The sequence below is a fragment of the Bufo gargarizans genome, chromosome 2, assembly GCF_014858855.1.
Source record: "Bufo gargarizans isolate SCDJY-AF-19 chromosome 2, ASM1485885v1, whole genome shotgun sequence".
In the NCBI taxonomy this organism is placed as follows: domain Eukaryota; kingdom Metazoa; phylum Chordata; class Amphibia; order Anura; family Bufonidae; genus Bufo; species Bufo gargarizans.
This window is the reverse complement of record NC_058081.1, coordinates 38,595,259-38,667,347: the sequence shown is the minus strand read 5'-3', so window position 1 is coordinate 38,667,347 and position 72,089 is coordinate 38,595,259. Positions and strand designations below refer to the sequence as shown.

At 46.6% G+C, this 72,089-nt stretch overlaps 1 protein-coding gene across 1 annotated transcript; it reads right to left on the bottom strand.

Moving 5' to 3' along the window:
• Positions 1–30,128: 30,128 nt before the first annotated feature.
• On the bottom strand, positions 30,129–46,518 carry MRPL4 (mitochondrial ribosomal protein L4). The gene is made up of 9 exons (XM_044278781.1): positions 46,379–46,518; positions 45,883–45,964; positions 35,742–35,910; positions 35,323–35,374; positions 34,182–34,299; positions 33,945–34,051; positions 32,380–32,489; positions 30,659–30,732; positions 30,129–30,335 (listed from the first exon to the last, which is right to left on the bottom strand). Exons 1-9 carry the CDS (start codon positions 46,430–46,432, stop codon positions 30,190–30,192), a joined length of 912 nt encoding a protein of 303 aa, XP_044134716.1. The 5' UTR covers positions 46,433–46,518; the 3' UTR covers positions 30,129–30,189.
• Positions 46,519–72,089: the final 25,571 nt, after the last annotated feature.

Genomic DNA, 72,089 nt, shown 5'->3' with positions numbered 1-72,089 from the left:
CCCGGCCCTTGTCTGTGCTCCCCTCCCTCTGGCCCTTGTCTGTGCCGCCCTGACCTGTGCCCCCCTGCTTGCTGTTCTGCCATCTACTACTGCTTAATTTATTGCTCTTATATATGCAGAGGGTGTGCGCTTATATGTGCCATAATAACCACTAGTACATGGCAGAACTGCGGGCAGAAAGGGGAAGCTGCCTTGTACTGCAAGCTAAAGACATTATCACCCCCCTTGCCAATGTTTTATATAAAGATAAATAAATAAACAAAACAAAAAAGTCTTCCCTATTAAAATATAAAAAATACTAAAAACATGGTTTTGGTGACCATAAACCCCCCACACTCCTCCCCAACACTCACACGCACACACCAAACAAAAAAAAATTAATAAGGGCCCATGCACACGACCATATGCCCTTATGGTCGAAGCGCGCTGGGGGGGGCCCTTACAAAAATTTGCTGTGGGGCCCAGTCACTTCTAGTTACGCCCCTGCCCCCACCACCATACTTCACAGTTGGGAAGAGGTTTTGATGTTGGTGTGCTGTGCCTCTTTTTCTCTACACATAGTGTTGTATGTTTTTTCCAAACAACTCAACTTTGGTTTCATCTGTCCACAGAATATTTTGCTAGTACTGCTGTGGAACATCCAGGTGCTCTTGTGCAAACTGTAAACGTGCAGCAATGGTTTTTTTTGGACAGCAGTGGCTTCCTCTGTGGTATCCTCCCATGAAATCCATTCTTGTTTAGTGTTTTACGTATCGTAGATTCGCTAACAGGGATGTTAGCATATGCCAGAGACTTTTGTAAGTCTTTAGATGACACTCTAGGATTCTTCTTCACCTCATTGAGCACTCTGCGCTGTGCTCTTGCAGTCATCTTTACAGGACGGCCACTCCTAGGGAGAGTAGCAGCAGTGCTGAACTTTCTCCATTTATAGACCATTTGTCTTACCGTGGACTGATGAACAGCAAGGCTTTTGGAGATACTTTTATAACCCTTTCCAGCTTTATGTAAGTCAACAATTCTTAATCGTAGGTCTTCTGAGAGCTCTTTTCTGCGAGGCATCATTCACATTAGGCAATGCTTCTTGTGAAAAGCAAACTCAGAACTGGTGTGTGTGTTTTTTATAGGACAGGGCAGCTGTAACCAACACCTCCAATCTCATCTCATTGACTGGACTCCAGTTGGCTGACACCTCACTCCAATTAGCTCTTGGAGATGTCATTAGTCTAGGGGTTCACATACTTTTCCCACCTGCACTGTGAATGTTTACATGGTGTGTTCAATAAAAACATAGTAACATTTAATTCTGTGTGTGTTATTAGTTTAATCAGACTGTGATTGTCTATTGTTGTGACTTAGATGAAGATCAGATCACATTTTATGATCAATTTGTGCAGAAATTAAGGGTTCACATACTTTTTCTTGCAACTGTATATATATATGGCACATGTTGAGAAGGGGTTAAATGCTTTAGAAGTGGTAATCATCAGTGCTTACGGCATCTACACAAGGAGGAGCCTCAAACTGCTAGGTCCTAGCAATAGGACCCTAGGTCCATCTCCCAAAAAATGCCAAAAAGGCATGCTATGCGAGAATGCGCCATGACTATCCAATGTCAGCATTTGTTTTAAAGAAGGGCTACATACTTATCTAAGAGCAAATCGCATTGAAGTTTATAATTATTCTAACAATTAATGTGTATAATTGATCTGCGAAATAATGGTCTTGATGGACCTGTTTTCAGCCAACTTCTGATGTCACAGCCCCCAGACCATTACATTTCATGCACAAGTAATTTTGTTTTTATCTTCTATTTCAGCCCTGCCCAGCAATGTGACCATAGACCTGGATGAGGAGCTTGAGGAAAGAAAATCCCACCATGTCATCTGTACTATTTATGATGTGGCTCCAGTAGAGAATCTCCAAATCCAACTGTTGAGATCTGACACGGTCATCCAAAATTCAACATTTAAAGAAGATAAATAAAGGGGTAAACAGACGGTGAAGGCCACATATAAAGCCACAGCTAGCCGTAAGGACAATCTTCAGTGCTTCTCCTGTCTGGCCCTCGTAAAAGTGGCAACTGGGAATTTTACTACAGTCAGTTCTTCCAGTGTGACTGTAAGAACATATGGTAAAGTCCCGGGACGATATCTAAGTGGCCCCTCTGGTCTTCACCCTTTAACCCCTATATGGGGTTCTGGACTTCGCTGCATAAGAAACACCAGGCTACTACCTCCTGGAGTAGTCTCTGCTCAATTGACGACTGACTCACTAGGGTCAAGGGACATTGCTGCAGAGCACCAAGGGTTCAGGAAAAACCGTAGTCAGGGACAGGCCAAGGTCAGGTCAGGCAGAGTTCATACAATCTCATAAACAGTCCATAATCAGGGCGGACAGCTTAGGGTCAGAACTGAGATCAGGCCAGGCGACGAAGGGTCAAAATCCGGGAAACACTCAGAAGTCAGTACACTAATTTAGAAAAGCACACTTTTGAGGACCCTTGCAGACTAGAACCTATGGCTCAGGCATCTTCTCATAGGAGAAGGTTGTGACGAACTGCGACCACCGCGGCCACAATACGTCACAAAACCGTCACAGCGCCCCTAGTGGTCAATCCGCAAACAGGCCTCCCAGCCACTTTCAGCATACCGACAGTCTAACTTGAGTCCGTACAGTCGATAGGCTGAAAGCGCAGGGATTGGACCGCCGATTGACCGCCAGTAAGCGTGTGAGCGACCGGACCGGAACCACACACAGGGTAGTTTAACTGCCACCACCTTGCAATTTATGGGAGCAAGGAACCCACTATCTGGATAACAGAACCGAGTAGCTTTCTCTTTGGAGAGGCTAGGGTAAGTTTTTGCAGTGTTGGAAAACAGGCATATGGCTAGAGAAATGACTTGGAGGTCATTTATTATATATATATACAATACAAATTATCAAGATGTACAGTAATTATTAAAACAATAATCAAGGAAAGTATAGTCCAATAAACAAAAAGGTAGAAAAGAAAGAAAATACTTATTTTCCGCAGAAAAGATGTCCGTTGGTGAAATAGTCCGTTGCAGGGATAAAGTCCAAGAAAGCCTTTGTCCAGAGTGTTACAATCCAAATATGCCTACAGCCCACAGGTTCTCTGGCTGAGGCCCTCTTCAGGTGTTGTTAAAAGTGGAGAACTTATTTAGCAGATTCTAGGTCTTTGTTATAAGGGTCCCAGAATCAAGGCGGGGAATTGTGAGTCCGCCTGCTGGGACCGGCTGTATTTCCGAGATGAATGCCAGTTCTGAAATATGGTATGTGCCATATCTCGGGATGTCTCTGCTGTACATAAGTAATGAGCACAGATTCACATTCCCCACAACATATGGAGTCCAGTAGAGTTGAGCGAACACCTGGATGTTCGGGTTCGAGAAGTTCGGCCGAACTTCCCGAAAATGTTCGGGTTCGGGATCCGAACCCGATCTGAACTTCGTCCCGAACCCGAACCCCATTGAAGTCAATGGGGAACCGAACTTTTCGGCACTAAAACGGCTGTAAAACAGGCCAGGAAAGGGCTAGAGGGCTGCAAAAGGCAGCAACATGTAGGTAAATCCCCTGCAAACAAATGTGGATAGGGAAATGAATAAAAATAAAAATTAAATAAATAAAAATTAACCAAAATCAATTGGAGAGAGGTCCCATAGCAGAGAATCTGGCTTCCCGTCACCCACCACTGGAACAGTCCATTCTCAGATATTTAGGCCCCGGCACCCAGGCAGAGGAGAGAGGTCCCGTAACAGACAATCTGGCTTCATGTCAGCAGAGAATCAGTCTTCATGTCATAGCAGAGAATCAGGCTTCACGTCACCCACCACTGCAACAGTCCATTTTCATAAATTTAGGCCCAGCACCCAGGCAGAGGAGAGAGGTCCCGTAACAGACAATCTGGCTTCATGTCAGCAGAGAATTAGTCTGCATGTCATAGCAGAGAATCAGGCTTCACGTCAGCCACCAATGCAACAGTCCATTCTCAGATATTTAGGCCCAGCACCCAGGCAGAGGAGAGAGGTCCCGTAACAGAGGATCTGGCTTCATGTCAGCAGAGAATCAGTCTGCATGTCATAGCAGAGAATCAGGCTTCACGTCAGCCACCACTGCAACAATCCATTGTCATAAATTTAGGCCCAGCACCCAGGCAGAGGAGAGAGGTCCCGTAACAGACAATCTGGCTTCATGTCAGCAGAGAATCAGTCTTCATGTCATAGCAGAGAATCAGTCTTCCTGTCATAGCAGAGAATCAGGCTTCACGTCACCCACCACTGTAAGAGTCCATTTTCATAAATTTAGGCCCAGCACCCAGGCAGAGGAGAGAGGTCCCGTAACAGACAATCTGGCTTCATGTCAGCAGAGAATCAGTCTTCATGTCATAGCAGAGAATCAGGCTTCACGTCACCCACCACTGCAACAGTCCATTTTCATAAATTTAGGCCCAGCACCCAGGCAGAGGAGAGAGGTCCCGTAACAGAGAATCTGGCTTCATGTCAGCAGAGAATTAGTCTGCATGTCATAGCAGAGAATCAGGCTTCACGTCAGCCACCAATGCAACAGTCCATTCTCAGATATTTAGGCCCAGCACCCAGGCAGAGGAGAGAGGTCCCGTAACAGAGGATCTGGCTTCATGGCAGCAGAGAATCAGTCTTCATGTCATAGCAGAGAATCAGGCTTCACGTCACCCACCACTGTAAGAGTCCATTTTCATAAATTTAGGCCCAGCACCCAGGCAGAGGAGAGAGGTCCCGTAACAGACAATCTGGCTTCATGTCAGCAGAGAATCAGTCTTCATGTCATAGCAGAGAATCAGGCTTCACGTCACCCACCACTGTAAGAGTCCATTTTCATAAATTTAGGCCCAGCACCCAGGCAGAGGAGAGAGGTCCCGTAACAGACAATCTGGCTTCATGTCAGCAGAGAATCAGTCTTCATATCATAGCAGAGAATCAGGCTTCACGTCAGCCAACACTGTAAGAGTCCATTTTCATAAATTTAGGCCCAGCACCCAGGCAGAGGAGAGAGGTCCCGTAACAGACAATCTGGCTTCATGTCAGCAGAGAATCAGTCTTCATGTCATAGCAGAGAATCAGTCTTCATGTCATAGCAGAGAATCAGGCTTCACGTCACCCACCACTGTAAGAGTCCGTTTTCATAAATTTAGGCCCAGCACCCAGGCAGAGGAGAGAGGTCCCGTAACAGAGAATCTGGCTTCATGTCAGCAGAGAATTAGTGTGCATGTCATAGCAGAGAATGAGGCTTCACGTCAGCCACCACTGCAACAGTCCATTGGCATATATTTAGGCCCAGCACACAGGCAGAGGAGAGAGGTCCCGTAACAGAGGATCTGGCTTCATGTCAGCAGAGAATCAGTCTGCATGTCATAGCAGAAAATCAGGCTTCACGTCAGCCACCACTGCAACAGTCCATTGTCAGATATTTAGGCCCAGCACCCAGGCAGAGGAGAGAGGTCCCGTAACAGAGAATCTGTCTTCATGTCAGCAGAGAATTAGTCTGTATGTCATAGCAGAGAATCAGGCTTCACGTCACCCAACATTGGAACAGTCCATTGGCATATATTTAGGCCCCGGCACCCAGACAGAGGAGAGGTTCATTCAACTTTGGGTAGCCTCGCAATATAATGGTAAAATGAAAATAAAAATAGGATTGAATGAGGAAGTGCCCTGGAGTCCAATAATATATGGTTAAGGGGAGGTAGTTAATGTCTAATCTGGACAAGGGACGGACAGATCCTGTGGGATCCATGCCTGGTTCATTTTTATGAATGTCAGCTTGTCCACATTGGCTGTAGACAGGCGGCTGCGTTTGTCTGTAATGACGCCCCCTGCCGTGCTGAATACACGTTCAGACAAAACGCTGGCCGCCGGGCAGGCCAGCACCTCCAAGGCATAAAAGGCTAGCTCTGGCCACGTGGACAATTTAGAGACCCAGAAGTTGAATGGGGCCGAACCATCAGTCAGTACGTGGAGGGGTGTGCACACGTACTGTTCCACCATGTTAGTGAAATGTTGCCTCCTGCTAACACGTTGCGTATCAGGTGGTGGTGCAGTTAGCTGTGGCGTGTTGACAAAAGTTTTCCACATCTCTGCCATGCTAGCCCTGCCCTCAGAGGAGCTGGCCGTGACACAGCTGCCTTGGCGACCTCTTGCTCCTCCTCTGCCTTGGCCTTGGGCTTCCACTTGTCCCCCTGTGACATTTGGGAATGCTCTCAGTAGCGCGTCTACCAACGTGCGCTTGTACTCGCGCATCTTCCTATCACGTTCCAGTGCAGGAAGTAAGGTGGGCACATTGTCTTTGTAGCGTGGATCCAGCAGGATGGCAACCCAGTAGTCCGCACAGGTTAAAATGTGGGCAACTCTGCTGTCGTTGCGCAGGCACTGCAGCATGTAGTCGCTCATGTGTGCCAGGCTGCCCAGGGGTAAGGACAAGCTGTCCTCTGTGGGAGGCGTATCGTCATTGTCCTGCCTTTCCCCCCAGCCACGCACCAGTGATGGACCCGAGCTGCGTTGGGTGCCACCCCGCTGTGACCATGCTTCATCCTCGTCCTCATCCTCGTCCTCCAGTAGTGGGCCCTGTCTGGCCACATTTGTACCTGGCCTCTGCTGTTGCCAAAAACCTCCCTCTGAGTCACTTCGAAGAGACTGGCCTGAAAGTGCTAAAAATGACCCCTCTTCCTCCTCCTCCTGGGCCTCCTCCTCCTGGGCCTCCTCCTCCTGGGCCACCTCCTCTTGCATCATCGCCCTAAGTGTTTTCTCAAGGAGACATAGAAGTGGTATTGTAACGCTGATAACGGCGTCATCGCTACTGGCCATGTTGGTGGAGTACTCGAAACAGCGCAACAGGGCACACAGGTCTCGCATGGAGGCCCAGTCATTGGTGGTGAAGTGGTGCTGTTCCGTAGTGCGACTGACCCGTGCGTGCTGCAGCTGAAACTCCACTATGGCCTGCTGCTGCTCGCACAGTCTGTCCAGCATGTGCAAGGTGGAGTTCCACCTGGTGGGTACGTCGCATATGAGGCGGTGAGCGGGAAGGCCGAAGTTACGCTGTAGCGCAGACAGGCGAGCAGCAGCAGGATGTGAACGCTGGAAGCGCGAACAGACGGCCCGCACTTTATGCAGCAGCTCTGACATGTCGGGGTAGTTGTGAATGAACTTCTGCACCACTAAATTCAGCACATGCGCCAAGCAAGGGATGTGCGTCAAATTGGCTAGTCCCAGAGCTGCAACGAGATTTCGCCCATTATCACACACCACCAGGCCGGGCTTGAGGCTCACCGGCAGCAACCACTTGTCGGTCTGTTGTTCTATACCCCGCCACAACTCCTGTGCGGTGTGGGGCCTGTCCCCCAAACATATGAGTTTCAGAATGGCCTGCTGACGTTTACCCCGGGCTGTGCTGAAGTTGGTGGTGAAGGTGTGTGGCTGACTGGATGAGCAGGTGGAAGAAGAGGAGGAGGAAGCCGAGAAGGAGGAGGTGGCAACAGGAGGCAAAGAATGTTGCCCTGCGATCCTTGGCGGCGGAAGGACGTGCGCTAAACAGCTCTCCGCCTGGGGCCCAGCTGCCACTACATTTACCCAGTGTGCAGTTAGGGAGATATAGCGTCCCTGGCCGTGCTTACTGGTCCACGTATCTGTGGTTAGGTGGACCTTGCTACAGATGGCGTTGCGCAGTGCACACTTGATTTTATCGGATACTTGGTTGTGCAGGGAAGGCACGGCTCTCTTGGAGAAGTAGTGGCGGCTGGGAACAACATACTGTGGGACAACAAGCGACATGAGCTGTTTGAAGCTGTCTGTGTCCACCAGCCTAAATGACAGCATTTCATAGGCCAGTAGTTTAGAAATGCTGGCATTCAGGGCCAGGGATCGAGGGTGGCTAGGTGGGAATTTACGCTTTCTCTCAAATGTTTGTGAGATGGAGAGCTGAACGCTGCCGTGTGACATGGTTGAGACGCTTGGTGACGGAGGTGGTGGTGGTGTTGGTGGTACATCCCCTGTTTGCTGGGCGGCAGGTGCCAACGTTCCTCCAGAGGCAGAGGAAGAGGCCAAGGCGGCAACAGCAGAAGAGGTAGCAGGGGGAGCCTGAGTGACTTCCTTGGTTTTAAGGTGTTTACTCCACTGCAGTTCATGCTTTGCATGCAGGTGCCTGGTCATGCAGGTTGTGCTAAGGTTCAGAACGTTAATGCCTCGCTTCAGGCTCTGATGGCACAGCGTGCAAACCACTCGGGTCTTGTCGTCAGCACATTGTTTGAAGAAGTGCCATGCCAGGGAACTCCTTGAAGCTGCCTTTGGGGTGCTCGGTCCCAGATGGCGGCGGTCAGTAGCAGGCGGAGTCTCTTGGCGGCGGGTGTTCTGCTTTTGCCCACTGCTCCCTCTTTTGCTACGTTGTTGGCTCGGTCTCACCACTGCCTCTTCCTCCGAACTGTGAAAGTCAGTGGCACGACCTTCATTCCATGTGGGGTCTAGGACCTCATCGTCCCCTGCATCGTCTTCCACCCAGTCTTGATCCCTGACCTCCTGTTCAGTCTGCACACTGCAGAAAGACGCAGCAGTTGGCACCTGTGTTTCGTCATCATCAGAGACATGCTGAGGTGGTATTCCCATGTCCTCATCATCAGGAAACATAAGTGGTTGTGCGTCAGTGCATTCTATGTCTTTCACCGCTGGGGAAGGGCTAGGTGGATGCCCTTGGGAAACCCTGCCAGCGGAGTCTTCAAACAGCATAAGAGACTGCTGCATAACTTGAGGCTGAGACAGTTTCCCTGGTATGCATGGGGGTGATGTGACAGACTGATGGGGTTGGTTTTCAGGCGCCATCTGTGCGCTTTCTGCAGAAGACTGGGTGGGAGATAATGTGAACGTGCTGGATCCACTGTCGGCCACCCAATTGACTAATGCCTGTACCTGCTCAGGCCTTACCATCCTTAGAACGGCATTGGGCCCCACCATATATCGCTGTAAATTCTGGCGGCTACTGGGACCTGAGGTAGTTGGTACACTAGGACGTGTGGATGTGGCAGAACGGCCACGTCCTCTCCCAGCACCAGAGGGTCCACTAACACCACCACGACCATGTCCACATCCGCGTCCCTTACTAGATGTTTTCCTCATTGTTATGGTTCACCACAACAACAAATATATTATTTGGCCCAATGTATTGTATTCAAATTCAGCGGGATATAAATTTGAGGCCTAGTATTTAGGCGCTGGGTGACCGGTATGGATTTAGTGACAGAATTAGACTTGGAAATGCACAGTAGCGTGTGTGTGAAGTTATTCTGAATGACCCTATGTGCACCTTGAATATTATATACCCTTTTAGGGATAGATTTCAAATAGCTCTGATATAGCAGAAACCACTAAATTATGAAATTGCTAAATTGGGAATTGTATTTCAACCCAGAACAAAAAATGTGCTTTGACGGACACTAAATAACTTGCCCAGCCACAACAGTACAGCGGTAACGAGAGATTTAGCGGGATATAAATTTGAGGCCTAGTATTTAGGCGCTGGGTGACCGGTATGGATTTAGTGACAGAATTAGACAGGGATATGGCCAAAAAATAACCACACTATTGCTGGTTAAATGCACTTGGTGTGACAGCTTGACCAACCACACTACTGAGGGTTAAATGCACTTGGTGACGGGCGCAGCTTGCCCCTGATGTAGTATATGGCCAAAAAATTAACAGACTATTGCTGGTTAAATGCACTTGGTGTGACAGCTTCACCCTGATGTAGGCTTTAGCCAAAAAACAACCACACCATTGAGGGTTAAATGCACTTGGTGACAGGCGCAGCTTGCCCCTGATGTAGTATATGGCCAAAAAATAAACAGACTATTGCTGGTTAAATGCACTTGGTGTGACAGCTTCACCCTGATGTAGGCTTTAGCCAAAAAACAACCACACCATTGAGGGTTAAATGCACTTGGTCGCAGCTTGGATGCACTTGGTCGCAGCACCGCACAAGACACAAAATGGCCGCCGATCACCCCAGAAAAAAGTGACTGACAAACGGTCTGGGCAGCCTAAAAACAGTGAGCAATTGAATTTCAGCAGCTCAATGATGCACAGCTGCAGATCGATCGATTAATCAAGTCCTTTGGAGGAGTTAATCTGCCTAATCTCGCCCTACTGTCGCAGCCGCAACCTCTCCCTACGCTAATCAGAGCAGAGTGACGGGCGGCGCTATGTGACTCCAGCTTAAATAGAGGCTGGGTCACATGGTGCTCTGGCCAATCACAGCCATGCCAATAGTAGGCATGGCTGTGATGGCCTCTTGGGGCAAGTAGTATGACGCTTGTTGATTGGCTGCTTTGCAGCCTTTCAAAAAGCGCCAAGAAAGCGTCACAAAAGCGCCAAGAAAGCGACGAACACCGAACCCGAACCCGGACTTTTACGAAAATGTCCGGGTTCGGGTCCGTGTCACGGACACCCCAAAATTCGGTACGAACCCGAACTATACAGTTCGAGTTCGCTCATCCCTAGAGTCCAGGGATACCAAATATGACTATTATACCTGGTTCTATGATGGGGCAACACCATAACTTTACCTGGGCATCTCCTAGAGTTATGTTTGTCATATGTAAATGTCCAGTGAATTCTGAGTGACACAATGATGTAATTTTTACGTCCGTAAGATGCATGGTCTCTCTTAAAAAGGTAAAAATCATATATCAGATTCATGTTTCAATCTGGGAACCTTGGTGCCGGCCTGACTGACTCAAGCTAGCTTACAAGCCCCTTATGGCAGCGACACCAAATGGCTCCCCCCAGGTGTAGTCTTCACACCTAGCTGTGATATCTCTGCAGAAAGGGAAGCTCTTTTGTGTAGGGCCAACCTAAGGAAATCAGCTGTAATTACGTTATCTGCTGGGCATCTATTGACTGACTTGAACAAAAGGACCATTTTGTTCTCTGGGTACACAGAAGGAGACGCTCTGAGTAATCAGATTGTAGGTTCTGGGGCCTATGGAAATAAATACTGTTTAATAGACCCATTGATCAATAAGGGATAGGGATATTGATAATATTGGGAGGACGGTTCAGTATTCTCGCGGATCATCTGTGACAAAGGTGTCTTAAGTACACCAGGGGATCCAGCCGTTGAGGTAGAATAGGGTATGTGCCAGAGCAGGGAGGTGGTGGCCACAGGTCACTACTGTATTAGATTCAGCAATTGTGCCACAATCAACAGCAGGATGATAGCCATACTCTTGATGTAATGGCCAGGATTCGCCAAGATTATGGTCATTTAGGTATTAAATTATAGTCAAAGGAGTGGTATTTCTTAAGCAAAAAAAAATGAGGGGTAATTTCTCTCTCTTATTTCACCTATAGTTATAAATCTTGTGCATTATCTTAAAGCTCAAAAAGTCCACCTGTGGGAACACAGCAAATTATAGACAATGGGGAGAGGAGGGGGATGCAGCTGCAGCTTCCCTGTATGTGTGTCTGGGAGATCACATGCTGTGAGAGAGGAGGGGAAGACAGAGCGGGGAGACATTTAATTGGTTCAAAGTGCTGTGCACAGGACTATGGATGTGAGGGTAGAAGAATCTAAATCAGATTAAAAGCAAATATCCCATCAGAAAGCGCCAACTCACAAAATATATACAAAGAAAAGTAATACATTCTATCAAGCAAAGGATGGAAAAAAGACTCAGGTCGATAAGAAACAAGATTTCCTTTGTAAATCACCAATATGCCTTACATTTTACTCTTTTTATATAATCCTCAGGTCAACCAGATGTTCCTGTTGTCACTATTACACTTAAATCAAACATCTAGGAAGGAGATTCCTGTACCATAAAATGCTGGCTGGGTCTCCAAGCCCCAAATACCACTGGATAGTCTCTACTGGTGCTGAGGCAAAACGCTTCAACATTGGTCAAAGTGTTGACTTCACTGTCATAACCAGAACACCTCTAGTTAGATGTTCATGAGGTCTACCACCCTTACTTACCCTTGGGTAGCAGCAGAGTATTAATGGTGACCCAGTTGATAGTTTGTCATGTTCTCATCACAATTGGTGACACAAGTATAAAGTTATTTTAACTAAAGTTGTGCGGACACCTGGATGTTCGGGTTCAACTTCACAAAAAAGTTCGAGTTCGGGACCCGAACTTTACCCAAACCTGAACCCCATTAAAGTAAATGGGGACCCGAACTTTGGAGCACTAAAATACCTCTAGAAAAGTCATGGAAAGGGCTAGAGGGCTGCGAAAGTTGGTTAAGAGCATGGCAAGTGCTCTGCAAACAAATGTGGATAGGGAAATGACTTCAAATAACATAAAATACGTACAAATAAAAAATAATAATCTTGATCTAGGAGGTCCATATGGAGTAGGAGGTTGAGAAGGCGGTGGATCTGGCGGTGTAGGTGGAAGCGGCAGTGTAGGAGGAGGTGGCCATTTTGTTAAAATTTTGGTAGACCCCAAAACATTGGGAAATATAAAAAAATAAAACAATCAGAAAGTGCGCTGGAGTACAACAATGGCTGGGTGAGGCCGGTATACATGTCTATTCTGCACAAGGTACGGACAAGTCCTGTGGGATCCCTGCCTGGTTCATTTTAATGAACGTGAGCTTGTCCACATTGGCTGTGGACAGGCGGCTGCGCTTGTCTGTGATAACCCCCTTGTGCCGTGCTAAACAAATGTTCAGACAATACACTGGCTGCAGGGCAGGCCAGCACATCCAAGGCGTAAAGGGCAAGCTCAGGCCATGTGCCCAATTTGGAGACCCAGAAGTTGAAGGGGGCAGACCAATCAGTCAGTACGTGTAGACATGTGCACACATACTGCTCAACCATGTCGCACGTCCCCGTGACGGTCTTGATCCAATTGGATATTTTCCCTTTCAACTTTCGATGTTCTTTTATGCGCCTACCATGGTGATCACGGGTAACGGTATATCAGGGTTCCATGCCGGAGAGGGAGCCTGAGAAAGGGATACTACATCCAAGGGTGGTCAATGGATGAAATTAAATGTGATCGAGCGGAAATGTGGGACAAATTATTGAAGCCGAAGCTTCCAAGGAAAGGAGGGGGTGCGCGGCAATTACCCACTCCCGACTCAGGGAGGTAGTGACGATAAATAACAATACAGGACTCTTAAGATGTCCTGTTATTGGAATGATTAATAAAAAATTACAGGGAATGTCACTCCGGTATTTTGGATTAGGAAACGTTAGACAGGAGAGGCCCTGCTGCCGCTTTGTTGACTCTAGATAACTTCTGCCTGATCGCACGTCCCTGTGATGTCCACCATCCATTTGGATATCTTCTCTATCAACTTTCAATGTTCTTTTCTGCGCCTACCATGGTGATCACGAGTAGTGGGGAATCAGGGTTCCACACCGGAGAGGGAGCGTGAGAAAGGGCGGAAATGTGGGACAAGTTATTAAAGCGGAAGGATCGAATGAAAGGAGGGGGCATGCGTCAATTAAAGACGAATTTTAGAAATTTAAGTCCCTGTCACCTATGCAGAGCAGGGGTTTTTCATTGGCAAAAAAGGGTTAATGTCACCCACCAATGGAACAGACTATTTTAAAAAATGTTGGTCCCTGTCAACTATGCAGAGCAGGGGTTTATTCACGGCAAAAATGGTAAATTGTCACCCAAGAATGTAACAGACGCTTTTGTACCCTGCTCCCTCTTTTGCTGTGCTGGTACCTCTGTGCGACCACTGCCTCTTCCTCCAAACTAGACAAGTCACTAGCACTCCATGTGGGGTCTAGTACATCATCATCCGCCACATCATCTTCCACCCACTCTTTACCCCTGCCCTCCTTGTTGGTCTGCAGACTGCAGAAAGCTGCAGCAGTTGGCACCTATGTTTCGTCATCATCAGAGACGTGCTGCGGTGGTCTTCCCATGTCCTCATCCTGAAACATAAGTGGTTGAGCATCAGTGCACTCAATCTCTTTCACTTCTGGGGCAGGGCTATGTGGATGGCCCACGGAAACCCTGCCAGCAGAGTCATCAAAAAGAATAAGAAACTGCTGCATGACTTGGGGCTCAGACTGCTTGCCTGATTTGCAAGGGGGTGAGTTGAAAGACAGATGGCCATGGGCTGCAGGTGCCAACTGTGGTCTTTCAGCTGGGGACTGAGTGGGAGACCATGTGAAGGAACTGGAGGCACTGTCAGCCACCCAATCTACTATCGCCTGTACTTGTTCAGGCCTAACCATTCGTACTGTCCTAAATGCAGTGTAGGCCGCAAATGTACTTTCTAGCGCAAAAGATGAGCATTTGTCACCCAACAATGTAACAGACGAATTAGTGAAATGTATTTCCCTGTCCACTATTTAGAGCAGGGGTATCTCACAGCCAAAAAATTCGGAATTTCACCCTACAATGTAACAGACAAATTTGTGAAATGACATAAAGTAATATAAAATACTTAAAAATAAAAAATAATAATCTTGATCTAGGAGGTGGAGGTCCATATGGAGTAGGAGGTTGAGGAGGCGGTGGACGTAGCGGTGTAGGTGGAAACGGCGGTGGAGGAGGAGGAGGTAGCCAACACTGGTTTTTGGTTTTAATTATTATTTTTTTGTTTAAATTAGGGTACACCCCAAAACTGGGTAAGGCCGGTATACATGTCTATTCTGCACAAGGGACGGACAAGTCATGTAGGATCCAGCACCTCCAAGTAATCGCTCATGTGTGCCAGGCTGCCCAGAGACAATGACAAGCTGTCCTCTGTGGGAGGTCTATCGTCTGTGTCCTCTGTATCCCCGCAGCCACGCACCAGTGATGGCCATGAGCTGGTTTGGGTGCAACCCTGCTGTGAACACGGTTCCTCCTCCTCCATCTCCTCATCCTCCACCTCTTCATCCTCCAGAACTGTGCCCTGGCTGGACAATTGTGTACCTGGCATATGTTGGTGCAGGAACCCACCCTTGGAGCCACTTGTGAATGATTGGCGTGAAACCCTTGTAAATGATCCCTCTCCCTCTTCCTCCTCCTCCTGGGCCACATCCTCTTCGATCATCGCCCAAAGTGTTTTTTCAAGGAGGCATAGAAGTGGGATAGTAATGCTGAGAACGGCTTCATCGAAACAGCACAAGGCACACAGGTCTCGCATGGAGGCCCACTCATTGGTGGTGAAGTGGTGCTGTTCCGCAGAGTGACTGACCTGTGCGTGCTGCAGCTGAAACTCCACTATCTGGCCAGCATGTGCAAGGTGGAGTTCCACCTTGTGGGCACGTCGCATATGAGGAGGTGAGCGGGAAGGCCGAAGTTACACTGCAGCACTGACAGAAGAGCAATTTCTGCAGCAGCTCTAACATATTGGGGTAATTTTTCAGGAACCTCTGCACCACCAAATTCAGCACATGCGCCAGGCAAGGGATGCGAGTCAAATTGGCTAGGCCCAGAGCTGCTATGAGAATTCGCCCATTATCGCACACCACCAGGCCGGGCTTTAGGCTGACTGGCACAAACCACTCATCGGTCTGTTGTTCCATGCCCGTCCACAGCTCCTGCGCGGTGTGGGGTTTGTCCCCCAAACAGATAAGTTTTAAAACTGCCTGCTGTTGTTTACCCCTGGCTGTGCTGATGTTGGTGGTGAAGGTGTTACACTGACCGGATGAGGAGCTGGAAGAGGATGAGGAAGCGGAGTAGGAGGAGGAAGCAACAGGAGGCAAAGAGAAACACCCTGCAATCCTCGGTGGTGTAAGGACATGTGCCAAACTGCTATTGGCCTTAGGCCCAGCCGCCACTGCATTTACCCAGTGTGCCTTTAGGGAGATATAACGGCCCTGACCGTGCTTACTGGTCCACGTATACGTAGTTAGGTGCACCTTGCCACAGATGGCGTTGCGCAGTGCACACCTGATTTTGTCCCCCACTTGGATGTGCAGGGAAGGAATGGCTTGCCTGGAAAAGTAGTGGCGGCTGGGCACAACTTATTGTGGGACAGCCACCGCCATAAGGCTTTTAAAACTATCCGTCTCCACCAGACTGAATGACAGCTTTTCAAAGGCCAGTAATTTTAAAATGCTGGCATTCAGGGCCAGGGATCGCAGGTGGGTAGGGGGGGTACTTCCTCTTTCGCTCCAGTGTTTGGGAGATAGACAGCTTAACGCTTCCGTGGGACATTGTGGAGATGCTTGGTTACCCAGGTGGTGGCGTTGCTGGCACATCATCTGTTTGCGGGGTGGCAGGTGCCATTGTCACTCCAGAGGGGGATGAAGAGGCCGGGACTGCAGCAGAAGAGGAAGCAGGAGGAGCCAGAGACCTTTCTTGGTTTTTGAGGCGTCTACTCCACTGCAGCTCGTGCTTTGCACTTAAATGCCTGGTCATGCAGGTTGTGCTCAGGTTTAGAACATTTATACCTCACTTGAGGCTCTGATTGCACAGCGTGCAAACCACTCATGTCTTGTCGTCAGCACATTGTCTGAAGAACTGCCACACCAGGGAACTCCTTGGAGCTGGCTTTGGTGTGCTCGGCCCCTTGGTTCGGTGGGCAGTAGCAGGTGTACTGTCTAGGGGACGGCCGCTCCGCTTTTGTTCCCTGCTCCCTTTTCTGCTGTGCTGGTGGCTCTGTGCGACCACCGCCTCTTTCTCCAAACTAGATAGGTCACTCGCATGACCTTGATTCCATGTGGGGTCGAGGACCTCATCGTCCTCCACATCATCTTCTACCCAGTCTTCACCCCTGACTTCCTGGTCGGTCTGCACACTTTCGAAAGCCACAGCAGTTGGCACCTGTGTTTTGCCATCATCCGAGATGTGCTGCGGTGGTCCTCCCATGTACTCATCTTGAAACATAAGTGGTTGGGCATCGGTACACTCAATCTCTTCCACTTCTGGGGCAGGGCTAGGTGGATGGCCCTGCGAAACCCTGCTAACAGAGTCATCAAAAAAGCAGAAGAGACTGCTGCATGACCTCGGGCTCAGACTGCTTGGCTGATTTGCAAGGGGGTGAGGTGAAAGACTGATGGACATCGGCTGCAGGTGCCAACTCTGATCTTTCAGCAGGAGACAATGTGAAGGAACTGGATGCACTGTCAGCCACCCAATCTACTATCGCCTGTACTTGTTCTGGCCTCACCATTCGTAGTGCCGCATTAGGCCCGACCAAATACCGCTGAAGGTTCTGTCGCCTACTCGCACCTGAGGACGGTGTTTCACTTGTGCGTGTAGCTGGCACAGATCGACCACGTCCTTTCCCTGCAACAGGAGCTCCACCAGCAGCACCACGACCTGGGCCACGTCCCTTATTTGACGCTCTCCTCATTCTTTGCTTTCACCCACCAAACTAACAGATGGTTTATGTCAGGCGACAATGTAACCGCCAATAGTCAACAATTAAGTTCACTGACAGTAAGAGGAAACATTTCTTGAGATCACACAATAGTGCGACAGGCGAATTTTATACAATTACTTCACAGTCACAAAAGATTTCAATTTTCCAACCAACAATGTAACTGCAGTATTGACTGGTTGTATTTGACTGTGACAAATGTAGCAAAGGCCCCAGATGTAGGGTCCTGTACAAAATGGGTGTTTTTTTTAAAAATCTGAATATAACAGCAGTATTTAAAGGGACACTGACAGGCCCAATTAGCATATTGAGTTATATATATCACAGTACAGGTCATATAAAGTGTATTAGAATCATGTAAGTATCCCCCCTGCCCACCTTATAAATACGGAAATATAAAGTTTTATAACCTGCTTGTCCGGTCTCCAATCTGCCCAAGGGGCGGCGTTTCATCTGAAAATGCGCCCAGCCAGCCGCTCCCAACTGCCGTTCTGAAGCCCCGCCCAGCTCATCAATATTCACGTGGCTGGGCGGCGGCTACAACTCTCCAGGTCTCTATCCTGCGCATGGGCATGAGGCAGAGGCTCGGGGACGCAGGCAGGGTGTGTACGCAGGCGCGATCTAACCACGGCGGGGCGCAGGCGCAGAAGATTACACACGAACGATGCCAGGAGGATTCGATTGCCCATGCGCAGGATCGAGACCTGGAGAGTTGTAGCCGCCGCCCAGCCACATGAATATTGATGAACTGGGCGGGGCTTCAGAACGGCAGTTGGGAGCGGCTGGCTGGGCGCATTTTCAGATGAAACGCCGCCCCTTGGGCAGATTGGAGACCGGACAAGCAGGTTATAAAAAACTTTATATTTCCGTATTTATAAGGTGGGCAGGGGGGATACTTACATGATTCTAATACACTTTATATGACCTGTACTGTGATATATATAACTCAATATGCTAATTGGGCCTGTCAGTGTCCCTTTAAAGTTTGTATTGGACTGGCAGAAATGCAGCAAATGCCCCAAATGTAGTGTGTTGCACAAAATGGGTGTTTTTTTAAAACCAGAATATAACTGCAGTATCTAACGCTTGTATTTGACTGTGACAAATGCAGCAAAGGCCCCAAATGTAGGGTCTTGCACAAAATGGGTGTTTTATTAGACCCAGAATATAATTGCAGTATTTAAAGCTTGTATTTGACTGTGACAAATGCAGCAAATGCCCCAGATCAGGGACATAGCTTAAGGCTCATAAGCCCTGGTGCAAGAGTTCAGCTTGGGCCCCCCTTCCCTCAGTACTTTATGGCAAGGGACTGGGAAACACATAGCCTTCCTGCCACCTGAGGCAAAAATTGAACCGGCACCCTCCCTCAATCCAAATTCTTGACCTAACCCGTTCTTTTCAGCCAGAGGTGTAACTTGACCAGCATGTACTTTCAATAATACCAGTGTCCTCTTATGTGGCACAAGGGTCTTTGGGCCCCCTCAGGCTCCTCTGCCCGGTAGCGACTGCTACCTCTGCACCCCCTATAGCTACGACCCTTCCCCAGATCTAGGGTCTTGCAGAAAATGGGCGTTTTTTAAAACCCAGAATATAATTGCGGTATTGAAAGCTTGTATTTGACTATGACAAATGCAGCAAAGGCCCCAAATGTAGTGTCTTGCATAAAATGGGTGTTTTTACAAGACCTCTGGGGGACATTTAATGTGTTTTGAGTGATCATGAATTGTGACATCTGAATATTTAGTCCCTTTATACAGGTGGGACCCCTGGATACATCCTATTATTATACATCTGCTATAATTATATGAGCTGGTGTCATAGGCGAATAATTATCTATTTCAGAAGCCTGTGTTTAATAATAATTTTTGTACCCAGCGTTGGGTGATCTATCAAATTTTTATCCAAGACCTATATGTTTACTGTGTGTGTGTTTATCTGTTTCTTTACCCCTTTTCTAGGGGAAACGCGTTGGGAGGTCTTAGGGTCTTTCTAGGGAGAGTTAGGGCAGGTACGGGACCACAGGCCATCCACCATCCTGTGGGTTGAGGCGATAGTGAGGGTTCCCATAGGGATAGTGGGGTCCCTCGCGTTTGTCCTCTCCCTCACTCTGTCCTTTCTCCCATATTTCTCTATATATGTTTGTTTGTATCGTAGTTTGTCCTTAGTGGGTGGATCATTGACTATTTAAAAATAATATTAAAAGTTATGTTTTATTCGTGCTTACTGTGATCCGGTTTCTTCTACTGCATGAATTCACAATTATAAATATGACATTTAACTTCACTTATTTATTTTTTTCCCCTACTATTACAGGATATACAGGGGAAATACACCCCCCGGAGAGTCTGTACAGCACTATACAACCTCAGTGCAGGGCTGATCGAGGTCTGTGAAAGACCTGACAGCTCCTGCACTCACCCGGCTCCGGCGGTCACATCACCGCTGGGCTGGAACAGGAAGCGCATAGCTCTTCCTGCGCTGTGTATACAGCGATCTAGAAGGCAGGGAGACCTAGGAACTGTCCCTGCCTTCTCTAAGGGTTGCTTTGCTGTCACTAACAGCGGGAAACCCGATCTGCAGCTGCATGATTAGCGTGCAGCTGCGATCTCTGAATGTACGTTCAGAAGCGTCCATTCAGAGATAGATAACCACCTCCCGGACGTTTATAGTTAATGAGCGGACAGGAGGTGGTTAAGGTATTAGAAGATAATCCAATCTCCAATCCCTTCTGAAGAAACTCAAGACGGACACGGAAGATCCTTGAATTGTAGCCCTGCAAAGGACAAAAATCTCTTCCAAGTTCTAGAATATATGGAAATAGTGACTTTCTTTCTACTTTTTAAAAGGGTATTTATCAAATCATTAGAAAAACCTCTTTTAGCTAAAAGCTGCCTCTCCAGTTTCACGCCGTCAGGTGAATACTGTCTACCTGAGGATGAACCACCGGTCCCTGTGAAAGAAGGCCCCGGGTTGCAGGGAGATGGGTCCGTCGCAGACAGCTATCTCAACCATGTGAACCATGGTCTCTTGGGCCAAAAAGGGGCTATGAGTATGATTCTTGCATGATCTTCCCTTATCTTCTTTAGAACCCGTGGGGGGGGGGGGGGGGGGGGGGAAAGCATATGCTAGTGGAAAATCCCACCTGTGGAGAAAGGCATAGACCACAGGGGGATCCCTCCTGAGACAGGGAAAACATTTTTTTTTACTTTTCTGTTCTTTTTTCTTCAGCACAGATCTATGCATTGAATCCCCCAGCTGTCTACTATCTGTCCAAATATTTTTGGATCCAGGCTCCTTTCCCCTTGTGAAATTATGTGACGGCTCAAAAAAATCTGCATGTATATTCTCCTTTCCTTTTATGTAAATTGATTAGCAATTTTTTTCTACTATATGAATAATGGAACTTAGCATTGACCTCAGGCTCTAGCTTCTGGTATATATATATGACACCACTGTTCTGTTGTCGGACATAATCCTCAAGTCTTTTCCTATAACTAGCGGAAGTACTTTCAGAATTGCACACTTTACTGCCATCAATTCTTTCATATTGGAGGAGGCTAGCCTCAGACTTCTTTTCCATAGCCCCTGGAAGGATAAATCCTGAATGTGGGCACCCCAGCCCCAAGGGCTTGCATCGGTCGTCAAACAAACCAAGTTGTTCCTTATCCATGGGAGTCCCTGGTTTAAATTGTCCGCATTTATCCACCATCTTAGATTCAGTAGGGTCTAGGCTGAGATCTCTATTTTTAATTCTAAGGGTTGTCTCTCATTTTGCCAGGCTGTCAATATCTCCCACTGTAGATCTCGAGTGGAATTGGGCCCACATGACCGCTGAAATGCATGAGGTCAGGCTTCCCAGGATTGACATACCTTTTCTTATGGAGATTTTTGGATGGTTGATCAACATTCATATCCTCTTCCTTATGATCTCAATCTTGTACTCTGGCAAAAAACACCTCTGCGTCCTGGAATCTAGGATTAGACCTAAGAACTGTTGGCACTGAAGAGGGTATGGTCTTGACTTCTCCCTGTTTAAAATCTATCCCAACTCGTCCAAGATCTGGATCACTCCTTGTACTGCTCTGCTGCATGCATCCTTGTTTGCATCTGCCACAACAAGAAAATCGACCAGGTATGGGGAAAATAATGTCCTTCTCCCGAATGTGGGCCGACATTTCAGCCACTACCTTGGTAAACACCCTGGGTGCCATTGATAACCCATAGGGAAGAGCCTGGAACTGAAAATGATTGATAACTCCTGCTATCTCCACTGCTACTCTCAAATACTTTTGATGTACCTAATGGATAGGAATGTGAAAGTAAGCTTCTTTTAAGTCGAGTACGGCCATAAGACACTCTGGAAACAGCTGATTTATTACGGACTTTATATAGTCTCCATTCTGAACTTCTTTAATATAAGGAATCTGTTTAACTTTTTTAAATTTATAATAGTCCTGAAGGAACCATCTGGTTTTTTGACAAGGAAAAGAGTAGAACCTCTGATATAACCTCTGATATAATTGGTTTTCCTTCTATCTGTGATGACCTTGTTACCATGAACCTTGGTGGAGGTAGGGAGCGGAACTCCAGTTTCAGGCCCAGACTCAATGTATCCAAGATCCAGGGACTCCTGGAAATTAATGTCTATGAAGGAAGAAAACTTTTTAGCCTCCCTCCCACATGACATCTGGCGTCATTGCCAACTAGGTTTATTTGTCCTCTCTAGAAAATCTAAAGAAGCCCCTTCCCCCTCTTTTTTGGGATTTAAATCTAAAGTCCTTATCTCCTTTTTCTCCTTCTCTATTATTACGAAAGGGGCGACTGAATTTTCCTCTTGATGAGAAGAAAGTTTGCACTGGAAACTACTTCTTTTTGTCTGCCGCTTTTTCTAATAATTCATCCAAGGCTGACCCAAACAAGTATTCCGCTTCACAAGGCACTGCGCAAAGTCTCTCTTTTTACTAAATAACTCTGTTCCAGTTCTTCAACCATAATGCTCTGCGTGCAGAATTAGTTAGGCCAGAAGAACGTACTGCTAACTTTATTGTATCAGCTGATGCATCTGCCAGGAAATCCACAGCCTTTTTAATAGTTGGGAAACCTGCCAACATATCCTCCCTGGGACACATTTTTTTTTAACTGTCCTCTAGTTCTGATAACCATATTATTAGGGATCTAGCAGCGCAGGTTGCTGCAACGGAGGGCCTAAAGGAAGAGGTTGAAGCTTCCCAAGTCCCCTTTAAAAAACCTTCCGCTATTTTATCCAAAGGGTCTTTAAATGATCCCATATCCTCAAATGACCAGGATGATTTTTTCCGCTACTTTCGATATGGCCACATCTATTCTGGGAGCTTTATTCCAGGTAGCCGCTACCTCTTCAGAAAAAGGGTACTTTCTTTTTAAATGTTTTGAGATGTAAACCCTTTTGTTAGGCCTCCGCCATTCTTCTTTAATCAATGCAGATACATTTTTGGGAACAGGGAAAGATCTGGTATGTTTAGTCTCAAGACTGCCAAACATAATATCCTGTACTGATTTGGTTTCCTTGGCCTCTTCAATCCCCATAATAGATTTAACAGCTTTAAAGTGATTCTGTCACCACATTTTACCCCCTACAGTAAAACACAGCTACTTGTAGGTCTCCCTGAGCTGTTTTAAATGATGCCCTTAATAACTAATAGTCTTGATTATTGATCAATTTTAGTGATATGCTAATGACTTACATAAAGGTGCCCAAGGGGATGTCCTTTCCTAACTTGGTGCCCAGCCGCACCCCTTGGTCCGGTGCCCAGCGCTGCCTCTAATATAATATATCCAAGAGCCAGCGTGCCGACGTAATCCCTGACCCTGTGCACTTCGTTCGACGATGCCATTACCTGTAGTCTGCATGGGCGCAGACTACAATGTGTAGTGCGCACGCGCGGGATTTCAAACAGGCTCAGGGATTACGTCAGCGCACCGGCTCTTGAATATATTATATTAGAGGCGGCGCTGGGCATCGGACCGAGGGGTGCGGCTGGGCACCAAGTTAGGAAGGGACATCCCCTTGGGCACCTTATGCAAGTCATTAGCGTATCACTAAAATCGATTTTATAAAGAAATAAATCAAGACTATTAGTTAATAAGGGCATCATTTAATACAGCTCATGTTTTACTGTAGGGGGTAAAATGTGGTGACAGAATCCCTTTAAGTAACTTATCTATGTCTTCAACCGTAAAAAAGGGTTTTCATATTTCACTCTCCATCTTCAGAAGAACAAGATGAGACATCCGAAAGGAGATTCTCTACTGAATGGAAATCCTCCCCCTCTCTGACTGATGAAACCATATCACATACCGTCTGCTTTTTCTTAATTTTATGTTCTTCCGATGCAATCTTACTTGAGGCCAGAGACGAGTCAATTTCAGATCTAACCAAAGATTGAAGGCATTTATAAAAGGATGGAGACTCCTCTGCCACTGTTCTATCAATACATAGCTGACATAACTTTTTCTCATAGTCAGAGGCCAAGGCGCATCTACAGATGGCACATTCTTTATGACGCCTTTTAGTCAAAGCCTTTTTTTTTTGCTTTCCCTGCAAAACATTGATGATATACACACACACACACACACACATATACAGTGCTGGCCATAATTATTCATACCCCTGGCAAATTTTGACTTCGTTACTTTTTTTCAACCAGCAAGTAATTTTTTGATGGGAAATGACATAGGTGTCTCCAAAAAGATAATAAGACGATGTACAAGAGGCATTAGTGGGGGGGGGGGGGGGGGCTTACTGGCCTGACTCAGTGTGGATGACGTCCACCGAAAAACCTTCTCCAGAATGGCAGTTTCAATAGCCACGCCGTTAAACTAAAAGACCTGAAATGCTGATGTAAGACCGGACCCTGAGAAAGAAGGTCGTCTCTGAGTGGCAGTGACCAAAGGACGTCTCCAGAAGGAGAACGAGGTCAGCGTACCATGCGTGACAGGGCCAATCCGGAGCGATTAGGATTGTCGGAACGCCCTCCATCCTGATCTTCCATAGAACCCTGGGGAAGAAGGGGGAGGGGAGAAAACCTGTAAGGAGGGAGAACTCCTGTGAAAGAGATATCAGGGCCTCCACGCCGCATTCTTCCGGATCTCTTGCCCGGAAGAGAAAGGTGGGAAACTTTAGTGTAGATACCGTTAGCACACCCGGGACCAACAGAAGGAATCCCTGTAGAGGAGGGATGTTTTGGGCGCCCCAGCCCACAAAACGAATACCCTGTGCAAATGCAGAGAGAAAAAGGTAGTAACGTAGGAGCTACCAAGGCTTGCAGGATGGCTATGAACCATGAGCCAGAGGAGGGAAAAGACAGGAGAAAAACAGGCTAGGTCTAAAGCCCATTCGCCATCTGAGACCGGCGCTATACAGAAGTAGCCATGGATTAAGTGGCTATGCAAAAAAACGCTGCCTGATGAGGGAGCCAGGCAAGGGGAGTCACACTGTATTGCTAGCCCCATACCCCAGCAGAGGAGGGGGCCACTCACAGAGGCCACCTAATTCAGTGCTAGAAGAGTCCACCACCTGAAGAATGAACTGCAGAAGAACCGAAGTATGTAGTGGTAACGCAAATACCACTCCCACAGTAGTAGCCAGCGCTTGCCCGTGAGCGCAAAACTGAGGGAGAGGCCTGAGACTATCTGTAGAAGCCACGTACCATACTGCCCCAGTTAAGTAGAGCTAACTTAAAAACTCTACCTGGATGGGAGCTGAACAGGAGCAACTGCCAAAGCTAGCGCCAGGGTAGGGCCCCTAACTAAGGGGGATGTCCCACTGCAGCGACTACGAACTCAAGCATTAGCGAAAAAGCTGCACCTGTGGAGAGTGCCAGCATAACCACTTTCCCAGAGAAGGAGGAGTGGTGGATAGAGAATACAGAGTCAGTGAAACGCTCGACTCGCTGGAACGTACTCACCAAATATGTGCAATGGTGTACGCACTACACATTGATGCGGACAATATCATGACCGACAGGAATGGTGGAGGTCCATGGAGATGGGGGGGGGGGGGGTCCTCTGGGACACATAAGTGATGCTAGGCAACCACCTGAAAAGACAGAGGATGAGCATGTCCAAAACCCGCGCAAAAAGAAAGAAGGAATAGCCACCGTATCCACTGGCGGCACCCGTATACTACTAGAGTAAGAGTACCGACTGTTGCCGCGCCCCCCTTATGAAAGCAAAAGGCCCCTAGAGCCGTGGCGTAGTTGAATTGCAGCATCCCAAGATGTTTAGTTATTCCCTGCTAGTGGATCAATTGCGGAAGGAGTTAATTCAACAGGAAGCACGGTGAAGTGCAACACTCAGCCTATGGAAAGGGATAGCGCGACAGTCGGGACCGGATGCAATGGTAGTGCAATTACTCTACCTATGGAAGGTGGAATGCATATGGCAAGTACTTATGTCTTGCTGTGTCCTCCTCAAATAACCCTTGAGGGCACCAGGGGAGAACTATGCCAAGAGGGAGGGAGGGATAGGGAAGAGGTTAATACTTACCTAGTCCTGTGTACTCACCTCATCTTCTGTCCTGCCGCCATCTTCACCCTTCCTCTTCTCCAGCAAGGGTCACCTCTTCAGTTACTGGCACCGTAGTGGCAGGACACTGGAAGAGGGACTTGGATAGGTGACCCTTCCGCTGGCGGGATGCAGGGGAGCAAGGCTGCCCTGGTCCACCTTGTCTTCTTGCGGGGGAGGAGGCAGTGTGGCGGACTAATGCTGGCGTGTTCCCCGGTAGAACAGAGAGGCTAGACGACCACTGTTTCCCACCTGAAAGAAGGAAAAAATAAAATAAAAAATCTTCAGGAGCTTCCCTGCAGAGCAGGGAGGTCTTGCCTTCTATTGACACTAGAAAAAAAAACTGAAGCTGTTGTGCCTTTTCATAGGTAAATGCATTGATATCCAATTATTTTAGTCAAGATGGATGTTCATTACCTTTAAGAGCCATGCTCGACTATAGTTACAATTTTGTATGTCTTGAGAAGGTCAAAGTAAGGTCACACAAAGGTTTCTACTTTTTAGTGTTATTCTTCTCATGAATGTACCAGTCTGAGAAGAGGCCTCCTTGTCTACTTTAAAATTTATGTCAAGAGATAAACATAAGCTCTATGCAGCTGGTGATAATTACCTATACAATTAGGCATTTATCAATGAAGCAAAATATATAATATGTATGTATGCATTTAATGAGCCTTAGTCCTTAGCATAAGCCAATCAGTAGGACATAGTAATATATATATATATATATATATATATATTACTATTTATTATACTGTTATATGTTATGAAGACAACATGTATCCAGTATATTATATATATTTCTCATTAGGAGAATCTTTGTCTCTAAAAGAGTGTCTGTGAAGATGTGTGTTTTGTAACCATGAATCACATCTTTTGGTGTGACAAGAGGCGGTACTGATATCTCTGTGAGAAAACAAGGCCATTTAAGTTATTTACGATGCATAAACAGTGTGACAAACATTCAGAGAGACGCCTAGAGGTCTGTCTCTAATTGCTACAAGTGTCAGAATTAATCCCTATAGCTTTGAATTAAAGCTTTTAAGGTCAAAATGTATAGAATACGTTTTATTCAGACTTACATAAGTTAACCCTTTATACTATGATGCAAATAGCTTACACAGCAGTGCCACCTAGGTATGAGTAGGTGACATTACAACAGTCGCAAAAGTGCATTCTGGGTAAGGTTACGATGTCACATTTTTTATCAATGATCACACCCATCCGACTATGATTGGAAAGTTCCAAACTAGGAAGGTGTGTCTAACTGATAAGTTTGTGATCATAAACCATACACGGGGGGAGATGAGAACACACAAGAAAGAGGAGAGGAGAAAGAGAAGGAGACAAGTTGAGCTCTCTAGAGGTGTCTATCAGGATGAAAGCCATGGTTACATGCGCTATGATGGACCACCCAGCTTTCCTAGGAGCAGAAGTAAGATTTCTACTAGGACTTGGTAAGAGACACAGAAAATGATATTTAATTTTATTAAGACTAATTTGATAGTGTGGGTGAAATGATACAATCTAGATTGGCGAATAAATAAATTAATTAATTGATCATCTCCATATTGAGATGTAGTCTTAGGATATTGTGAGGCTTCATTCTACCTGCAGAAGAATCAAGACTCATAATCTAGCAAAGCATTAAATGATTGCTTATATATATATATATATATATATATATATATATTGATAGAACATTCTTCGCCAAGCTAATTGATGGATTCCCACAGGAAAGACTTATTTCAAAGTCCTTCCCATTAAAGATATGGTCTAGCAAGATCCTAGATCCCTGTTATTTGTCTTAACAGTCTTACCAAAGTTATTTGTGTGAAAATAGTCCAGGATGGGGCAGAAGGATACAGTTATCTCTTCTAAGTTATATCCTTGAATGGATCTGCCCATGCCTGAAGTCATGTTATGTGTGGTTGGTTAGGGGGGGCAGAATGTATTTAGTATTCTATATTGATGTATAGGATTAGACATGCCCGTCCTGATATCATGAGGTTTTCTCTGAACAGAAGTAATGTATATAACTTATGTTTATATTTGATATCCTAACCTAATAATAGCTTGGTTATAAGGTGACAAGTTATTTCCACTCACATGTATTGTTAAGCTTGTAATGCATATACAAGTTATATATGTTTATAACCTTGTAACCAATAAATCTGCATATTTTTATAAACCTGTGTATTATTGTATAATGCAGAACTACATATTTATCATTAACGTCAGCTCACGTCAAAAAGAAATAGTCGGACTCAGATGTGAATTGTATCAATTAGGTTGTCTACAATTCACCAGGTCATGATTTTAAGAATTTGACAAATTTTATAAAAAAAAATGTTATGGTTAATTATTTTTATAACCATAATTAATAATTCTTAATAGAATTATTACCACCCGACAAAGCTCTCTCTCCAGGCTGGAGGGGGTACAGCTGCCAGGGGAGGAGCTAACAGCTTCTACTAGTGTCAACGCCTCCTAGAGGACATGGCTATACCCACGGTTTCTGTGTACCCCAATGAATATGGGCGAAAAATATTTGCTTTTGTTCTTATTTTTTATATAATGTCCACATTATAATATAGGTGATCTAAGGCGGCTTCAACAAACCCCAGGCTGGCTACTCATACACGTATGGCGGTTACAGACCGCATCACAGGTCATTTCTATGACGCAGGATTAAATGATGGGACCCATAACGTTTTATGTGGCTGCTCAGTTCAAAAAAAAACAATCTTCTTACAGCTCAAAACAAGTAGGAGGGATTGGATGTAGATGTCTGAACCATACGGACACAGAGGATGAATTCCCTCAGATATAAGTGAACCCAGGTGTCTGGCAGCCGCTTACCTCCCCGGTTATCGTGAGATAACTGTTGGCTGACCCTTATCTCACATCTCTGGCCAGCGTCCTATCAATAACGGAAAGCGTAATGGTTCCTGCTCATGTGTTTCTCATCCTAACGATTGTCTCTGTGATTGTACAGGGATATGAGATAGGATCTGTCCATACACTGTCACTCTTTATTAAAGGGCGTGTCAGCAGGAAATTCCTTGATAAACCAGGCAGTCTCATAATACTTTTCACATAGGCTACCGCACATGCTGCTGCCATCATAGAAAATGCCTATTCTTGTCCGGAATTTTTTTTTTGCGGGGCCGCTGTACAATCTATCTAATTAAAAGCACATGGTAAATGGGCGGTGGTGAACGGTTCAAACTCATTTACCATGTGCTTTTAATTAGATAGATTGTACAGCTGTATTCTACTTTGCCCATATTGCAGGCTGTAGCCTGAGAGAGGCATGTATAGGCTATAGCTGGGTGCTACTTTGCCCAGATTGTAGGCTGTAAGCCCAGGAGAGGCATGTTAGAGTAGGACCCATCTGATTAGAAGCCACCTTGTCGTCCGGTAGATGGGCCCGACATATTTTTGATCAATTACATGCGCAAAGAGCTTCTAACTGCCCTTGCAGTAAAAGTATGGCCACCAAGCAGTTATTTTGTATTCAGTATTTGCTTATATCTTTGTGCAATTGACTAGCAGTGTGCTGTTACTTGTAGTTCTACTAATGCCATCAGGTTCCTACATAGTCATCTCTCCTGGTCTTGTCAACAGGTAAAGAGAGCAGCTGGAAGAGGAAGCACCGGTTGGATTATATGGATTAAGCAGCGGATGACTAAGTAAAATTATCATTGCATTCAGGCATTGTGCTTGGTTTATCAGTGTACGGCTTGGTGACACATTCCCTTTAAAAGGGTTTCCCACGGTATTATTTTTAGTTTAAAAGGGACACAGTGGGTTACAAGTAAAAATACGCATTAGGCTTAACGCACATGACTGTAAGCCGCAGTTCCACAAAATACAGAAACCTTCTAAATGCAATCCGAGTTCTTCTCAGTCCCATTAACAGAAATGGCTATGCTTGTCTGCACGTTCTATAATCTGCGGGACGGACATACGGATACAGCCAGCACACCGACGACATCGAAATGAGTGGGTCTGTGTGCAATGCGCAAAAATAGCGGAACCAAAACACAGTCGTGTGCACGAGGCCTTACTGACCTCACCGATCTCCGTCACGATGCTGCTCTGGTCTCTGCTGCTCTCCACTTCCTGGTCACATGCTCAACAAACAGGAAGTGCCTTGCACTGCCCACTCAGCCAGTCACTGGTCAAAGCATGGTCACTGCTGCCGGCAGTGCCGAATACTCAGGATATGGACATATTAAACTGACCATGGAGGAGATTTTCTTCACTTTTATTGAAATGTAATAGTATATACAAAATGCTGAGCCGCGCATGTTCAGGGAAAGTCGCTGTACGGTAATTTGAATGGGTACAAAGCTGTGTAACGGGAATCTTGCCACAGTAATTTTTCTTCCAGGAAATCCACAGCTCCGATAGTCAGCAGGATGGTATCGTGCTTCAGCATGCTGTAGACGTTCATACCTGGCTCAGAGAAAAGCAGAAATGTCATGAAGAAATCACCGCCTTCAGACGACCTTGATTTGTGTGCGCCCTCCTGCCTCTTTTACCACAAACATTATAGAAGCGGTAGCACTGCATCACAATTAGGGAGCTCTCATTTGCAGTGGGCGGAGCTGTAAACTGCCGAAACAGCAGATCTGCGGGGGGCAGCGTGTCGGACCCCTGCTGATCAGATAGTGATGCCCTGTCCTGAGGATAAGTCATCACTTGGTAACAGTTGGAATACCCCTTTAAAATTTTTTATAAAATACAAAACGCTGATAATAGAGACACTAAATTGTTACCTATGGCTGGAATTAGATTTATTTTCTTTGAGTCGACTGTTGCACTGAAAATATTTTCCGGCATGTCTTCATTGCTGTGAAAAGGACATCAGTAAAAACATTTTTTTTAATTAAACTTCCCACACACCACCTTTACTAGTAGTTTACCAAAATGTGGAAAATTCATATATGTTCTCTAATATGCATTTTACTCATTTTGGTCTAAAAATCTCTTTTTTTCCAGTCAGTCTTTATTAATATTATTTTTAGCCGTTTCTGAGATAAAGGGTTAAAAAATCAGTCTGCAGGCTGTCAGTTTCTGTTATCTTTGAATCCTGTCATTTGACAGCTCCTGTATAGCTCATATCTCTGATCTCCTGAGCACTTATTTAAGCCATATGCTTATTAGTTTGATAAGAATAGAGCTATTATGAGGGTTTCTGAGGTCAGAGCTACACGTGAGCTGTCAGATGACGGGATTCAAGACACATCAGACTGACAGCTTGCAAACAAACAGATTTTTAACCCAAATGAAAAAAAAATGATTTGTAGCCCAAAGAGAGTAAAATGCAATCAATATAAAATTGTCCCAAAAGTGTCCATAGTTTTTTTGTAAATTAAAAAATCCCGAAAGATTTAGAAGGCATAAACAACGCTTTATGAATAGTAACTACTGACATTTGTATATGTTAATTATTCAAATAAGAATATCAGTATCATGTATCTGTATATCATGGACACGGCTATTGCCTGGCTGTGCCCGTATTGCTGCCCACAAACAGAGGGCCCGCAATATGTGGGCACCATCCGCGTGCTCATCGCATCACAGATACGGACCATTTTCCTTTTTTTTTTTGCGGTGCGGACAGATCACGGACCCATTCAAGTTAAATGCGTCTGGATCCATCTGTGGCATCCGCACAGATGTTGCCTGTGCATTGGGGACCGCAAAATGCGGTCCTCAATACATGGAACGGTCGAGCAACGGCCGCGTGCATGAGCCCTTAGGTCTCTTTTCCACATCAGTAAATAACGGACGTGTGCTGGCTGTTGTCCACACGGACAGCTAATGCACCCATTGACTTTAATGGATTCACACATCAGCGGTTTTCCACGGAGACTGTTTTGTCTGTGTCACGCACATTATGGTCTATGGGTCTGTGAAAACCACGGACACAAGACAGATCCCATCCGTGTTTGCTCCATGGATCGTTGTTAGGAGAGGATCTGGAAAGTAATTTTCAGCCTAGCAGTGTGCTAGAAATATGGATACCACACGGAGGGCAAAATACAGACACATGGACTAAACATGAATACTTCATGGATAAACCACTCGCCATCGGATGTGATCACTGATACGGATGTGTGAAAGAGGGCTAAGCGTAGTCTTTACAATAATTTATAAGAAATCATTTATTTATTTTTGCTTAAAATAGGAAAAAAAATTGACAAAAACAGTCAAACTATAATTATTAATACAGTCACAGGGTTTGGGCCAAATAATTATCAGCCACCACTAGGGGGAGCGTGATCAATGAATAAACCGTATATAGTTAGCTCCCTCTAGTGGTGGCAGCAGGTATCTGGACTTGTATCATTTAGCTATGACTAGGGCAGGAGATTAGGCGCTTTAAATCAGAAAACCTGAGCTCCAACTTCAATAAAGATGTTATCAGATGAATCAGCAGAGTTTTATTTGTATTTTTTAGAGGACAGTCACTTATTAACGCTCTGCTACTTACACATCAACGATCAGAACCGACTCCCCCCAGTGACGCTGATTAAAGAGATCCACGAGGTACTGAGGGTCTGGGGAGGGAATCTCGATGGAGTCAATAATGTGAAGGTCATTCTGTCAGATGAAAGGGGCATTAATCAGTTAATAAGCACAAGAATCACTAATGGTTAAACTGTCTTTTCCAAATAGAAAAAAAAAAGAGAATGTACTGCTGGAAACTGCTCTGTCTCCTCCTGACCACCCGCAGCCATGGTCATGTGTCAGCTAAAGATGTCAATATTATTACACTTAAAGGGGTTGTCGAACGAAAAATATTCTGTATTTTTACAACCAGCCCCTGGATCTGAATACTTTTGTAATTGTGTGCAATTAAAAATTCAGTATAGCCGATGAGTTATTCACTGAAATCTATCTGTATAGCGCCACCTGCTGTTCTTTTCCTCATATTTCTGTCCACCTTGCTAAGGTGAACGCACATGCTCAATTCAATCCTTTACTTGACACCAGCCATATCTACTGTTAGAAGCTGTGGCAGTTGCAAAGAGAGAGCTGCAACACAAGGATACTCCCGCTTAGGGTCCATTCATACGTCCGTAGTGTATTGCGGACCCGCAATACACCCGGCCGGCACCCCCATAGAACTGCCTATTTGTTCTATTTTTTTCGGGAGCGGCAGACCAGCAGATAGGGGTCCGAGCTCCGGAAATGCGGATGCGGACAGCACTGTGCTGTTCGTATCTCTTCCGGTCCCATAGAGAATGAATGTGGAACGGATCCGGACACATTCTACGGATGTGTGAATGGACCCCAAGAAAGACACAATCCCTTGCGCTGTGATAGGGAGAGAGCTGCAGCAGAAAGGACACTCCCCCTGAAAGGCTAGCTTGAAATACAGAGAGATTGTTGTGCACTATATGACGTCAGTTTTTTTTGTTTTTACATTAAAAGGGTTTGGCCACTTTGTGTATACTTATTACTACTGAGAGGCAGGGAAAAATTTTAATGACTAACATATGTCCTGCCGCAGGCAGGGTCTTCACAGGAGCATAGCTGTGGCAGCCTGGGAACCTTCCGAGGGACTGAGTCTCCCTGAGGAATGAACGGCTTCCCCAACTGCTGCTAGGGAGAGCCGTTCCAGACCCTGAAGCACAGTGCTCCTGGTTCAATGTCTGCGATTAGGGTTATTGCCAATCGGAGACATTAGCTTCAAGTGTCTGCTGGGTGAAGCCCTAGCTTGAATAATGGCGGCTGTGTGCGTCTATGTGGGGACATAATACAAGCTGCACACATCCCTGTGATCACATGACCAGGACAGATTACTATCCCCCTAGAAGTAAACTATTAAAGGTTCCTATTGAATGACAGCAAGCAGAGATCTTGAAAATCACAAGGAATTGATAAAGAAAGTATGTTTAAAATCGGTCTAACTTTTATTTGTCTAGATTTATAGGAAAGTGTCAGATTTATACAGGCAGCGGACAGACGGACGGACGCAGGCAGCGGTGGAGTGTCCGTCACGTACAACTATATACATCCGCAGTGTGTCGGGTATATACATGGATACTGCACCTGGGCGAGCTTGGTGGTGAGTGCAGTCTTCAGGCCCAGAGCACGGACCTTCATGGGTAACATGTAATAGTAGCTGGTAGGGCCGCGGGGACCGTGAGCTACTCCACCTATCAGGCGAACAGAGAGACGACACGACTGAAAATACGGATGATGTAAATTGCTGAGTATATTCAAAACACATAAGTTTTTACTAAATGACAACAAGCAGAGATCTTGACTGTGGAACACAGCACTCACCTCCTCTCCACAGAGGAGACCTGATGCTTCCCTGTCGTGCTCGCCCCGTGCCCTTCTGTGCCCAGGGCTTCCGCCCTCCTCCTCTCACCTCTGCTCGAGTCTTCGTCTTGGCGTAACTCTGAAACAACATCGGTGTAGAATATCAGCCTCTAGGACAGCGGCGGAGCTCACCCTGCCGATCCCGGACACCCTCCATACAAACTTATAACTAATACGTACTGAGGAGAGGAGGAGGTATAAGTACTTCTGCCAGATCCTCCCGCTCACGTCAGGACAGAATATGACATGAGGGAAGAGGGGGCAAACGAGACCCCACCCTACGAGGGGGCAAACGAGACCCCACCGTATACGGGGGTTTAAAAGTAATATCAGGAAGTATTACTTTACTGAGAGAGTAGTGGATGCATGGAATAGCCTTCCTGCAGAAGTGGTAGCTGCAAATACAGTGAAGGAGTTTAAAGGGAACCTGTCATGTGGATATTTGATTATAATCTAACTAATTATATACAATCATTAACTACTAAAAAGTGCCTTAGATGTATTCACTTACTGGTGTGACAGATGGTTACCTCATAATATACACACAAAGATGCCGCATGCTAATGAGCTGATTTGAGTCCAGTGTGATGTCATTGAGTCTAGCGTATATTTAATTCAGAGCTATAGCCACTCCCCTGCCCACTAGCTGCTGATTCATATGGAAAAAACTGTCAATCAGCAGCAGGTGGGTGGGGAGGGTCAGGAGCTCATAAATATTCATGACTCATCATTATCAGCTGGAGATTTTCAATACAAGATGTTGGCAGATTGACTGGGTCAATTAATAAAAAAGTGACCCAGCATTTTGCTAAGAGAATCAGTCACTTATTTTTGTTGCCCTTAGTTAGGACACCATAAAACTGGTGACAGGTTCCCTTTAAGCATGCATGGGATAGGCATAAGGCCATCCTTCATATAAGATAGGGCCAGGGGCTATCCATAGTATTCAGTATATTGGGCAGACTAGATGGGCCAAATGGTTCTTATCTGCCGACACATTCTATGTTTCTATGTATATGGGACACGAGACCACACTGTATACTTTGGGGTAGCAATGTATGTTGTGTGGCTCGGCCTTGATGAGGTAGAAGCGGGTACTTACAATTCTTTTGAAGTTTCGCTGCCAGGTTATCACTTGGTGAAGTATATCAATCCTGTAAGGACAGAGCAAAAACACATCACCCACAGGAAGTATGCCCCCTACTGGTCACATGAAGGTGATGGATGGCGGCCTAGAGGACACGACCATGAGACAAGGCCCACTAAGAACTAAGCTTTCACCCTGGACAGTCATGTTTCCATACAATACCCCACAGTCACCCCAAGACATGTGCCGAGTTCATGATGTCAGCACCACTAGGGGGCGCTCACTGCACATGAATGCATACAGCTCCCATTGAAATCAATGTCTGAAATTGTGGGTCTGGGGAATGAGGCCTCTTGCTGAGAACACCAAGCTGACATCTGGGGAGTTTTACAGGCCCCACCCATACAGGTTTACATGTAATGTATAGATCTCACCTGGGGGGGACATCAAACACATCGGGGTGCAGCTGGACCAGGCTCTTTGGTTCATCCTCCTGTTCATTCAGCGTTTCCAACCAGACTGTCTGGGCAGATAGGTGAGGGGGCACTGGAATCTTACACACTCGCACCACGGGCCGAGAGAGGTCCACCGGGGTGCGCTGGACTGGATGGTAGAGAAAAACAGCAGGAAGGGTTAAGATCTGTGACATATATATATATATATATATCCAATAATCAGAAGTTACAATTAGAGAACCTATCACCACCGTCAGGCGCCATGTTCTCACCAGCGGCCACAAGTGGCAGCGGGGATGAGAGCCAAGGGAGAGCGCTGGGAGGACTCTGCCATAGAGATGACTTCCAGCTAACTAGACAGTCTCCTATTTGAAACCATAGAGCACAGCTATGATGTCCAGAGTGTATGGATATCTTCAATGGCTCTGCTATGACAGCCACACAGCGATCCCTGCAGCTGCGCCGGTAAGTGGGGGGTCATAATCTGCTCATTACTGGGTAGATGTATAAAAGACTCCGTTTAACAGCACGCCATCTACGTGTCTGTACTGAGTGATGGTAATGCAGCACGGCACGCCATCTTTGTGTCTGTACCGAGCGATGGTAACGCAGCACGGCTCGCCATCTCCGTGTCTGTACAGAGCGATGGTAAAGCAGCACGGCACGCCATCTTTGTGTCTGTACCGAGCGATGGTAACGCAGCACGGCACGCCATCTCCGTGTCTGTACTGAGTGATGGTAACGCAGCACGGCACGCCATCTCAGTGTCTGTACCGAGCGATGGTAACGCAGCACGGCACGCCATCTCAGTGTCTGTACCGAGCGATGGTAACACAGCACGGCACGCCATCTCCGTGTCTGTACTAAGCGATGGTAACGCAGCACGGCACGCCATCTCCGTGTCTGTACCGAGTGATGGTAACGCAGCACGGCACGCCATCTCCATGTCTGTACCGAGCGATGGTAACGCAGCACGGCACGTCATCTCCGTGTCTGTACCGAGCGATGGTAACGCAGCACTGCACGCCATCTCCGTGTCTGTACTGAGCGATGGTAACGCAGCACGGCACGCCATCTCCGTGTCTGTACTGAGCGATGGTAACGCAGCACGGCACGCCATCTCCGTGTCTGTACTGAGCGATGGTAACGCAGCACCGCATGCCATCTCCGTGTCTGTACCGAGCGATGGTAACGCAGCACGGCATGCCATCTCCGTGTCTGTACTGAGCGATGGTAACGCAGCACGGCATGCCATCTCCGTGTCTGTACTGAGCGATGGTAACGCAGCACGGCACGCCATCTCAGTGTCTGTACCGAGCGATGGTAACGCAGCACGGCACGCCATCTCCGTGTCTGTACTGAGCGATGGTAACGCAGCACGGCATGCTGGGACAACATCTCAGCCTTTATGATGCCCCTGCAGATCCTCTGAAGCATAGAAATCAGTGTAAAAGTTCTGTTAGTCCGACATTATTGGACTGTCCTACAAATCTCACAAAAATCAATAAGCAGGAGGCACGCTGAATGTATAGGGCCTCACAGCAAAACTCTGAATAGCGCCCAGTCCCCCTCCCCAACTGTGATTGGTGGGAGTCATACGAGTGTCACGGACCTACCCTATGGCTGGGATTAAGGAGGCTGCTGGGGTGAGAGCAGCGGGGGAAGAGCGCGGGGATTAAGGAGGCTGCTGGGGTGAGAGCGCCGGGGGAAGAGCGCGGGGATTAAGGAGGCTGCTGGGGTGAGAGCGCCGGGGGAAGAGCGCGGGGATTAAGGAGGCTGCTGGGGTGAGAGCGCCGGGGGAAGAGCGCGGGGATTAAGGAGGCTGCTGGGGTGAGAGCGCGGGGATTAAGGAGGCTGCTGGGGTGAGAGCGCGGGGATTAAGGAGGCTGCTGGGGTGAGAGCGCGGGGATTAAGGAGGCTGCTGGGGTGAGAGCGCGGGGATTAAGGAGGCTGCTGGGGTGAGAGCGCGGGGATTAAGGAGGCTGCTGGGGTGAGAGCGCGGGGATTAAGGAGGCTGCTGGGGTGAGAGCGCGGGGATTAAGGAGGCTGCTGGGGTGAGAGCGCGGGGATTAAGGAGGCTGCTGGGGTGAGAGCGCGGGGATTAAGGAGGCTGCTGGGGTGAGAGCGCGGGGATTAAGGAGGCTGCTGGGGTGAGAGCGCGGGGATTAAGGAGGCTGCTGGGGTGAGAGCGCGGGGATTAAGGAGGCTGCTGGGGTGAGAGCGCGGGGATTAAGGAGGCTGCTGGGGTGAGAGCGCGGGGATTAAGGAGGCTGCTGGGGTGAGAGCGCGGGGATTAAGGAGGCTGCTGGGGTGAGAGCGCGGGGATTAAGGAGGCTGCTGGGGTGAGAGCGCGGGGATTAAGGAGGCTGCTGGGGTGAGAGCGCGGGGATTAAGGAGGCTGCTGGGGTGAGAGCGCGGGGATTAAGGAGGCTGCTGGGGTAGAGCGCGGGGATTAAGGAGGCTGCTGGGGTGAGAGCGCGGGATTAAGGAGGCTGCTGGGGTGAGAGCGCGGGGATTAAGGAGGCTGCTGGGGTGAGAGCGCGGGGATGAAGGAGGGCTGCTGGGGTGAGAGCGCGGGGATTAAGGAGGCTGCTGGGGTAGAGCGCGGGGATTAAGGAGGCTGCTGGGGTGAGAGCGCGGGGATTAAGGAGGCTGCTGGGGGTGAGAGCGCGGGGATTAAGGAGGCTGCTGGGGTGAGAGCGCGGGGATTAAGGAGGCTGCTGGGGTGAGAGCGCGGGGATTAAGGAGGCTGCTGGGGTGAGAGCGCGGGGATTAAGGAGGCTGCTGGGGTGAGAGCGCGGGATTAAGGAGGCTGCTGGGTGACTGGGGTGAGAGCGCGGGGATTAAGGAGGCTGCTGGGGTGAGAGCGCGGGGATTAAGGAGGCTGCTGGGGTGAGAGCGCGGGGATTAAGGAGGCTGCTGGGGTGAGAGCGCGGGGATTAAGGAGGCTGCTGGGGTGAGAGCGCGGGGATTAAGGAGGCTGCTGGGGTGAGAGCGCGGGGATTAAGGAGGCTGCTGGGGTGAGAGCGCGGGGATTAAGGAGGCTGCTGGGGTGAGAGCGCGGGGATTAAGGAGGCTGCTGGGGTGAGAGCGCGGGGATTAAGGAGGCTGCTGGGGTGAGAGCGCGGGGATTAAGGAGGCTGCTGGGGTGAGAGCGCGGGGATTAAGGAGGCTGCTGGGGTGAGAGCGCGGGGATTAAGGAGGCTGCTGGGGTGAGAGCGCGGGGATTAAGGAGGCTGCTGGGGTGAGAGCGCGGGGATTAAGGAGGCTGCTGGGGTGAGAGCGCGGGGATTAAGGAGGCTGCTGGGGTGAGAGCGCGGGGATTAAGGAGGCTGCTGGGGTGAGAGCGCGGGGATTAAGGAGGCTGCTGGGGTGAGAGCGCGGGGATTAAGGAGGCTGCTGGGGTGAGAGCGCGGGGATTAAGGAGGCTGCTGGGGTGAGAGCGCGGGGATTAAGGAGGCTGCTGGGGTGAGAGCGCGGGGATTAAGGAGGCTGCTGGGTGAGAGCGCGGGGATTAAGGAGGCTGCTGGGGTGAGAGCGCGGGGATTAAGGAGGCTGCTGGGGTGAGAGCGCGGGGATTAAGGAGGCTGCTGGGGTGAGAGCGCGGGGATTAAGGAGGCTGCTGGGGTGAGAGCGCGGGGATTAAGGAGGCTGCTGGGGTGAGAGCGCGGGGATTAAGGAGGCTGCTGGGGTGAGAGCGCGGGGATTAAGGAGGCTGCTGGGGTGAGAGCGCGGGGATTAAGGAGGCTGCTGGGGTGAGAGCGCGGGGATTAAGGAGGCTGCTGGGGTGAGAGCGCGGGGATTAAGGAGGCTGCTGGGGTGAGAGCGCGGGGATTAAGGAGGCTGCTGGGGTGAGAGCGCGGGGATTAAGGAGGCTGCTGGGGTGAGAGCGCGGGGATTAAGGAGGCTGCTGGGGTGAGAGCGCGGGGATTAAGGAGGCTGCTGGGGTGAGAGCGCGGGGATTAAGGAGGCTGCTGGGGTGAGAGCGCGGGGATTAAGGAGGCTGCTGGGGTGAGAGCGCGGGGATTAAGGAGGCTGCTGGGGTGAGAGCGCAGGGATTAACCACCTCCGGACCGCCTAACGCAGATGTGCGGTCCGGAGGTGGGAGCGCTGCGCAGAGTCACGCATATACGCGTCATCCGACGCGAGTATGCGCCCGCGCGTGCGCACTTCGCGCCGGCATTTCGTTAAGGACCATTTCGTCAGCAACCTGCCAGCCAATGATCGTGGCTGGCAGGTTGCTGATTTTTTAAAAATCCAATCAAAGTGCCAGATAGCAGATCATATTTGTAAATATGATCTGTTATATGGCTGCCTGCTCCTCTGCTGGTTCTTTTCGTCGGTTGGATCCAGCAGAGGAGCAGGCTTCACAGTGAGTACACCAAACATCACACTTAGCCCCAGATCACCCCCCTGAACCCCAATTAACCCTTTGATCACCCCTTTGATCACCCCTGTCAATCACAAGTGAAAAGAAAAACGTGATCAGTGCAAACTGTCACTTTTTTTTTTCACTGTTATTGACTGTTAGGTTTTAGGGATAGTTTAGGTCCCTTGGTTAGGTAGTTTAGGGATCGGTTAGCGCCCAGCCCACCGCACCGCAGTCCGTTATTCGCTGATTAGCGTATCGCTAATCAGCATTTGTACTTTTATAGTATCTGGAAGTGATCAAAACTGATCACAGTCAGATCTATAATAGTACTAGTGTCACTTTAGTTCGCCCTCCACCCAAAACGCAGTGTTTGCCCGATCAGGCCTGATCGGTCGCCCACACGTGCGTTCGCCCACACCCGCCCCACCGCAGTGACAAAAAAAAAATTTTTTTTTGATCGCTGCACATTCACTTTACACGCACTGCGGCGATAAAAAAATCAGTTTTGATATTTTTTATCAACCGCAGCGGCCTCCGGTACTTCGCTAGCCTCCCCTTTGTAAGACAGGCTTGCTTTTTTTTTCTTGGGTAGTCTCAGGGAATACCCCTAAATTTAGTTGCCCACATGTCTAACAGGGGGTATTCCTCTGAAGAGGCCTACAGGCTTCTGACCCAGTCGGATGAGGAGTGGGAACCCTCATCTGATGAATCCAGCGGGTCAGAATACGAACCTGTAGAAAGCAGTGGCTCTCTGACCCAAAGTTCGGACGAGGAGGCTGAGGTCCCTGATACCACCAGGCGTACCCGGCCCCGTGTCGCTAGACCGCAGGTTGCGCAGGATCCGCTTCAAGAGCAGCAGAGTGGGGCTGGTGCTGTCGGATTACGTGGTGAGGCATACACCAGCAGCCCAGCCCTCCCTGGACCTAGTACCAGCACTGCCGTACAACCTGGTGAAGTAGCGAGCACCAGAAGGGCAGTTGAAGCTGGTACGGTGGCACGTGCAGTAGTGACCCCGTCGCAGCCACCGCAAAGACGTGCCCGTAGAGCCCCTAGAATCCCAGAGGTGCTGGCAAACCCTGATTGGCAGTCCCCAACTTCAGCCGCACCTGTAGTTTTCCCTTTCACCGCCCAGTCTGGAGTTCGGGTTGAGACAGCTCAGATCGGTTCGGCCCTGGGATTTTTTGAGCTGTTCTTGACTGCGGAGCTTTTAGACTTAGTTGTGGCAGAAACAAATCGGTATGCCACACAATTTATCACCGCTAACCCGGGAAGCTTTTATGCCCAGCCTTTCCGGTGGAAACCAGTCCAAGTTTCCGAAATTAAAACTTTTCTGGGCCTCCTCCTCAACATGGGCCTGACAAAAAAGCATGAATTGCGGTCATATTGGTCCACGAACCCGATTCATCACATGCCCATGTTCTCTGCTGCCATGTCCAGGGCACGATTTGAGGTCATCCTGCGTTTCCTGCACTTTAGTGACAACACCGCCTCCCGTCCCAGGGGCCACCCTGCTTTTGACCGGCTCCACAAAATTCGGCCCCTCATAGACCATTTCAACCTGAAATTTGCAGATATTTATACCCCAGAGCAAAACATCTGCGTAGACGAGTCCCTGATACATTTTACCGGGCGCCTTGGCTTCAAACAATACATCCCAAGCAAGCGCGCCCGGTATGGGGTCAAATTGTATAAGCTCTGTGAAAGGGCCACAGGCTATACCCACAAGTTTCGGGTCTATGAGGGAAAAGATCAGACCCTGGAGCCGGTCGGTTGCCCTGACTACCTGGGGAGCAGTGGGAAGACAGTTTGGGACTTGGTGTCACCCTTATTCGGCAAGGGGTACCATCTTTATGTGGACAATTTCTACACAAGTGTGGCCCTCTTTAGGCATTTGTTTCTAGAACGGATTGGCGCCTGTGGTACCGCGTGAACTAGTCGCGCGGGCTTCCCCCAACGGCTCGTTAGCACCCGTCTTGCAAGGGGGCAGAGGGCCGCACTGTGTAACGAAGAACTGCTCGCGGTGAAATGGAGAGACAAGCGTGACGTTTACATGCTCTCCTCCATTCACGCAGACACGACAATACAAATTGAGCGAGCAACCCGTGTCATTGAAAAGCCCCTCTCAGTCCACGACTATAACCTCCACATGGGAGGGGTGGACTTCAATGACCAGATGTTGTCTCCGTATTTAGTGTCCCGCCGCACCAGACGCTGGTATAAGAAGGTGTCTGTATATTTAATTCAATTGGCTCTGTACAATAGTTTTGTTCTCTACAGTAAGGCTGGGAGAACTGGATCCTTCCTCAAATTTCAGGAAGAGATCATCGAGAACCTCCTGTACCCAGGAGGTTCCGTGGCCCCATCCACCAGTGTAGTTAGCCGTCTACACGAGCGACATTTCCCCAATGTCGTTCCTGGTACCTCAACCCAACCGTCACCCCGAAAAAGATGTTGTGTCTGTAGCAGGAGTGGAATAAGGCGTGACACCCTGCTATTTCTGTCCTGACTGTCCTGACCACCCTGCCCTATGCTTTGGAGAGTGTTTCCGGAAGTACCACTCACAGGTACACTATTAGCATAGGGATCATCTCACCAGGATAGGCACACAGGGCTATTAGGGCCCATTCACTCACTGCTGCTGCAAACGTCTCCTTTCACATGGGACAAAGTGCATAACGCACTTCGCCACATCTTTGGGCGATTTGCGCTTTGCACATTGACCCATGGGGAAGGAGAGGTTTGTTCTATAAAGGTAAAAAAACAAAAAAAACAAAAAAAAAACACACCAGTAAGCAAACACGTTAATGTTCAGTTCAAAAAGTTCAAGTTACATGTTCTGTTGCAAAGTTAATAAAATTATTGCGTTGTGGCCTGGTTTTTTCTTTTTTGTTTTTTTGTCTTTTTACCTTCCAGGTGGACCAACCGATCGACTAGCTGCAGCACCGATGTGCATTCTGACAGAAGCATTGCGCTGCTGTCAGATTACACGCAAGTCGGTGTATGCGGCGCTGCAAGACGGGATTTTCTCCTCTGCAGTGACAGATACGTTTGCCGAGGCATATGAGCTGAGGAGGTGGCGGCGTTCCTATGCTTTGGCAAACACTTTGTATATATATATAAAAAAAAAATTAAAAAAAAAATCCCGGCAATGATTTATTCATCCACATCGATTGATGCGAATGGAGAAATCTGGTTTGCCAGGGCATACGAGCTAAGTGGGTATGGATGTAGGGCGGAGCTCCTATGTCCTGGCAGACGCCTTTCCCCTCCTTTTTTTTTTTTGGCAGAGATTTTTTCATCCACATTGATCGATGCGAATGAAGAAATCTGTGCCGTTCATTTTTTTCTTTCAGCCCAGAGGCTGAACGGAAAAAAAAATCTCATTACCTGTATGCTCAATATAAGGAGAATAGCAGAAACTCCTAATGCTGGCCATACATGTAATGATTGCGGAGACCCTCAAATGCCAGGGCAGTACAAACACCCCACAACTGACCCCATTTTGGAAAGAAGACACCCCAAGGTATTCGCTGAGGGGCATATTGAGTCCATGAAAGATTGAAATTTTTGTCCTAAGTTAGCGGAAAGTGAGACTTTGTGAGAAAAAACAAAAAAAAAATCAATTTCCGCTAACTTTTGCGAAAAAAATAAAATTTCTATGAACTTGCCAGGCCCCTCATTGGATACCTTGGGGTGTCTTCTTTCCAAAGTGGGGTCACATGTGGGGTATTTATACTGCCCTGGCTTTTTAGGGGCCCTAAAGCGTGAGAAGAAGTCTGGGATCCAAATGTCTAAAAATGCCCTCCTAAAAGGAATTTGGGCACCTTTGCGCATCTAGGCTGCAAAAAAGTGTCACACATCTGGTATCGCCGTACTCAGGAGAAGTTGGGCAATATGTTTTGGGGTGTCATTTTACATATACCCATGCTGGGTGAGAAAAATATCTTGGTCAAATGCCAACTTTGTATAAAAAAATGGGAAAAGTTGTCTTTTGCCAAGATATTTTTCTCACCCAGCATGGGTATATGTAAAATGACACCCCAAAACACATTCCCCAACTTCTCCTGAGTACAGCGATACCAGATGTGTGACACTTTTTTGCTGCCAAGGTGGGCAAAGGGGCACATATTCCAAAGTGCACCTTTTGGATTTCACCGGTCATTTTTTACACATTTTGATTGCAAAGTTCTTCTCACACATTTGGGGCCCTAAATTGCCAGGGCAGTATAACTACGCCACAAGTGACCCCATTTTGGAAAGAAGACACCCCAAGGTATTCCGTGAGGGGCATGGCGAGTTCCTAGAATTTTTTATTTTTTGTCGCAAGTTAGTGGAATATGAGACTTTGTAAGAAAAAAAATAAAAAATAAAATCATCATCATTTTCCGCTAACTTGTGACAAAAAATAAAAAGTTCTATGAACTCACTATGCCCATCAGCGAATACCTTAGGGTGTCTACTTTCCGAAATGGGGTCATTTGTGGGGGTTTTCTACTGTCTGGGCATTGTAGAACCTCAGGAATCATGACAGGTGCTCAGAAAGTCAGAGCTGCTTCAAAAAGCGGAAATTCACATTTTTGTACCATAGTTTGTAAATGCTATAACTTTTACCCAAACCATTTTTTTTTGCCCAAACATTTTTTTTTTATCAAAGACATGTAGAACAATAAATTTGGTGAAAAATTTATATATGGATGTCGTTTTTTTTGCAAAATTTTACAGCTGAAAGTGAAAAATTTCATTTTTTTGCAAAAAAATCGTTACATTTTGATTAATAACAAAAAAAGTAAAAATGTCAGCAGCAATGAAATACCACCAAATGAAAGCTCCATTAGTGAGAAGAAAAGGAGGTAAAATTCATTTGGGTGGTAAGTTGTATGACCGAGCAATAAACGGTGAAAGGAGTGTAGTGCCGAAGTGTAAAAAGTGCTCTGGTCATGAAAGGGGTTTCACCTAGCGGGGCTGAAGTGGTTAAGGAGGCTGCTGGGGTGAGAGCGCAGGGATTAAGGAGGCTGCTGGGGTGAGAGCGCAGGGATTAAGGAGGCTGCTGGGGTGAGAGCGCAGGGATTAAGGAGGCTGCTGGGGTGAGAGCGCAGGGATTAAGGAGGCTGCTGGGGTGAGAGCGCAGGGATTAAGGAGGCTGCTGGGGTGAGAGTGCAGGGATTAAGGAGGCTGCTGGGGTGAGAGCGCAGGGATTAAGGAGGCTGCTGGGGTGAGAGCGCAGGGATTAAGGAGGCTGCTGGGGTGAGAGCGCAGGGATTAAGGAGGCTGCTGGGGTGAGAGCGCAGGGATTAAGGAGGCTGCTGGGGTGAGAGCGCAGGGATTAAGGAGGCTGCTGGGGTGAGAGCGCAGGGATTAAGGAGGCTGCTGGGGTGAGAGCGCAGGGATTAAGGAGGCTGCTGGGGTGAGAGCGCAGGGATTAAGGAGGCTGCTGGGGTGAGAGCGCAGGGATTAAGGAGGCTGCTGGGGTGAGAGCGCAGGGATTAAGGAGGCTGCTGGGGTGAGAGCGCAGGGATTAAGGAGGCTGCTGGGGTGAGAGCGCCGGGGGAAGAGTGCGGGGATTAAGGAGGCTGCTGGGGTGAGGCAGGCTTTGTTTTTGTGTATATAGTTTATATGTATACATTTTTACATTTTTTGCACGGTATCGATTTGATATCGGGATATTTTACTTGGTATCAATAGCGGCACATCCCTCAGGCATACAATGTGGAATTCCTCGGCATCAGACAGGCCGGTCCTACCACGTACATTTGATGGGTCCGTCCTTTAATCCAGAAGGTAGAATGAGGTTGGGAGGAACGGCCGGCTCCGAGGAGAAAGACGAGAGGAGCTGCAGAGAAGACATGAATATCAGTATCACCCGGGCGGTGGAGGAGGGGCGACTACGTGACTAACATTGGCTGTAGTAACGGGACTAAGCACAAATATACAGCCTCAAAGCAGTGGTCGCCGACCTGAGGCAAAACTACAACTCCCAGCATGGCTGTCAGGACATGCTGAAAGTTGTAGTTTCACCACAGCTGGAGAACACCGACTTGATGTAACACAACCTCCAGCTGAGGTGAAACTACAACTCCCAGCATGACCTGACAGGTTTAAGCTTTCAGGGAATGCTGGGATTTGTAGTTGTAGAGATTCTCTATTACAGGACGATACCATTATTCTAAAGCTCAGGAGTTCGATTCCACTGTATAAAACAGGACTGTACCATTACACGGATAAAATACCGGTCAGCACCGCTCACCCTGATCCCGGGGCCCCTCCTCCCACAGGTCAGCAGGAGACCCCTCAGCATCATCCCGGGCTCGGCTACTCTCACATGTAAGCAGGAAGGTCACTGCACGGCATGACAAGATGACTTCCGGCGCGCGGGACGTGACGCTGAAGCCGCTACTGCCAGCACTATGGGAAAGACTATGCCCACAGCATGACGTCAACACGTTCTTGCGCATGCGCCTGCGGAAAAAAAAGGTGGTTTGAACAGAGTGAACTCTGGAGGGCGCTCTATCTGCAGACCCACTGTCATTTGTATGGGGCTAGTCCTTGGCGGGTGCTAGGACTGTAAGTCCTTTAATGGGAGGCAGTGCATATGGTATTATGAATCACTGTCTGTATTTTGGGGGCACTAGCTGTATGGCGTCATTTACAGTGAGATATCGGCACAGGATATGGCGCTATTTTAGAGGCACTGAGTGTACGGCACTATTACAGGGGACGCAGGATGGGTAATTTCAGGACGTGCTGGATCAACAAAGAGCCAAAGCTGTCCCTGCAGGAAACTCAGTCATGACCAGAAGAAGTTGTCATGGTGGTCAGGGCCAGATGGAGAAGAAGCTGGATAACATACATCTACAGTCAGAGATGTCACCTGTTTTTTTAGCCTACTTTCACACTAGCGTTAATATTTTCCGGTATTGAGATCCGTCATAGGGTCGCAATACTGAAAAAAAAAAAGCTTCTATTTTGTCCCCATTCATTGTCAATGGGGACAAAACGTAACTGAACAGAACAGAGAGCTCCAAAATGCATTCCGTTCCGTTCTCATACCAGAGAGCAGCATGCTGGGGTTTTCTTTCCGTCCTGGGATGCGGAGCAAAAAATCCGTCATGACCCACAATGCAAGTCAATGGGGACGGATCAGTTTTCTCTGACACAATAGAAAACGGATCCGTCCCCATTGACTTTCAATGGAGTTTATGACGGATCCGTCTTGGCTATGTTACAGATAATACAATCGGATCCGTTCATAACGGATGCAGACGGTTGTATTATCAGTAACGGAAGCGTTTTTGCTGAACCCTGCCGCCGGATCCAGTAAAAACGCAATCAGAGGTGTATTTATTATTCAGTCCTCGGCTTCTTTCACACTTACGGCACAGAAGTACTCCGGATCCGCCATAGCCGGATGTGCTGTGTGGCCGCAGGACCCCATAGACTATAATCGCATCCAGCGGGTATCCGGCCGACTCCCCATCAAAAATGGCGGGTTTCAGATGGACAGAAATCGCTGCGCACAACAGTTTTATGCTGGGGAGTGGCCAGATCCCCGCTGGTTCCCATTATAGTCAATAGGCTCCGGCCGTGAACGGCCATAGCCGGTTAGGCCGGATCCGGTGAGGCCACATAGCTTTAGCGCCTGTGTAAAACTAGCCTTAGGGTACGGCCATACCAAGAGGATCCACAGTGAAAAATCCACAACTTTTCTGGCCAAAATCCACACCAAATTGTGTGTGGGGGGGGGGGGAATCTGCGGCTGCGCTCCGCAACATAAACAGACACTCTGTGGATTTGAACTCCGAGCCACGTGTGAAGTTGCGTGTAGATTCAGGGGTGGACTCTGTGGCAGAGCGTGGATGAAATTTGTGACAGCCTCACCCGCTTCGCTGCTACTATAAAAGCTGCAGATTTTCTACACAAATCCCACCGCATAAAATGCGCCTGGTCACAGGATCGCAGGGAGAACAGTCCTGCAGGGACCAACGCACGGCTGGGTGTGTCACTGCAAAGGGACATACTTCCAGTATAAAATTGCATAATGTAAAAAAAAAAAATAATATTCCTAGATTCCCCCAGTGGTCTATTCTGAGCTTTGAAAATAAAATAAAAAATACCACCCCAAGCCCCCCAACCTCCCCCAAACCAATGTCATACTGCTAGCCTAGGCCAGCATAAACTGTAAATGTCACCGTGCTGCTCCCCACCTTGGTGGCCCCCATCTTCACCATCCACAGATGTGGATAAAAGAAATGGTGATGTGGCCACTAGAGGGCGGTGTATCCACGTATAAGAATTCTGTTTTCTTCTTGCTTTTTTGGGCCAACAGCTTGTAATTATATCATTTTAAATGTCTCCAAGAAATCATAAAAAAAATGCGCTGTCTATAGGTGGAATAAGGAAAAACTAAAGTGTAACTCCAGGATGAGCTGAAGATTTAGCTTTTACTCTGAGTACCCCAGTAATGCCCCTAGAATTCTTCTCCTGTCCCCACCACAGACCTCCCTCCCTCCACCCGATAAAGGACACAGTGACATGGTGTCCATAATGATGCAACAACCTGTAGCAGTTCGTGGATGGCGCATCAGAGGGAGGGGATCTTGGAAATGGTAGTTTTAGGGCACCGGGGAGTTGGAGAAAGGCTGAACCCCAAACTGAATTATTCTTTTTTTGGGGGGGGGGGGGATTGTATCAGGGGCGTAGCTATAGGCGGTGCAGAGGTAGCAGTCGCTACCGGGTCCAGGAGCCTGAGGGGGCCCATAGAGTCATAGACCCTTGTGCCGTTTAAGAAGACACAAGTATTATAGAAAGTGCATGTTGGTCAAGTTACACCTCTAGCTGGAGGGAAAGGGTTAGGTCAAGAATTTGGCTAGGGAGGAGGGGGCGCCATTTAATTTTTGCCTCAGGCAGCACGAAGGTATGTTCTTCCCTGCCCCAAGCTGAACTCTTGCACCAAAGCTCATAAGCTTTACGCCCCTGGTTTGTATTGTATACGTGTATTGGAGAGCTGGTAACTGCTGACCAGCGATGGGACCATAGGCTTATATCTCACCTCACCACCACTTACTTGAAGTTGGTAAGCCCTATGGTTATGTGGTTTCCTCATGAAGATGATCCTATCTCATTAAATACCTACCAACTGTCACAGACCAAAAATAGTTGGGTTCAATGTAATAAACAGCTGCTCTCCAACTGCAACTGCCAGGATCCAATACCGAAAAATCCAAAGATTCAATGTGGTCTTGAAGTCCTAAAACAGATTGGTCCTTAAATGAGTTCTCCATTTTGGAAAGTCCCTACTTATTTAAAAAAATGATCTCTTTAAGAAAAGTGTTCACATGCTGGGATGAACTTCATTCTGTGCTGAAACCTGGAAGCAAGTGTCCAGTTTCCCTGCAGCGCCACCACAGTCAATATTAAGCATTGCATAGTGTCCATTCTAATCAGTGGGTTGTCTCCATAATGTAGAACCTGTCAGGTCCTCCAAAGAGAGATGCTCTTTGTAACCACTCTCCAGTCTGCTGAAGAGATGAGAATCCCCCTCTAGTAGCTAATCCCACAATAGAGTGTTATAAAAAAAAGGGTCGTCTAAAGTGGACAACCCAGAAGGTTAGAGGGTATTTCCATCTGAGGTAGGATATATGCCATTACTTTGTGTCTAGTCCTACCTCTGACTCTGAGTCCCTCACTGACCCTAAGAATGAAGGGGCTGCATCGCTGGTTTAGCAATGTGGCCCCTGCAGGGTTCCTATTTGAAGTGATAGAGCCCACACTGCATCTTCCTGCATAGCTAGTGACCAGGAGTGCCGCTGTGCTGAAGGGTCTGCAGCACTAACCCAGCAATGTGAAGATCGATGTAGGTTCAAGAAGTTGAACCCCCCCCCACCCCTTTCATGAAGTGAGGGTGTATTCTAGTGATATACCATAACTATATAAGATACTCCTTTAATTTCTAACTAATTATTCTATCTTATAAGAGTCCACGATATGTCTAAAAGAACACGTAAGATTAGAAGAGGGGGCCTTCTCTATTTGCCACATTCTTAAGAGGTTTTTCTTTGGAAGATTATTTGCTGATCTGTTTTGTGCTAATTTTAACCGTGTTTACGGCCAGTAAAGTACCATTTTCCTCATTTTCAGGATGGACTCAACCACTGTCGCCTTTCTGTATACACAGGGGATGAAAGCCCCTTCTATTAGCACGCTGGGCCTTTAGCTATTTCACTGACCACAGCCTTGTGCTGACGTCATCAGACAGTACAGTAGACACTAGATACCAGCCATCTATCCTACATCTTTTGGCCTGGTAGACCCTCATAATATATCTATAAACACTAGATAACCACCAACTTGCTAATGTCTCTCTCTAATCAGCTTTTGGCCTGGTAGACCCTTGTAAGATGCCCCTACATGTTAGATACCAGACCACATAAAGTTTCTCAGCCAGTCATCTGCTATCTATACACTGTACATACCCACCAACTCAGCTTGGCAGACCCTTGTAAGCTGGTGTAGTTATTTCATACCACCAAATGTTGAGGGCCTCTCAGCTTAGCAAGCCCTTGTAAGATGCAACTATCTAATGTCTTATTAGACATCTCCAAATAGCTAATGTCTTCCAGCCTGGCAGATGCTCATAAGTTGGCCATACACAGATACCCACCATATTGAATGTTCCTTGGCCCAGTTGACTCCTGTAATTCTGTCCATAAACATTAGATATCTGCTAACTATCAAAGGTCCAACATTAGTTGCTCACACATGTTACTACTATCAGACGTCCATACACGTTAGATGCCTACCAACTATGTAATGTCTTTTGGCCCAGTAGTATACCCATAGACATTAGATACTTGACCTCCATCTAAGTTCACTTGACCTCATAAACCCTAATAAGCCTCCATAGATACAAGATACTTGAAAATGTAGCAGACCCTTATTAGCTGTCCATGCATATTAGATACCAACTGTCTACTGTCTATTGGAGTGGCAAACCTTGTTAACTGCCTGCAAGAGGGTTGAAAATACTCTCTCCACCTCTTACAAGAACATTTTGACTGTTTTACCAGTTACTGTTCAGCTGCTATGGGTTACCATGAACTCTATTACGGTGGTAATACCCATGTTGAGCTGTTGTGTGACTGATTATTGTGAAAGCACACATAAACATTAGTGTTGATGGTGAATATTGTAATCGCAAATTTTATTTGAGAATATCGGCACTTCGAGAATTCGCGAAGATGTAGAATATACTAACAAATACATACAAGGCCGTTCACAACCTGTCCCCTCCCTACATCTCTGAGCTACTTTCCCGATACATCCCCCACACTCTGGAACTCGCTACCCCAACATATCAGACTCTCACCTACAGTGGAATCCTTCAAAAGAAACCTAAAAACCCACCTCTTCAGACAAGCCTACAACCAGTGACCCTGCTGCCTGTATACCGCCACGACCAACTTCACCCGCACCTACTGTGTCCTTCTCCCATACCATGTAGATTGTAAGCCCTCACGGGCAGGGCCCTCTCTCCTTCTGTACCAGTCTGTAACTCGTCTTGTTCATGCTTAGTGCAATTGTCTGTATCATGTATGTGCACCGCTTATCATATGTACAGCGTTATGGAATAATTGGCGCTTTAATAATAAATAATAATAATAGTGCTATATCTTTATAATCGCGAATATTCTATTCTAGATTTTTTTTCATCAGTACCCTTTTGCTCTTTGTTTGTGGGCCAATGAGAAGGCTACAATATCTTTGTCTGAGCTTAGCAACCAATAGGAAAGTTGCCTACCCCTTACTATATAAGAACCTCCCCAGCAGCCATTTTCTGCTGTTTTTTGCAGTTCCGAGAGAGAGAGAGAGAGATAGAGCAGTGTCATTGCTGTGCTCTGTGCTTTGCAGACTCATCTGGATCCTTATTCAATTACATTAGATAGTTAGCTCATATATATATAATACAGATAGTTAGTGGGAGATAGTCAGTGTAGGTTAGATAGTAATATAGTGTAGCTGATAGGCTCCAGTGTAGGGTGTTAGGTAGTGTGATAGGAATTACTGTACTGTGCATTTTCTCCAGTCTCAGGAAACTTCTAGCAGCCTGAAAAATGTAGCAAAAGCCAGCCATGCCTGTATTGCATGCACAATACGCACATATTACATTGCCGATTTCTGCAATCAATAAAATAATAACAAGATCACAAATTCTAGAATTAGGCCAAAAATGTGCGAAATATCGCGAAAACTAATATTGACCATGCTGCTCATCACTAATAAACATCAAAAATAAACACCTGCCCATCCGGGCTCTACCTAATACACGTGATGTCTCTACCTCACCTATAGAGCGCCGTTCACACACGGTTTTAGATTCGGCATCCTCAGCCATATACGGTCCAGCAGCCTCCAGGCTGTGACCACACCAGCACCCTTGGGGAGAGATGGTCCAGAAGTCCACCCGACTCTGACCGTGCGATCCTCTTTCCATAGGCATCGCTGGGTCCCCCAAACTTCAGGCTTTACAAAGCCTCGTGGCCCCCTCAGTCCTCCTGGCTGAGACCACACAGAGCTTCTCAGGCTTCCTTAGCCTTTCTTCATCCAAGTCATATACAGAGGCTTTTTTTATCCCTCCTTGATTACAGCAGCAGGCCTCACCTGCGGTCACCTCCGGCAAAAGACAATACATGTAGTGGAAGGGTGTGGACTGGCAGATCCCACTACCAAACCTATCCCCCAGTCCACATGAAATCTGGCCCAGAACAACATCTAGACAAAACTATCTCAGCATACTACACTTTGCTGAAACCACTGCATCTTTCTGGATTTCAGTTATCTCACCCAGCTGAGGTATCTGGGTGGGATATACACACCTCCAGTGTGTACATGAAGAGGATCCATGACCTGTGCCCACTTGTACCCAGACATGGTGTTGGTGTTCCATGTGATGAGGAGCCCTGGCCTGTAACAAGCAGAAGAGCCATCTTTATTACTGTTACTGAGAGGGAAACGACAGGATAGCATTGTTGTCATTCAGGGGTTTGGATGCAACATCAGATGCTCAGTGCCAGATAGTCTAGTTAAGCTATTGAGTCTTTTTCCATGAATAGAGACGATATGCTTACCAAGCCCATTGCCTCTAATCTGTAATGACACTTTGTTGTGCCTTTTCATAGGTAAATGCATTGATATCCAATTATTCTAGTCAAGATGAATGTTCATTGCCTTTAAGAGCCATGCTCGACTATAATTACAATTTTATATGTCTTGAGTAGGCCAAAGTAAGGTCACACAAAGGTTTCTACTCTTCAGTGTTATTCTTCTCATTAATGTACCAGTCTGAGAAGAATCCTCCTTGTCTACTTATAAATTTATGACGGGAGATAAAGATAAGCTCTATGCCTCTGGTGATAATTACCTATACAATTAGGCATTTATTAATGAAGCAAAATATATAATATTCATGTATTGATTTAATGAGCCTTAGTTAGTCCTTAGCATAAGATAATCAGTAGGACATATAATATATATTATATTATATTGTTATATGTTACGAAGACAACATGCATCCAGTATATTATATATATTTCTCATTAGGAGAATATTTGTCTCTAAAAGAGTGTCTGTGAAGATGTGTGTTTTGTAACAATTATTCACATCTTTTGTATGACAGGAGTTACTGATAGCTCTGTGAGAAAACAAGGCCATTCAAGTTATTTATGATGCATAAATCAACAGTGTAAGAAACATTCAGAGAGACGCCTAGAGGTCTGTCTCTAATTGCTACAAGTGTCAGAATTAATCCCTATAGCTTTGAATTAAAGTTTCTAAGGTCAAAATGTATAGAATACGTTTTATTCAGACTTACATAAGTTAACCCTTTATACTATGATGCAAATAGCTTATACAGCAGTGCCACCTAGGTATCAGTAGGTGACATTACAACAGTAACAAAAGTGCATTCTGGGTAAGGTTATGATGTCACATTTTTTATCAATGGTCACGCCCATCCGACAATGATTGGAAAGTTCCAAACTAGGAAGGTGTGTTTAACTGATAAGTTTGTGATCATAAACCATACACAGAAGGTGGAGAGGGACACACAAAAAAGAAAAGAAGAGAGGAAAGACAAGTGAAGCTCTCTAGAGGGGTCTATCAGGATGAAAGCCGTGGTGAGATGCGCTATGATGGACCACCCAGCTTTCCTAGGAGCAGAAGTGAGATTTCTACTAGGACTTGGTAAGAGACACAGAGGATGATATTTCATTTTATTAAGACTAATTTGATAGTGTGGGTGAAATTATACCATCTAGATTGGCGAATAAATATTAAATTAATTGATCATCTCCATATTGAGATGTAGTCTTAGGATATTGTGAGGCTTCATTCTACCTGCAGAAGAATCTAGACTCATAATCTAGCAAAGCATTAAATAATTGCTTATATATATATATATATATATATATATATATTGATAGAACATTCTTCGCCAAGCTAAGTGATGGATTCCCACAGGAAAGACTTATTTAAAGTCCTTCCCATTTAAGATATGATCTAGCAAGATCCTAGATCCCTGTTATTTGTCTTAATAGTCTTACCAAAGTCATATGTGTGGAAATAGTCCAGGATGGGGCGGAAGGATACAGTTATCTCTTCTAAGTTATATCCTTGAATGGATTTGCCCATCCTTGAGGTCATGTTATGTGTGGTTGGTTAGGGGGGGCAGAATGTATTTAGTATTCTATATTGATGTCTAGGATTAGACATGCCCGTCCTGATATCATGAGGTTTTCTCTGAACAGAAGTAATGTATATATAACTTATGTTTATATTTTGATATCCTAACCTAATAATAGCTTGGTTATAAGGTGACAAGTTATTTCCACTCACATGTATTGTTAAGCTTGTAATGCTTTATATTAACGCTATATATATATATATATATATATATATATATATATTAATGTGCATGTATCATTGTGTTTTTTTACTTATATATGTTTATAACATTGTAACCAATAAATCTGCATATTTTTATAAACCTGTGTATTATTGTATAATGCAGAACTACATGTTTATCATTAACGTCAGCTCACGTCAAAAGAACTTATTTATCTGAGGAAATGATCGGACTCAGATGTGAATTGTATCAATTAGGTTGACTACAATTCACCAGGTCATGATTTTAAGAATTTATGACAAATTTTATAAATTAATTTTTTTTATGGTTAATTATTTTTATGACCAAAATTAATAATTCTTAATTGAATTATTACCCCCCGACAACTTGTGCACAACACTGCAGAACTGGACTTCGCTTATAGCGGTCTCCTTTCCCAAGTCCTAACTGTGGCTCGTGTTACTCAGATACCCCAGGACTTACTGTAGGGCTGAATTACACAACAACCGGACAGTGGCAAAAACCACATAAATGATGCACCTAACAATACTGGCAGAAAACTAGACGCTTGAACAGGTGCATAACGGGAACTAAATGTTGAGAGTCACAGAAGGAGATGACTATCCACCAATAGAGTGGAAGGCAGATGCATGACATAGAGGTAGATAGTGGATGAATGACAATGAACAGGAATGGTGCTATACTGAACTGACCCTATCTGAATTCAAGTCAGCAAATTAGCCAGGGCAATGCAACAGCACAGCAACAAACACATTCTAGACAAAGCAACACACTTAAGTCTGTGAAACCACAGAATAAACACTAAACTAGAAAAGTACCAGAATTCGGGAGGAAAAGCACATGGCCAGCAATATACCCGGCATCGAGACTAATTTGAGGCTTGGATATAAATACACTCATGGTCAGCACTCCACCCTAATCAGTCGCAAGGCTAGATGATAAACAAAGCCAGATTCAAATTAAAGTCAGGGCCCTTTCACACTTGCGTTGTCCGGATCCGTCGTGAACTCCATTTGCCGGAATTACACGCCGGATCCGGAAAAACGCAAGTGAACTGAAAGCATTTGAAGACGGATCAGTCTTCAAAATGCTTTCAGTGTTACTATGGCACCCAGGACGCTATTAAAGTCCTGGTTGCCATAGTAGTAGTGGGGAGCGGGGGAGCAGTATACTTACCGTCCGCGCGGCTCCCGGGGCGCTCCAGAATGATGTCAGAGCACCCCATGCGCATGGATGACGTGTCCATGCGATCACATCATCCATGCCCGTGGGGCGCCCTGACGTCACTCTGAAGCGCCCCGGGAGCCGCACAGACGGTAAGTATACTGCTCCCCCGCTCCCCACTACACTTTACCATGGCTGCCAGGAGTTTAGCGTCCCGGCAGTCATGGTAACCATTCAGAAAAAGCTAAACATCGTATCCGGCAATGCGCCGAAACGACGTTTAGCTTAAGGCCGGATCCGGATTAATGCCTTTCAATGGCCATTAATTCCGGATCCGGCCTTGCGGCGGCGAAAGGCCGCCAGACTAAAAGTACTGCATGTCCGACTTTTTAGTCCGGCGGCCTCTCGCCGTGCTGCACCGGAGCTCCGCCCCATCCCTATTATAGTCAATGGGGACAGAACGGCAGTCTGGTGGCACGGCGAAATAGCGGCAGGACGGATCTGACAATGTGAACAGCCTGTCGGATCCATCCTGCCACTAGTGTGAAAGTAGCCTTAGTCATCCTACTGACCAGCAAAATAAATATAATAGGGAGATTTGTCAAACTGGTTTAAATGCCCCTAGCGACCAATCAGATTCCTCTTTTCATTTTCCAAAGGAGCCCTGAAAGATGAAAGGTGGAATCGAATTGGTTGCTATAGACAACGAAGCCAGTTTTCCTTTACACCAGTTTTTATAAATTTACCCCAATATGTCATTTTTCCGCACAGTGTACGCTGCAATAACAAAACCTACAATGCAATGGCTGAGTTGCTGCCTTTTCTTTATCATGCTTCCCAAAAACTGTAATAAAAAGTGATAAAAAAAACAGGAAGCACGGCTGACTCTTCACACCGGCACACGATGTGCACAATATATTGGGCACTGCACTGTCATATCTGTGGAAAATTGCAATTTTTACTTTGCACCATCTGCTGTGAATGTTTGCAAAACGCTTGTGATTTCAACATGCTCATGACACATTTTATTTTGCTGTTATCCCTTGCAGTGTTACAGGAAAAATTGATTAAAATGGAAAATCTGCTAAAAAAGTGACATTTTGAAATTTCACCTCTATTTTCCTTTAATTCTTGTGGAACACATAAAGGGTTAACAAAATTTGTATAATCAGTTAAAAAAAAAAAATGACATTTACAAAGTGATGTCAACATAAAATAGACATATGAGGAATGTTGGTTAATAACTATTTTATGAGGTAATACTATCTGGCTTAAAAGCAGAGAAAAAAAAAAAATGAATAGCTATTTTTTGCAAATTTTCTGTAACTTTTGGATTCTTATTGTAAATAAAGGTAAAACATACCACTAATATGAAGTACAATGTGTCACGAGAAAACAATCTCAGAATGGCTTGGCTAAGTAAAAGCGTTCCAAAGTTATTACCACATAAAGCATGGATGTCAAACTCATGGCCCTCAGGATGTTGCAAAACTACAACTCCCATCATTCCCTGATAGCTGTAGTATGCCCAGCCATGATGGGAGTTGTAGTTTTGCAACAGCTGGAGGGCCACGAGTTTGACATCACTGACATAAAGGGACACATCAGCTCTGCAAAATGTAGCTTAGAGAGGACCTTTTATCAGCTTTGACATAGGCTAATTATGGTATTACCTTGTAGGCAGGGCCGGACTGGCCATAGGGCAGACCGGGCATTTGCCCGGTGGGCCGGGCCGCCTGGTGGGCCGGGCCGAACACAATCAGCCGGGCTGCCGGCTGAGTTTTTTTTTTTTTTATGTGGCAGGCAGCAGCCGGGCAGGAGTGGAGATGAGCGCTCCCCAGTGGTGTAACTATCAGGGAAGCAGCTGCTTCGGGGCCCGAGAGCAGTCGCTGTACTTTGTCACCCCGGGCCCCTGTCAGAGCAGCTGACTTCTCCTGCATTTGCACTCTGTCACTGACCTGGCTGACATCGGTGACATTGCTCCACCTCTCCAACTCCTCAGTTCTTATGATGGACAGTGGTGACCAGCAACAGGACGGCCTGATGTGGGCGGAGCTATCATAGCCCCGCCCCTTTTCTACCCGCGAAGCGATTCCTGCAGCCTGAACCTTTCCTGCCCAGCATGCTGAACACCAGTTGGATTGCCAGTTTGCCACAACTGCACCAGTGATGTGAGTAGCAGAGGAACTGCGGTTATATTCAGCTTTTCCAGACTGTGCACATGTGACCTGCAGTACAGTAGGAAAGCTGGGTGAATTATATCATGAAATGTCATCCAGCTTCCCTGCTATCCTGCATGGCACAAGTGCAGAGGCATTAGAGTATGGGGGAGAGGCACAGCAGGAAAGCTGGGTGTCTATATATGTGTATTGTATATGTGTGCGTCCATGTATGTGGTGACTGTGTGCATGAGTGCGTCCATGTGTGCATGAGTGCGTCCATGTGTGTGGAGAGTGCGTGTATGAGTGCGTCCATGTATGTGGAGAGTGCGTGTATGAGTGCGTCCATGTATGTGGAGAGTGCGTGTATGACTGCGTCCATGTATGTGGAGAGTGCGTGTATGACTGCGTCCATGTATGTGGAGAGTGCGTGTATGACTGCGTCCATGTATGTGGAGAGTGCGTGTATGACTGCGTCCATGTATGTGGAGAGTGCGTGTATGAGTGCGTCCATGTATGTGGAGAGTGCGTGTATGAGTGCGTCCATGTATGTGGAGAGTGCGTGTATGAGTGCGTCCATGTATGTGGAGAGTGCGTGTATGAGTGCGTCCATGTATGTGGAGAGTGCGTGTATGAGTGCGTCCATGTATGTGGAGAGTGCGTGTATGAGTGCGTCCATGTATGTGGAGAGTGCGTGTATGACTGCGTCCATGTATGTGGAGAGTGCGTGTATGAGTGCGTCCATGTATGTGGAGAGTGCGTGTATGACTGCGTCCATGTATGTGGAGAGTGCGTGTATGACTGCGTGTATGACTGCGTCCATGTATGTGGAGAGTGCGTGTATGACTGCGTCCATGTATGTGGAGAGTGCGTGTATGACTGCGTCCATGTATGTGGAGAGTGCGTGTATGACTGCGTCCATGTATGTGGAGAGTGCGTGTATGACTGCGTCCGTGTATGTGGAGAGTGCGTGTATGACTGCGTCCGTGTATGTGGAGAGTGCATGTATGACTGCGTCCATGTATGTGGAGAGTGTGTGTATGAGTGTGTCCATGTATGTGGAGAGTGCGTGTATGAGTGCGTCCATGTACGTGGAGAGTGCGTGTATGAGTGCGTCCATGTATGTGGAGAGTGCGTGTATGACTGCGTCCATGTACGTGGAGAGTCTGTGTATGAGTGCATCTATGGGGGCATCTACTGGGGGCCCTATATACTGGCACCCATTATAGGTGGGCACTATGGAGAAGTGGGGGACAAGAGCACAGTGAGGGCATTATATAGGGGCATTTAATACTGGCACCCATTTTGATGCCACTATGGGGAAGGGAGGAAAGGAGCATTATGGGGGTATCTATGTGGGGCATTTTATAGTGCCACATTATGGAGGGCACTATGGAGACGGGGAAGGAGCACTATGGGGGCATCTTCTGGGGGCACTATATAGGAGTATTTTATACTGGCACAAATTATTAGGTCACTATGGGCACCTAAGCTCAACTGGGCACTAAGTGTTTTTGTAGTGGCACACAGTACAGGTCATTGGAACACATGAGGGCACTCTGGGGACATTGGCTCTACTGGGGGCACTAAGAGGAGGTATTTCTTTTTTTACTGCCACACGACGGGGCATTTTTTGTACTGGTGCACATTATAAGGGGGGGGGGTTGTTCTACTGTCACACATTATAAAGATAATTATTACTATCGGGGCATTATGGTGGGCTTTATTACAACTGGGGGACTATGGGAGCATTATTACTTGTGGGACACAATTACTATTGGGGGCACTGTAGGAGCACTATTACTACTAAATGCGCTCCGGCAAAGAAATAATTACTATTGTTGGGACTTTGGGAGCACCATTACTTTGGGGGCACCCTGGCACAGCATCAGCTTAGCACAGTTCTTTTTGCAGTATAGTTTTGGGGAGCACAGCTTCTCATTATTGGGGGTGCATGATGGGATGTTAATTGGAGGATGATGGAAAAGTAGGAAACTAAGATGTCAAACTCTGCAGAGATGTGAGATGGCTGGAAGAAATGATCATGGCGGTCTGGTCTGAATGGAGAAGATGAAGAAAGAGAACATCTACATCAGAGGAGACGTCACTGGATATAAGAGGTATGGGGCGCTGTATTAGGCTACTGTCACATCTGCGATAGTGATCCTGGCGGCTGTTCCAGCTGAGAATTCACTGGATCCGGCACTGCTGGATGCAGACAGAATGCCCGCCAGCCCCATTAACTATAATGGGGTACGGCAGAGATCCGGCCACAATCTGGGAAAAATGCAGAGAATCAGCGGGACATAAACCGCTGCATGCTGTGCTTTGTTTCCAGTCGATTCCTTGCATTTTCTGCTGGATTAGGTGGCCGGATCGTACTAAGACCCCTAATGTCACCTGGGGACCCCCAAAGAAGCTTGTGTGTTGGCTGAAGCCTTCCTATCTTACTGGTGGCTGGCCCTGCCCCTCAATTGTGCTTCCGGCTTTGGCTCCGCCCCTAGACTGCAAGGGGGTGGGGCCTGTTGGGGGTCATGTGATTGAGCTGCTCAGTCAAAAATGCCCGGGCCTATTTTTTGTCCCAGTCCGGCCCTGCTTGTAGGGCGGTCCCCACTGATGCCATGAGTGTTTTTTTTTTGTTTTTTTTTCAAAAGTCCCCCGTTCGTCAGCTGTGGCCACCCTGATGATTTGGCGCGCTGTATTATAATGACAGTCTGCTTAAACTAATAACACACAAATAATTGAATGTTACCATGTTTTTATTGAACACACCATGTAAACATTCACAGTGCAGGTGGAAAAAGTATGTGAACCCCTAGACTAATGACATCTCCAAGAGCTAATTGGAGTGAGGTGTCAGCCAACTGGAGTCCAATCAATGAGATGAGATTGGAGGTGTTGGTTACAGCTGCCTTCCCCTATAAAAAACACACACCAGTTCTGGGTTTGCTTTTCACAAGAAGCATTGCCTGATGTGAATGATGCCTCGCACAAAAGAGCTCTCAGAAGACCTACGATTAAGAATTGTTGACTTGCATAAAGCTGGAAAGGGTTATAAAAGTATCTCCAAAAGCCTTGCTGTTCGTCAGTCCACGGTAAGACAAATTGTCTATAAATGGAGAAAGTTCAGCACTGCTGCTACTCTCCCTAGGAGTGGCCGTTCTGTAAAGATGACAGCAAGAGCACAGCGCAGACTGCTCAATGAGGCGAAGAAGAATCCTAGAGTGTCAGCTAAAGACTTACAAAAGTCTCTGGCATATGCTAACATCCCTGTTAGCGAATCTATGATACGTAAAACACTAAACAAGAATGGATTTCATGGGAGGATACCACAGAGGAAGCCACTGCTGTCCAAAAAAAACATTGCCGCACGTTTACAGTTTGCATAAGATTACCTAGATGTTCCACAGCAGTACTGGTAAAATATTCTGTGGACAGATGAAACCAAAGTTGAGTTGTTTGGAAGAAACACACAACACTATGTGTGGAGAGAAAGAGGCACAGCACACCAACATCAAAACCGCATCCCAACTGTGCATGATGGTGGTGAGGGCATCATGGTTTGGGGCTGCTTTGCTGCGTCAGGGCCTGGACGGATTGCTATCATCGAAGAAAAAATGAATTCCCAAATTTATCAAGACATTTTGCAGGAGAACTTAAGGCCATCTGTCCACCATCTGAAGCTCAACAGAAGATGGGTGTTGCAACAGGACAACGACCCAAAGCATAGAGGTAAATCAACAACAGAATGGCTTAAACAGAAGAAAATACGCCCTCTGGAGTGGCCCAGTCAGAGTCCTGACCTCAACCCGATTGAGATGCTGTGGCATGACCTCAAGAAATATTGCTGAACTGAAACAGTTGTGTAAAGAGGAATGGTCAAGAATTACTCCTGACCGTTGTGCACGTCTGATCTGTAACTACAGGAAACGTTTGGTTGAAGTTATTGCTACCAAAGGAGGTTCAACCAGTTATTAAATACAAGGGTTCACATACTTTTTCCACCTGTATTGTGAATGTTTACATGGTGTGTTCAATAAATACATGGTAACATTTAACTCTTTGTGTGTTATTAGTTAAGCAGACTGTGATTGTCTATTGTTGTGACTTAGATGAAGATCAGATCACATTTTATGACCAATTTGTGCAGAAATCCATATCATTCCAAAGGGTTCACATACTTTTTCTTGCAACTGTATTTTATTAATACATTTTTTATGTTTTCCTTGCAAAATAGGTACCTAAAGTATTCCACCGTGGGGCCGGAGAGAGCGATGTTCAGGCAGTAGCACACATTGCTATCATCAATAAGGTTTTGAATCATAGAAATGGACCCTAGTGGCAAGTGATTATTTCTTCTTTTGGGGGGCCCACTATTGAATCAGAGCCTGGGCCCATCAGAGGATCTTCTGGTGGGCCAGTCCAACCCTGCATTTACACATTCATTTCAACAACTATTTTTTTTTATGTACCTAACAGTCTACACCTATACTTCAGAGAGCCTCAGGGGGCTAATTTGCATTGGTTCCTCCTCGATCACCTTATAATAGAAGACCTCAATAGGATAATATGAAGTAGCCTCACTCTCTGACCTTCTCTTTCTGATATGCTGATCATTTTTAATGGCTAACATTTTTTAACTGTTCAGAGGATTCCATGAAAGAAATTGTACCATGGCATCTTCAATATGATTAGAGAGGCCCAGATGATGCTGAGCACAGAAGGCAGCTAGGGATGAGTGAATCGACTTCGGATAAAACAAAGTTCTATGAGTTCTATGTAGGCTTGCTCAAATCCTTCTTACTGTTCATGTTATTCTAGACATACTGAATGATGTTGAAATCAGGACTCAAGGGAGGCCATGCCATCACTCCCAGGGCTCTTCTTTACCCTGAAGATAGTTCTTAATTACATTGGCTGTACGTTTGGAGTTGTTGTCCTGCTGCAGAATACATGTAAACCATTAACACATTTGGTTTTGCTCCCATTAACACTTTCGTTTTGCTCCCATTTTGCATGAGCTGAATTCAAAGATCTGAAACATTTTCTACATACACAAAAGACCCATTACTCTCAAATATTGTTCACAAATCTGTCTAAATCTGTGTTAGTGAGCACTTCTCCTTTGCCGAGATAATCCATCCCACCTCACAGGTGTGGAATATCAAGGTGCTGATTAGACAGCATGAATATTGCACAGGTGTGCCTTAGACTGCCCACAATAAAAGCCCACTCTGAAATGTGCACAGTTGTGCCTTACTGGGGAGGGGGGGTTCAGAAAGCCAGTCAATATCTGGTGTGGCCACCATTTCCCTCACGCAGTGCAACACATCTCCGTCACAATCTGGTTGTTGATTGTGGCCTGGGGAATGTTGGACCACTCCTCTTCAATAGCTGTGCGAAGTTGCAGAATATTGGCAAGAACTGGAACACGCTGTCATATACGCCAATCCAGAGCATTCAAAACAAACATGCTCAATGGGTGACATGTCTGGTGAGTATGCTGGCCATGCAAGAACTGGGATGTTTTCAGATTCCAGGAATTGTGTACAGATCCTTGCAATATGGGGCCGTGCATTATCACGCTGCAACATGAGGTGATGGTCGTGGATGAATGGCACAACAATGGGCCTCATGATCTCATCACGGTATCTCTGTGCATTCAAAAGGCCATCAATAAAATGCACCTGTGTTCGCTGAACAGAAAGCCTCTCCAACGTGCCAGACGCCATCGAATGTGAGCATTTGCCCACTCAAGTCAGTTACGATGACGAACTGCAGTCAGGTCCAGACCCCGATGAGGACGACGAGCATGCAGATGAGCTTACCTGAGACGGTTTCTGACAGTTTGTACAGAAATTATTTGGTTATGCAAACCGATTGTTGCTGCAGCTGTCCGGGTGGCTGGTCTCAGACGATCATGGAGGTGAACATGCTGGATGTGGAGGTCCTGGGCTGGTGTGGTTACACATGGTCTGTGGTTGTGAGGCCGGTTGGATGAACTGCCAAATTCTCTAAAACGCCTTTGGAGACGGCTTATGGTAGAGAAATGAACATTCATTGCACGGGCAACAGCTCTGGTAGACATTCCTGCAGTCAGCATGCCAATTGCACGCTCCCTCAAATGTTGCGACATCTGTGGCATTGTGCTTTGTGATCAAACTGCACATGTTAGAGTGGCCTTTCACTGTGGGCAGTCTAAGGCACACCTGTGCAATATTCATGCTGTCTAATCAGCACCTTGATATGCCACACCTGTGAGGTGGGATGGATTATCCCGGCAAAGGAGAAGTGCTCACTAACACAGATTTAGCCAGATTTGTGAACAATACTTGAGAGTAATGGGTCTTTTGTGTATGTAGAAAAGGTTTCAGATCTTTGAGTTCAGCTCATGCAAAAGTGTTGCGTTTATATTTTTGTTCAGTGTATTTTTGAAAGCATTCTTACTTTACAGAATTTTTTCCCCCGCATCTGCCTAAAACAATTGCACAGTCCTGTTTATTTGAATAAACCCACCAAAGCTAGAATTAAAAAAATGAATGCCAGATGATTTCTTCCTCAAAATGGGCTGCAATATAAAAGTCTTCTCAAAAGTAGAAAAAACGATGGTGAAGTAACATTGGAAAGTATTGAAGTCGAATCAGTTTACGGATCTCATTCTATGAAGAGTTGGAAAATTAGATCGGTGATAAGACTGCTGGCGACGGGCAGAGGTCATTTTAGATATCTCCATAAACAGGATCTGTATATGGGAGAGTATAACACACAGTGGGCATATAAAATATAATATGTGGTGTTAATAAGCATGGCGCCATATGTTTAAGCAGCTGCCGCAGAAAACAGCAGCCGGATACATTTTGGCATGGGTTTTAACAGCTGCCTGTCTGAGATCAAGGTGCTATGTGAGAACTTTGGATGAAGACAAAAAAAACCTTCTCAACGTAAACAGGCAATTCGGAGAGTCGTTGATTATATACAGATGTAGTATTCGTGTGTCGGGGGAGCAGATCTTGTGACCGCTCCACTCCCCCTCCCAATGTCACGTTTCCTATTTTGTTCTGAGTCCAGTCCAGTCGATGCCATGGCTGATAAGATGATACAGATGACATTCCAAACATGGCGTAATGCCCAACCAGCTGTTGTCACACAATCCCTCAGACTGGTCTATACATTCTTTTGAGGGCATGTATGTATCTTACATATAATCTATTGTGTGGATGCCAAGAGGAGGCCCCGACTGATTTATCTAATCTTTAATTGCCATATAATTGCTTGAAGATATTTTGTGCAAATAAAATGGACTCTGTGGTCGGCCTCTGAGAAAATCGTACATCTGGTTTGCTAATTATGGAGGGAACAAGTTGATAGCTTCAAAGTCTTCGAAGTGACTGTAACCGTTTAGAGTGAAATATATTGTTCACTGCTCAGGAAGCATCTGCTCAGCACATGAAGTGGTGGGGGTGGGGTAAGGGACCTATATGTACTATCTGGCGGATTCCCCCTATACAGTCTGAGATTTGTATAATAGGGTTTACACTGCAATATCCCACATATGTTAAGCTGGACATGCTGGTCCTCATCTTTGCAGATGAGTTTTCTGCATGACAGAATTTGAAAAACAAGTTATGAGATAAACAATGTACTATAGACCCTTTCAAACACCATAATTGAAGAATTCTAAACTAATTTTCAGAGATTTTTTTATGCCAAGCAGACACGTCCTCCTCTAGGCTGTGCAGGACAAACTGGCAAGAGGTAGGATGAGGCCACATGAAGTCCTCTGATCGGGTCATACGAGGTCTTCATATCCACTGGGACTTTTCTTGTTTGTTTACTGACTCTGATATCACGACAAGATCACATTACGAGGGACACTAAGGACCTTTATACATGGGCCAATTATTGTCCAAAAGGAAGTCTTGTTCCCGGGTAAAAGGCCTGCCGATCAGGCCACAAAACGAGCAAACACTGGTTTGCTGGCTAACTGGAAATTTTATGTCTGTATATAAATGAGCTTTTGTCAACTGCACATCTCTCTGTGTAATTATCTGTCCTTAAACAAGTATTGGTATATCTTTGTTCGGCGCTCGTTACTAGGCAGATATCTTCTGTAAAAGAACCAGATATTATTAGTGAGTCTCAAGGCTTGTCAGGGTTATAATCACATACTGAAAAGTGGATCCTTCTAAGACACAAACTGTTTCACACAACCTAAACTGGGGTGTGGCATCAAAAGTATCCCTTGGGTCTTCACCCTTAACCCCACATGGTGGTGGGATATTTGCTGTAGGAGGATTCCAAGGTCGCAGTCCCCAGAATAGTCATGGTTTGGTGGCACTGATGGAGATGTGGTGCAACCAGGAGCGGAGCCGAAGGTCATCATCGTGATATCAGTCACAATAAGACAAGTCAGAGGACAAGACAGGAGTGCGGTTAGGAATGGAGCCAAAGGTCAAAGCCAGAAGTAGAACTGCAAGTGCCATGCAGATAATTTCGAGGGACAAGACAGAAACGAGGTCCGAAACAAAACCGAGGTCATGGTCAACACATTACCAATTGACAGGAACAGGATCTAGCAAAGGATGGACCTCAGATATCAGGCAAATCATGACAGGACAAATATTGCCTATATAGAGCTCCAGGCCTATGCTGATGTTCTGGCACTTTCAGTCAAATGCAGGCCAGTATACTATTTCAGGGATTCCACTGAGGAACCATAAGTGCCCGACGTTTTCCTACATTTTTGGCTTTTCTCATCTAAGAGGTAAACTAAGTTGCCCGATGGGTATGTTCATTGTAAAACAACTTTTATTCTGCTGCAGGCTATATACAAAAAAGTTTCCCTTCCCAGCCCTTTGCATTGAGATCTCTATGGAGCACGTTAGAGAACACTATCATACGGCGCATGAAGAAATCACATGAAAGAAACAAAAAAGCCCATAAATCGAATGTGAAGACATGGCAAATGGGTGTGGCACGCTTGACTCAGTCGCTGTCACATCTTGGCGCTGACAGGTTCCCTTTAAAAGGTATTTATTTAGTGACAAGTAAACAGAAGGTGAAAATGTCTTGCTTGCTTTATGCCAGACCATGGCCCCATTCGAAAGTTGCACCATAATTTGTAATATTGTCTCTGTGCAGTCCACTTATAATATTATTATTTTCATGGTGGTCATTGGGGTCTGGTTGTGATTGCAGCCCCTATTTTTATGACCCTGATAATTAATGGGTAAGTTCACCAAAAATTACTTCTCTAGCTTAACAGATTTTCCAGGTTCTTGACAGTCAATCTGTCATTTTTTTGGACTGAAGGAGCAGAATTAAGTAACTTTTTTTTATCAAACCAACCTCACCCTAAACAGTTTTTTTTTTGTATTGGGTGGAGATGGCCTTTACAACCATTGCACTGTATTTTACCACTGCGCTTTGAGACTCTTCCAATCTTCCCCAGTGAAAAATAGCTTTGTGTGCTCGGCCAAACTGAAATGAATTGACTGCTGACGGTAGAGTCTGGGCTCGAGCTAAATCAACACAAGCTTGGACTGTCTGGTCACATCAGAAAGGATGTCAGTGATACATGACTGGTTCAGGATGGGAGGGTTGAGCAACTGGAACAAGAGGACTGAGGAACAAAAGTAGAAAGTTCGAGGAGAGGGAGGCGGTGGGTTGGAATACATCCATTGTAAGGGGATATCAAGAAGGAGGGAAGGGAAAGAGTGAGAATTAGCAGATGTAAATATAATTGAGACCAGAAGCTGTGCAGATCCCACCAGGATGACTGGGAGCTGCTCTGCTGACAAACCTCAGGGGAATAGGAGGGGTGCAATGGTTTGGCATCTCACCAAAACAATTTCCTCTGAACTGTGTGACTCCGTCATGCAGGAGACATTTACAATGCAGGAGCTCTTGACTGCTTACATATACATGAAGAGTCTGAAAGAAAAGGGAGAGGAATTATCAAATTAATAAATGTCAAAAAGAAACTACCCATCCTGCTAAAAGATGTACATAATAAGGAGAAATTAAGGTGGCCATAACCATCAAATCGACAGGTTTGCCTGGTGTTAAGCTTATCTGCATGGGCACCATTATAAAGGAGGCGAACTACAAACCTTTTTATCTTCTGTTAGTTCTTGACAATGTTGGACTGGGCTATACTGGGCCCATAAGAGAAAGTTATTCTGAGGGCCCATGCTGAATCCATACAGAACATGCCTACACTGTCCTTTAAAATACACTCTAATGGCATCAAATTAAGTTGTCTTCTGCTGGACCAGTGCCTTTGGTGGGCCAATCAAACTGGACCTTGGTTGATAAGCGATTCCATGCTTATTGGGAAAGAGCTAGCAAACCGCCACACGTGAGACCAATTTTATTGCCATGTTACAGATCCCATCCAAACTATATTGTAATTTATAGAATGGGATTTTTAGAAACCCCTATGGTGGTCAGCAACGGGCAGGATGGCAGTGTAAATCAAGTAAGTAATTAAGTCCTTAAAAAAAATCAGTGCTCAAAGGAAGTGTCAGATTTATGTAACCCATTTTCAAAAAGATTATTGTCTATATTTACTCAACTTTATTCATTGTTTCAAAAAGTCTGACACTGCATATCGTAAATCCGAAGGTGACCATACGATTTCTGACATGGATGTGCAGTTTGTTCCTCTGCAGGTCTGCATTTCCATTGTAAGCACAGCTTTGGGAAATTGGTATGGGTGGGGTCCCTGTTTAGGACCCTCATCTATTAGCCATGGCTGTGCAAAGCTAAAACTAGTATTTTTTTCCCTGGAGGACTTGATGTGTCCTGCGTTATTTGGACTACTTATCAGTGGCGTTGCGAGGGGTGCGGGCCGCACCGGGTGACACCAGTGATGGGGTGACACCAGTCTGATGGATGCAGCATTTGGTGTCTCGGTCAGCCAGCCAGCGAAAGTGGGGTTCACCTGACCTAGGTGAGCTGCTGCCAGCAAGGGGGAAAGGGGGTGCTGGGACTCTAAGCTTGGGGGGGTCTGCTGAGCTAACGGATGCCCCCTGTCATGGAAGGTGTACAGGAAACAAGACAGTGCAAAATGAATATATGACTCACTGGATCCAAAACTAAGGAACAAAAGGGAGACCCCTGCATAAGACCTGGCACTCACCCTGACTGCTCAGCCTATGCGAAAATCCCAATGGTAGATGATCGCATATCCTCGTACCTCGACTGAATAACACCTGAACACCCTATAATAGTGAGGGGACACGACCACCGGCTCCCTACACTAGACACGGAGGGAGTCAGGGTCACCTGGGATCCAGCAAACAGAAAATCACAAATAAATGTACAGCACTTATCTTGTAGAAGACTGGAAAATGGGATCAGCATGCACACACACTCCAGGAAGTTGTATAAGCCGCACACTAATGCATTATGGGGAGGAATTTAAAGGGATGCAATCAGTCCAACTACATGACAGCTGAGAGAGGCTAACAAGATGAGGAACTGAAAACCAGAACAAAGAAAACTCAAGGAGGAGGTTCTGAAAGGCTTCTGTCAGAGCTTCTTAGCTGTCTGGTTGTGACAGTACCCCTCCCTCTACGAGTGGACTCCGGACACTCAGAGCCCACCTTCTCAGGATGGGACCTATGGAAAGCCCTGATGAGACGAGTGGCCTTAATGTCCGTCACTGGGACCCACATCCTCTCCTCAGGACCATAACCCTCCCAATGAACGAGGTACTGGAGAGAACCGCGGACAAGATGAGAATCCACAATCCTAGAGACCTGAAATTCAAGATTCCCATCAACCATAATCGGAGGAGGAGGCAAAGGCGAGGGTACAATGGGTTGAACATAAGGTTTCAATAAGGACTTATGAAAAACATTATGGATCTTCCAAGTCTGAGGAAGATCAAGATGGTAGGCAACAGGATTGATGACAGACAGGATTTTGTAAGGCCCAATAAACCTAGGACCCAACTTCCAGGAGGGAACCTTCAATTTTATATTCTTGGTAGACAACCACACCAGATCACCAACATTCAGGTCCGGACCAGGCACACGTCTCTTATCTGCCACACGCTTATATCTCTCACTCATGCTCTTTAGATTATCCTGAATCTTTTGCCAAATAGATGACAAAGACGAGGAGAATCTGTCCTCATTAGGTAAACCAGAAGACCCCTCTCCCGAGAAAGTCCCAAACTGCGGATGAAACCCATATGCACCAAAAAATGGTGACTTATCAGAGGACTCCTGATGACGGTTATTTAAAGCAAACTCAGTAAGGGACAAAAAAGAACACCAATCCTCCTGATTCTCCGCCACAAAACAGCGCAGATATGTCTCCAGATTCTGATTGACGTGCTCTGTCTGGCCATTCGACTGCGGGTGGAAAGCAGAAGAGAATGACAACCGAACCCCCAAGCGAGAACAGAAAGCCTTCCAGAATCTGGAAACAAACTGCGTGCCCCTATCAGAGACTATGTCTGAAGGAATACCATGCAATTTGACAATGTGATCAATAAATGCCTGCGCCAGCGTCTTAGCATTGGGCAAGCCAGGAAAAGGGATGAAATGCACCATTTTGCTAAAACGGTCCACCACCACCAGAATCACAGTCTTCCCCGAGGAACGAGGCAGGTCCGTTATGAAGTCCATGGACAGATGTGTCCAAGGACGGGAAGGAATGGGTAAGGGAAGGAGAGGACCTGATGGCCGTGAATGAGGGACTTTGGCACGAGCGTAAGTCTCGCAGGCTGCCACAAAACCCTCAACCAACTTACGAAGCGCAGGCCACCAGAATCTCCGAGCGATGAGATCCACTGAGGCTCTTGCCCCCAGGTGCCCAGCAAGGACCGTATCGTGGTGTTCCTTAAAAATCTTGTGTCTTAAAGCGAGAGGCACAAACAACCTCCCAGGAGGACAAAGATCAGGAGCCTCTGACTGGGCTGCCTGCACCTCTGCCTCCAATTCAGGAAAAAGAGCAGAGACCACCACACCTTCAGCCAAAATGGGACCCGGGTCTTCAAAATTCCCACCTCCCGGAAAACAACGTGACAGGGCATCTGCCTTCACATTCTTAACCCCAGGGCGAAACGTGACAACAAAATTAAACCTTGAAAAGAACAAAGACCATCTGGCCTGTCTCGGGTTCAGACGCTTGGCTGACTCCAAGTAGGCCAGATTTTTATGGTCAGTAAACACGGTAATAGGGTGTCTGGCTCCCTCTAGCCCCAATGGCGCCATTCCTCAAAAGCCAACTTGATGGCCAACAATTCCCTATCTCCCACATCGTAATTTCTCTCTGCGGAGGAGAGTTTCTTCGAGAAAAAGGCACACGGTCGCCATTTGGCAGGAGAGGAACCCTGAGAGAAGACCGCACCCACACCCACCTCAGAAGCATCAACCTCAACTATGAAGGGTAGAGAAATATCAGGTTGTACCAAGATGGGAGCGGAAGCAAAACTCTCCTTGATATTAGAAAAGGCCTTACGCGCCTCTACCGACCAGGAAGAAAAATCTACCCCATTTCTGGTCAGATCAGTGAGTGGTTTAACAATAGAGGAATAATTATTTGTATCCCGATGGCAGAGTACGCTGCAGCTAACACTGAGGCCACCATTCCTGTATTGGAAACCACACCTGAAACCGTATGCGGCCTGACCCAGGGTCGTGAAGGGACGGACACATTTTTTGCTACCTGCAACCAACAGGACTATGTGCATACTACTA

Excerpts from the sequence above, each read along its gene's own strand:
- MRPL4 (XM_044278781.1), bottom strand. The coding sequence starts at position 46,432 with ATGATGCTGAGGGGTCTCCTGCTGACCTGTGGGAGGAGGGGCCCCGGG. Across the intron at positions 35,911-45,882 it reads AAAGGACGGACCCATCAAAT|TCCAGCGCACCCCGGTGGAC; the intron begins GTACGTGGTAGG and ends TCTACCATCCAG. Across the intron at positions 34,052-34,181 it reads GTCTCCTCTGTGGAGAGGAG|GTGGAGTAGCTCACGGTCCC; the intron begins GTGAGTGCTGTG and ends TTCGCCTGATAG.